We start from the raw sequence: 71,213 nt of genomic DNA, 5'->3' as shown, positions 1-71,213 counted from the left end.
TCGTCTGAGCTCACAACAATGTTGTTGTATGCTTGCTGTGCTTTGCTTTACTTTCCCCCTTTCTTTTCCAAATTGTTTGTACCTGGAAACTGAAATGCTGTACCAAGCAACTTTTAGCAAGTCCTGTAAAGGCAAAGAGCTTTACAGGAAAGAAGATAATTCCTAAGTCGTGATGTGGTGCCCTCAACTTATAGCGTTAATCATCAATTATTAGATGGTAATGTGGTTATTGGCAGCATTTAATGCAACTTTAGTGAGCAATGACTGCTCCTAAAAACCTGGACCTGGATCCCAGTGGGCACCAGGGCAGAGTGTGTTGCCTGCCCAGGCCAAGGGTCTGTGCCTGGATCAGGACATTGCCTGTCCCCTTGGCGATGGCTGCTACACATCCCGGGGCTGGAAGATGAGGTGGGCCTGCATCAGAGATGGAGGGAGCGGATAGACCCTCCTGCTTTCCATGAGACCCTGCCTGGCACAGTGCTCCTGGGTCATAAATAGGTGATAGCACTGCTCAGATGGCAGAGGAGCACAGGGAAGTGAGGTAGAGCAGATGAGATGAGAGGGGATTACACCAAGAGTCCTATTACCATCAACTCAAGCTTCTTTTTTGTTGTTTCCTTGCAAGAAAGAAAACGGTTCTTGTGTGCTGATGGTGGCTCTTCATGGCTGTCACCACATAACCACAAGCACGAGGGGTGGCGTGAGCCCTCACAGGTGCTCCTGTGCTGGCAGGCATTGGCAGGAGGTTGTCACAGAGGCCTGGGGAGGGATTCGTGGGTGTTTTCTCAAAACACTGTCACTTACAGGAAGAAAATGTTTCCTTTGGGTGTTTATCACACGGCAACAAACAGAGGAAGTGAGTTTTCCTCTGCCATGACCAAAAGAGCTGGTGGATGGGTGGTGTTGGTATGGTCCTGCTTAGTCATGTGGGGAGGAGACTGCATTGTTAAAGCTCCACGTGTGGTTGCTCTGTCCTTTCCAAGCCCAAAGTGGGATGGGAGTGGCAGCTAATTAGGAGTTAATAATTTACTCTTTTGTGAGTGATGGATGTGCAGTATTTGCGCTGCAGGCTCTCTGCCCTTTCAGTGTAACTACTTTAACTTTTTGCATGCTGGTTACTTTGAGAGTGATCAGCATCTGTGGCCTCACAGAAGCAGCATCTTCTGACTGTGAAGGGATTGCTGTGTGTTTTTTGGCTCTGTGGCTGACAACCTTTTCTCCCCAGCCAGCAATAGCCTCTATGCACATGTGCATCCCTTGGCTATTTCAATCAGTCTCCAACAGCTTCTGTAGCACAAAGCCCCTCACATATTCCTGGTTTTTGCTCAGCAGCTATTTTTTTCTGTAAATTGCTCAGTTTTCTTCCCAGATCTGTTTAAGTTGCTTTATTTGGAAAACAGCAATGAAAAGATGCAAGAAAAAGTCTACTTTACCTTACAATGGCTACAAACTGTGTTGGCCTTGTGTTCAGGGATTCAGCTGAGGCAGGATGAATCCCTTGCTGCCACCACCCATTCTGCTCTATGTTCACTGTCGAGTCTAAAATTTGGTGTAAAATCTTGAGCATCTTCCAAGCTGAGAAGTCCACTTTGGAGATGATTTCCTTATGGTTTGGCACAAAATAATTAGCTGAAAACTACTTATCATAGCCTGCTGGAAAAATAGATCGTATTCCAAAACACCTGCTTCCTTCTTAAAAATCACAGCTTCTGATCTGTGTAACGCAACACTGACAAATCCAGGTCACCACTTTTATTGTGATTAGGGCTGTATGTGCTGTGCTTCAGCCTCTGCTCAAGGCCTGCTGCCTGTGTGTGAGCAGGCAGCATGGAAACAGGCAGTGGAGAGGGTTGGATTTGGTGCTGGACACCATGTGGCAGGGTCTTGTGGAGGTAGGACACTGCTGTCATAGACTCCGGTGGCTTCCTTGCCTCAGCACGGTACAGCAGAATTGTGCAGATTGGCCTGTACCAGTGCCTGATCCCTGGACAGGCTGTCTCACCTCAGCAGAAATGTGCCTGCAGCTGTGTGAGCCCTCTTGCCTCCATGTGAACTGAGCCACAGTTACTGCAAGAGCTCAGTCCTGCAGGCCCCGGATTATCTATTGGGCATGGCTGATCCATCCAGGTTTATTTTGAGTTGCAGTTCACACGGAAGAGCTCCCCTGGGGGTTGGAGGAAGCAAGGGGACGTGTGTACATGGGGCCAAACTTCCCCACGTCCCTTCCCACCCCTCATCCCCAGTGCCCGTCCACGGGAGGTGGCAGTCCTTTGGTGCCAACTTCCCAGTGTGACTCTGGCAGAGGAGCTCTCAGGGGGCATCAACAGCTCTGGCAGAGACAGCGGCGTCTCGCTGGGCATCCACTGGATCTTAATACACACAGCCCACTGGCCATCCATAAACCAAACCAAACAGAGCACAATTCCCTCTCCTCCAGCCATCCAGTTGAAAGGGCACTTGTGTGCCTGTATGGGAAATTCTGGGGGAAGTGCACTTCATGTGGGTTATCTGAGGGCATGGGTTCTGTGTAGTCTTATTTTCTGGTACTTTTTTTAAGGGTGAGTGGTATGTGAGGTTATTGTTATTTTTAAAAAAAGGAAATTTCTACTGGAGAACTCATTTTCATTTTTGTAATCTACCTTTCTGACCCTTTTAACTTGAAATCGCTCTGGTGTCCCTCCAAAAATCATGCTGGTAGAGAGAATAGACCCTGCCCTCTCTGGTGGCAGGCTCTGCTTTAGCCTCCAGGAGAAAGATTGCTGAAGAAGGCATGAGAAGAGACAGTGAAAAAACATTAAAGCTAGACAAATTCGGGCTCAATAAAGGTGTATATTTTTCACATTGGGCTTAGTTAACCATTGGAGCAACTTATGTAGGGATTCAGTGGATTTTCCTTCACTCGAAGGCTTTAAATCAAGCCTGCATGTACTATGATATGCTTTAAGAAGAGCTTGCAGACCTGATTCATAGTTGCCTGAGTGAGGGTTTTTGGTCTGTTTTGTGCAGCTGGACAGAGCAGATGGTCAGAAAAAGATCTCCCTAAGCGATCTGTGTTTAAATAAGCAAACAAATGACCCCCTTGAAAGTGATATCCACACATACAGATGGATGAAAATCGCAAGTCCTTAGCAGTGCTAGAAAAGGAAATGTTTGTGTCTGCTGTAACAGACCGGTTTTGGTATTCCAGATGCTAATTTGCAGGGGAAAGTGGTAAACGGTTGGTGCTGAGAAGGACAGTGTTAAGATGTAGCACTTGTTAGGGGAATGACCCTCACACCCTACAACCCAGTGGTGTTGACAGAAAGAGCTCACAGTGGTGTATCCCAGCTCCCTGACTTTTGGATTCCCACCAAGCCTGAATGAGGTGCTTCAGGTCTCTGAGCACCTGGAGGGGGTTCAAGGCAAGGCTGTCCCAACTAGGCAGCACAGGGGGAGGCTGAGCTCCTCTTTAAACCCTGCTGCCCAACCTGGATCAGTGTGTACAGCTCTCTGAGCACTTGGATCAGGCCCCTCTCCCCTAACAGCCAACTGAGAAGGCAGCAGCCCTCCCAGAGAATGTCAGGGAACAGTTGGAGTTCTTCATTAGAGAGAACCTAATTATTTATGTGATTTTACATTAATGACCTGGCAACAAGATTTATTTCTCAACTTATTTGTTTCACAATGTGGTTTCTTCAGCAATCAATTGATATTTGGTTAGCTTAATAACTATCTTGTTAAAATTAAATTAAATGCTACTCTGATTTAACTGTATTAAAATAAATGTTGTCATTGTTAATGAAATGCAAATAACTATTTAAATTGTAGCAGTGCTTCATTGAGTTGCCACTGTTGAGTGGAAGGATGTTGAAGAACACACCAGTGAGGCGGGAGATGACAGGAGGTGCTGAGAGCAGGACCCCAACCAGCACCAGCATGGCAAATGGGAGCTTCCCCTGGCTCCACCAGGTCCTGGATGACAACTGCAATGGGGCATGAAAGCAAAGTTTCTCTGTTTAGATAGGCAATCTGATCCTTAATTTTCATTATTTGATATGCCTACTAGTCTACAAGCATCTAAATCCAGATGCAGGTTCCTGGTATCTGAATAAATGTTTAACAGACAATGAGTTAAAATGAGGGATCCGCAAGCTTTCCCTGTAGTGTGGGTCAAAACCTGACAGAACATTGGTCCCCATGCTTATTTACTTCCTGTCACCTTGGATTCCCACGGACAGAGGCTTGTGCCCCCTGCTTTGGCAGACATGGATGGAGGCAGGGATAGAAGGAGGACTCCTCTGCAAGTTCCTGCTGTAAAACGCCTGTCCATCCCACCTCCCCATCACACCCCATTCCTCTGGCAGGTAGCAAGAACAGACAGGGAAAAAGTCATCAGTGAGTTTGGTCTGGAAATAAGGATTTACAAGCAGACAAGCAGCTCACTTGTCTCTGCCGCTCCTTAGGTCTGAGGAGAAATCCCTGGATGCAGGCAGTGGGTTCTGAAACACCAGCAAGCTGTGTATCTCTGCAGATCTTTCCATCTCTGTAGATGGAGAGAGCGACCTCCATACAAAAGTTACAAAATGAGAGCTTTCCACTGATATGGATGCCTAAGTGAAATAGTAGAAACGGCAGCTGGAGTCATCAGGAAACATGTCCCGATGTGTTGCTAAAGCTAAACGCTGAAACTACGCAGCCTGAGCTGTGTGGTGGGCAGGGCTGATCCAGCTGCCTTTGTAGTGGGCACTGATACCACTTGTGATGCAGCAGGAGCCAGGGTAGGGCTACCCGGGGAGGGAGAGAAGGTGAGTGCAAAGACCAACCTCCAGAAGTAGGGCCAGGTGGACATCCCTGCATTTGAAGGGGTCTGCACATTTCCCGGTACAACAGAGAAAATTAAGGTAATAGTGCTGCAGAAGCAAATGGTTTCATCTTTTGTTTACACGTGCAGATAAACGATCCTTTGTATCCCTATTGGCCGAATTTGTATGCACAAGTCTTTGTTACTGAGTTACAAGTACTGCAAGAACAGCACAAAGTTTACAAAGTTTGAGCAATGCCCACAGAAAAATCCTTGAAATAAACTAACTACAAAAAAGGATCAACCACAGGGTGAGTTCCCAGTCCTTCTCTCTGAAAGCATGACCCCATCCAGGCATTAAATATTTACACAAACTGTGTAACCAGTTAACTGGGCAGCAAAGAGTAGACTCCTAACACAAAGCATGCTGCAGTTTGTAACACTTGTACTTTCGCCTATGTGCATTACCAGTTATTGACAAAAGTGCAAGGTGCACACGTGCATGCTATAGGTTATTCAAGATGAAATGCAGTGCTGGATCTGCATTCCCTCCACAGTCCAGACACGGGCATTTCATCATAGACATGATTTCCCCCCCCACCCTGGATATAATGATGCAACAGATCTAAGCCTGGGGGATATAATAGATAGAAGGAAAAATCGGAGGGAAAAAGGAGTTAAGTTTAACTCAGTATGAAATGTGCAAAGATTTATACTTGGTGTTGTTTTTAATAAACTTAGATGAACAACATATGATGCCTTGTATTATATTAATCTTCCAGTGCTTGATGCTGCACGTGATTTTCCAGCAGCTTTCATTTATTGAATTCCCTGCTTAGATTTTTAGTGAAAAGCAAAGAAGATTATGAAACATCCTGTTTTTAATTCTCATTTAATTACATACAATTAGCTAAATGCATCATTTGCTACAACTCCAGTTAATACATAGTTAAATGTAATTTTTACAATAGTATGCCAAATGACATATTAATAATATTTGGTATCATTAGCACTAGATTACAAAAATATTTGCATAGTGCTTATTAGGATGTGATATGATGTGTTTCCACATTGGTTGACTATGTAGGTGACTAAGGATTATGACATAATTCTCAACCCCTAGCCTGGATTTTAAAGCTTCCAGATTTGTTTATTTATTTTAGAAAAGAATAGTCAAGTTCCTGACACTGTTTTTGTGGCACAGTTTTCTAGAATAAGTGCATTCAGCCTTATTCCTGTTCAGACTACACTTTTGTAGTTATACTTAGTTTACTTCAGTTCCCTGAAGTTTGATTTCTTTCTTCTTCTCTACTATTCATTCTGCCAAGAATGAGGGGGGGAAAATTGATCCTGCCTTGGGGATGAGGGACTAGAGTAAATGACCTCCGTGGGGCCTTTCCAGCCCTGTTTTTCTTTGATCCTGCATAGTCTGGAGCTATCATGCATCCAACCGGCTCACGGTGGAGTCAAAACAAACTGGTGTCCACACTGGTCTGCCACGTCTGTGCTGAGAAAAAGAGAGCAGTGCAGCTCCAGCCATCCCTCGGTGCTTTTGTAACAACTGTGCTGGTGAGACAGGGAGATGCAGGGCTCTCTCCTGGGTTCGATGTTACTGCTACTGCCCTGAGGGTACTGGGTTGAGCCCCTTGCCTTCAGGCTTCTCATTGAGCCCTGGGATTCTGGCTGTCTCCCAGCTGGAGGGGGTTGCTGTGCTTGCTGACTGTGCTGAACGCCCTTCGCTGCAGGGCCTGGGACATATGGCATGTGACAGTAATGCACTGTGCTGCACTTGCAGACAAATTGAAAGTGTTTCCTGATGTTGTGCAGCACAGAAAAACAGTGGTAGCTTGTGCCGAGGTGTGCCAACCAGCGGTGTGCCAGAAACATCAGAATGTTGCAAGAGGGACTTGAGGTTCCAGGTTTCATCCTGGGTTTGAATTTTGTCTTTCCTAACCCTAGGGATGGCTCACTCCAGGGCTTTGGCCTGGTCCAAGAGCCATGACAGGAAGCATTTGCAAAACTTGAAATGACATTTGGCTTTCCCAGGCCACCCAGTGTCTGGGCTTTCTTTCCAGGGCTGCAAGTACTTCCAGGTGTTTGGGGCAGAGCCATATGTAAAAACATCCTTTTCAAGAGCAATAGCACTCTGCCACTTGTGCTGTCTGCAAAATGGAAGCAACAACAAACAGGAAACCTTAGGGATGAGGGTCAGGCAGAAATACAGTCCTGGCAATTGGTTGGAAATATCTAAAAAAATGATTAATTTAGAAAAATCAAAATGAGGTGTTACTTTAATTGTGGTGCCAAGTTGCGGTCTGAGTGGCCAGGAGGTTGGAGCAGAAGCTGCAGCGAAGCAGGGGGACTCAGTATTTATGCAATATCTGACATTTGTGATTTTCTTTGAAATAAATTTTCTTTGAAAAAAATTTTCTTTGAAAATAAATACAAGTAGCTGCAACTCAAGAAAAGCACAAGCTCTGCCCCAGAGCTGCCTTTACTCTTCACAGGGATCACCTCTGGCAAGAGGGGAGTTTAGTCTATGCTTTTCCTGCAGTCTCTGGGCTGGATACCTGTGTCTGTACAGGTGGTAACCCCAGGCAGGCAGCAGGCTGTGAGGGCTGTTTGACAGCTGTGGGGTGTAATGATGAGCTCATGGAGGAAGAACAATTGCTTTGGCTTTTACTGTGTCCTTCTGGATTTTTTCAGAAGTAAAATTGCTCGTGGAGGGTTTCTTTATTTCTTTCCTTCTTTCTTTGTCTCTTAGCGTCTCGAGACAGAGGTATTTAACAACAGAGCTTAATAGAGTGTAAAGTTACAGCAGAGAGAAAATGAAGAGAAGCGAAGTGAACATGAACTGGCTTCCGCAACCTTTGACAGCTCATCTGGTGGGAATAATGAGTAATTTATGTAGCATTCCCCACTTCAGATTATCGAGTGGCTAGACTGAAGCTGGGAAACTCTCCAGGTCCAAATCAGATACAACAAAGGGGATATTTGTAGTCCTTTGTGTATTCCTTTATTGTACTCATTTTTATTAATTTCCTGATACTGAAAATATTTGGGGTGGGGAAGACAAAGTTTCACATCCCACACACTGTCCTCGTGGTAGCTGCTCAGGGTGCTGGGATCAGCACGTTCGTGGCAGGTCTGTGAGGCTGTGCTGCCAGGTTCAGATGAAATTCAGTGTCAGGGAACCTGCCCTGTCCTTGAGCCCACCACTGACCAGTGAGAAGAGACTGAAAAAATAAAGTGTTCAGGTTTAGTTTACCAGTATGGAAGGGTCCCAGAGAAGTACAACCAAACCATTTGCTTGTCTACAAGCAAGTCAGTCTGCCTCTCCAGGTCCAGACTGACACTCAGTTGGTTCTGCTTTGTCCCAAAAACTGGCTTACCAAAGGATGGCCGTCTCCTCAGCAGAGAGCACAGACCGGATGAAACTGCAGTCCCTGTCTGCAATCTCAGCCCATAGGCAGTTTCTCCCCTGCTGTGTGTCTGACAAACAGCCTGAATTCCTAACCTGGTGGCCATACAAGCAGTCCCAGTCTCACCCACAGAGTCAGCATTGCTATGGGTACCTCGTCCTGCCCTAGGGAAGGATGAAGGTCAGAGAAACACTTGGCCAGGTGTACAACTTCTCCCAACTGTCCAGGGTATGCTGAAGACAAATTCTCAATTTGGAGCAATTCAGGGAAAGACAATTAAATCTCAGTAAGTTCAGAAAGCAGTGTTTTCCTTAGAATTCTCCAGAAAGGTGCTGTGGGATAGTGTGGTCCAGATGATTGTAAATGCTGACTTCATCAGCTGCTGCCTCCAAACTGGTCGTCCCAGCCCCATGCCTGCTCCTGGCGCAGCTCCTCTGTGTAACAGAGACACTTATATGGGGCAGGACAATGCTCTGTGGTCTGAACATGCCAGGGGAGCTGGGGTGACCCACTCAGACCCCTGGGAGTGCTGTGCCTGCCTGTGTCCTGCTGTCCTCCTCACCCTTTGGAAGGGTTTGTGCGGCTAGGTTTCGGTTGCCTAAAGGCAAATGATACACAGTAGACTGGGAAACATCTTCTGTAAAAACAAACAAAAAGAACCCACAAAATCAAAAAAACCCCTTAGAGACTCTTTCCTACTGCAACTACTCCAGTATAAGGGGCTAGAGTAGCTTTTGTTAGAGGGCGGAAAAAAGGGATTTTGGATGGCAATATATTTTGGCTGTTTTGCAGCTAACAAAATCACATGCTACCCATAACACTTAAGGGCATTTTACCTTACAGATTGCAAATAACTTTTTTGGGTAACTTTAAACAAATCCAAATGTGTCCTATTTACACTTATTCGTGCCTGTTAAGATTACTGGAAATCTTTATATAAAATTTAACATTTCCTTTAATTTCTGAACACGTATGTCCTTGAAAAAAATACACCAGAAATTCCTCTGAGCCTCTCCAGCTGCAATCCTTTTACACCATTGCACCCATCTTTTGTAGGCAACATTACTTGCTCTGGCTTTGTACTAGTGCAGCTAGAAATAGAATTAGGACTTCTACCTCCAGTCAGCATTATTCGGCATTAATCCTCTTTGGCAGAGGTAGCAGCCAGCTCACTGCCAGCTGTTGGCAGGCCTCTGTGAAGCACTGGAGCAGATGTCAGTTTTAGAAGTTGAAAATGCACACAGTGTTTAGTGAAGAGGTATTGTAATTTTCTTCAAAATGAGTGACTACACTTAAAAAATTTAAGGCAGCTCTTAGGATGGGCCCTCTGCACTCCCATGAGCATTTGGTAGCTGCTAAGGGAGGAAACTGAAAATTAATCATCCATTTTTTTCCATTCTCATGCCAATTCACTGTATTAGCATCTTGATATCTTAGTTTGTCTATAAAATGGACAAATTACTCACCTGCACACTCTACCACAGAGCAGTAAGGCTTATCCAATATCCTGAAATAATAATGTAATTGTAGCAACCACCATCAAAGGGGCTGAAAGTGTTCAAAGGAGAAATCATAATTCTAATTTTGTAAGTGGGGAAAGTGAACAGAGAATGGTGGCGACATGTCAGAGGGGGTGAGTGGCAGCAGCCAGGCTTCCCAATGTTCCCTGCTTCTCCTTCTACTGCTTGTCCTGGCATCACACCTAGGTGTGATGCCAGGACAAGCAGTAAGGACACTGCCATAATACAGGAGTCTCCAGGTACACCTTGGAATACTCTGGCTCTGTACACAGCATACAGCTGTAGGATATTGGCCTGTGTGCGGGGGTAGCTCCTGCAGAGCCTTCTCAACCTTCTCCTGCAGGTGAGATCAACCATATTTTCCTTGCAGGATCAGGGCTGGGTCTGTCTGTTGTAAGAATCCATAGTTCTCCTCTCTAGAATTTGATATTAAGAATTTCATAATGCTATTGCTTATGAATGCTTCCTCACCTTGTTCTCCTGGTATCAATATAAATCTACTTTTTCTCTCTCCTTTTAAGTACAAAGCTAGTATTTCTTTCCATCCCACACAATCTAAACCTAGCATACCTGCAGTTAGTTTAAACACTACTAACAAAACCTGTGTTTGCAAAGAGTTGGAGGCAAGATGATGTAAAGTTCATATATGAGTATATGAAAGCCAAACTAGCCTTTGGATAGCTATGGATAATTCTTTCTGTCCCATAAAAGACTGGTAGTTCATATTGTTTTCCATATTTTATTTGCTGGGATTTCATACCGATTATGGTATTTATTTAAAATAACAAGCTATGTGAGTCCGTCCAATTTCCAAGAACCCCATTGCCACTGTTCATTACAAACTATGATTAGTGACAGGCTTACATTGTTAATGTCTGCAGGTATTCTGAATATTAGACCTGTCTTTTGTGGGTAGTTCTCCCTTCTGGTTACCTGGGACTTGTCTGCTTGTATTCCCTCACCTCAAATTTTTACCAAGCAGAAATTATACACTTGTAAAACAGGCATACTGTTCTGTTGCAGGGAATCAATGGCTTTGCTCTCAGTCCTCTCTTTATGTGTTATTAAAAATAAAAGTTTTTCTACATGCAACATCAGTGCTGTTGCTGATTAAAAGCTTCCACTGGCATTTGAATTAAATGCTCGGCACAAGGTAGAAGTGAAGGTAAAAGTTTGCTGACAGCTTGCAACTTCATGGCATGTTTCTCTGAAGCTGGAGATGAGAGAGGAAGATACAGTGATAGGTCTTAGGATTGGGTAATGAACTAGAGCTTTGTCTCCAGAAGATTGAGTTTTATTTTCTAGTGCAAGCTGGTGTTGGCTTAGACCATGTTCAGGTGCTCAACTGGATTTTTGGCCAACTTGTGGTGTAGATCTACTCTTCTGATTAATTTGTAACATCCCTAGAATATAACTTAACTTTCTCATTAGCCTGTACTTTCATTAAGAAATGATATATTTAAACAGGGGTTACAGCTAAAACATATAAGTCCAGTTTCAGACTCTACAAGGAGAAGTCGGCAATGGTCAAGTTTGCTGTGGCTCCTTGGAAGTGCAGGACAGCCCATACAGCCCAGCAGCAACCCCAAAGGCTTGTTGAATGTCAAGGACTCATGGTCCTAGAGATTTGGTAGAGACCCTAAAGATCATCTAGTTCCAAGCCTCCTGCTGTGGGCAGGGGTGCCACCCACTCCATCAGGAATATATATGTAGGTATATCCAGGCATGGAGATATATGTATACATATATTTCTTCATGCAGTCTTCAGAAATGTGTGCCCTGCCCCATATGATGGGTAGAATGGTCTCTTTGTGGAGCCCTGAAATAATGGGTTTAGAGTATGGCAACAAGGAGAGCAGCATTGCCACAGTTGTAGGACAGCACTCAAAGGACAGGTTCGAGCTGTGTCTCACCAGAATTTACTTCCATTGGAAAGTGAACCGCAGATAATCTAAACAGAACATGTGCAGAAGATTCTAGTCTCTATATTACTGCAAGAAGAACAAGACAGTCTCAGTTAAAGTGGAAAGAAGCCCTCATTCTCAGTCCTGTATTAACATGTTTTTCGTTTCTTTCTTTCCAAGTTGACCAAAGTGAAAGCAATCTGCCTCAAATTTCATAGTCAAGATTTTGTGCCAAGATTAGATGTAAAGTGGGTCAACTATTCAAAGCTGGTAATTTATGGGAATACAGGATTTGTACCAATTTGTTGTTATCTAAAATGACTAATGTTTCATGAAAACAAATTTCTGCTTGTGGATTTCTCTGAGAATGGCAAATACTGCTTTTGTACCAGCATGCCCCTCTCTAGCACTGTTTGTGGGTGACTGGTGACTTCAGACAGGCAGGCTTCTCTCCCTCCTTGGACACTGGTGTTTGAGGTGCAGAAAGGCAGGGTTGCCCTTGAAACAATCCAGGAAAGAGTGGGAGTCATTTCTGGAGTGAAGGAGGAGTTATGCCAGATGGATTAAAATATTTTTAGGTCATCTAATGTTGTTGGGGGGAAAAAAAGATACCTTTGTAATATATATTTGCAACCATAAAGCCTCCTGAGACTTGCTCAGAGCAGGAAACAGCTGATTGTCAGGCTTTTATGTGTATTGAATTGATCTGTGTAATAATGAGAGGTGTAATGGGTACATTGAATTCATTGTTAATACCTGTCCTAGGTGATAATTGCTATAGATTTGATCATTTTATGTGCCCCCAGCATTGCCTGGGACCTGAGCAGGAGCCTGCCAGGCACAGGACTGCAGGGAACATCCCCTGCTATGATTCTTACACAAGTGTGGTGTGTGCTCTTGCCCTGTCCCTTCCTTTTCCCATGCCTTCCTGCCCTGGCAGCAAAGCCCTTTGCCCCGGGGCAGGCTGTGGGGTGAAAACATCTCCCTGTGGAGGGGATGAGTCTCCATGACACCCTGTTTTTGAGGTACCCTGACTGGCTAGGGTGGTCTTCAGCAGACTGATACAGGGCCATGGCAGAGCATCAAGAAGCAGATGGGTGCTCACTAAAAGCAAAGGGCCATTTGGCATGTAGTCATTAGCCATTGCTGAGTGCATTAGTCCTCTTATGTCTTTCAGAAAGTCATCCTTTTATAACAGAAAATTGCTATTTTGTTCCACGTAGACTTAATTTCTATAATAAGAATAAAACCCCTTAATTAGGGCTATGAAGAGGCAAAATATCATGTGCTTCATAGGAAGGGCAGTAGCTGCTAAGGGAAGGGGTCATGGAAGGGACGCTGGGGCTGCTGTGGTGTGGTGCAGGGTAGGGCTCTGCACCAGGGCGGCTGCCACGAGTGTCCTGCAGCCCAAAGGGATGCCCTGTGCCACTGAGACAGCACTGGCGAGGTGTACTTGGCCTTTTCTGGCAGCAAGGCTTTCATCTTCACGTGCTGTGATCCCTGCGCCTTTCCAGCCTGCCCGGCATCCCTGCCTTCGGCGACCTTCCTGGAAAACCACTGCTTTTTGTCAGACATTAGGATGGATATTGTGCAGATTTAGCTCTGCCAGAATAACAAATTTTCATCATTTATGTCCAGTTTTTGTGGTTTTGGGATCGGCTCAGCTACTGATAGTGAGGGGCTGTGAGCTGCTCCGGTGCGGCGGGAGAGGGGGATGAGAGCATCCTGCACCATTCATTGTCAGCCATCACCACCTAGTGGCAAAAAGGCTCTGTCTGGATTCAACTGCCAGCTTACGGGTCTCTTTCGAGGCTGTTTCCTCTCCCCTCCTCCAAAAAAACTCAAACCAAAAAAAAAAAAACCACCAAAACCGAATGTTCAAATAGAGTACACATTTACTGGGCTGATCACAGACTCACATCAGCTTTTTTAACAACGTAAAATTTCGTTTCCTGCAAGGAAACACTTCTGCCTCATGCAAACTGACATCCAGACTGACTCATGTTGTCTCCTAGACACCTCGACTGTGTACACAGATAAAATGGAAGTGGTTTAGCTTTTACCCAGAAGTGAACAGACGTTTTACACCACCCAGACTCATGTAGTAGGGCACTAATCCTCAAATCCAAGGAGATAGGCATCTGTGATGTATGTTTTCATCTACTTATATCAAAAGGAATAGAAGCCCCTGTCCCTAAAATGAAAGATAATCTGGTTCTTCTAAGTCCTTTAGTGGTGTACCCCAGAGAACAAGGGTGGCAATACTAAATGGTGTTGATGTAGGAAGGGCACCTTCATTTCCTTGTTAACAAATGGTTAGCAAAACTAAGAAACTACTGAAGTCCACTAAAAGAACAGTTGAGAATAGAAACTATATTGCTGTCCTGGTCCCTTCTTTAGCATAGGCCGTGTCAACCAGTTTCAATTGCCTCTATTGCGTTTTCCTTCTCATTCTTCCCACCCACATTTCTGGAATCTTAAACTAATGCCTGTGCCCCTGGCAAATGTTCCTCCTGGTTCACTTGGACCCAGGCTTTTGTCTTCTGCTTGTTGCCCTCAGCTGCTCCCTCAGAGGGGAGTCTATGGGTGAAATCCAGGTAGTGCCTGGTAACACCACTTTCTTTAGATGGAGACTACAATAAAACTTGTCACCAATAGTTCAATGTACTCACTGTGGCACTTAAATTAACTGACAATGGAGTTATGGTTCCTTCATTTAGCTGTGATTATCATTTTAATTTCATGATTTCCGAAGAGATAAAATGCTTGCTGCCCTCAAGAAGTGTGTTGACAAGGTGTTTGCTGACAGAGCAGGCTCCCTCTGCCCCATCCCTGAACTAGTGGCTGAAATACTCCTCTGCCTCTGGGGGACCAGACAAGGGCAGGATGAGCTTGTGTGTGCATGCAAACTGCCCTTTGAGATGGTCCCTCTGTGCCTTTAAAGCCTGTTTTCAAAGCTGCTGTGTGCAATAGAGTTTTTCAACCTTCGTCCCTGCCTCCCATTACCCCAAATCTTTGTAGGGTGCGTGGGGGAGCCCAGGCAGGCATGAGAAGTGCACAGCCATGCTGGCAGCCACAGGCACACGAGGAGAAGGAGAGCCATGGCTCTTGTCACAAAAATGGGTTTGGCTCCTATAAATCCAACTTGCTCCAGCTGCCATTGCCAGGCTTTGGGTGATGCCTGATCAATCCCTTGGTTCCTTCTGCCTGGGGGTGGCCCAAACTTGGAATGACATACCCTGGCAACCTGCAAAACCAGTGACTTTCATGTGCTCCTCTTAAGCAGGTGCCTGCACAAAGCCTTAGAGGGTGGGATAATTAAACCACATCATATTTAGGAGGTCACCTCTATACCCTGGACCTCAGAAGGATTGGTAGGCCAAGTAGGCTAACATAGAAACAATTACAGTCTCACTGGTGGCTGAGTTTCTTAGCATAAACCTTGTGGATTTGGGGTGATACTGGTTCATGATAAAACATTCCAGGTTTTCTGCCTACTTTTTCTAATTTTTCCCCCATGAGAAAAAAAAAATTAAAAGTATCTTCTGAGCCTACTAATTTCTGCAAGGGGGAAAATTTCCCAGAAATTTACTACAGATGAATCTGTCCTGTGATGCCAAAAGTGATTTTCAGTGAAAGGTGTATATACAATTCCTGGTCTACCTTGTTGGTAGTTTTATTTTGAAAAGTTTCTTTTGGGGTTTCTATCTAATAGTGATACGATCTTAAATGAAGAGTAAAATCAGAACAAAACAAACCTTGTTTCAACTGTTTTCTTGACCCTCCCCTCATGTGTACACCTGGGCTGTAGTTTGTGTAGCATGTACGTGTGTTGTTTTTTGGCCAATATTCAGCCTCCCCTCTCTTACCACCAACAGTGCTGGCTGGTGGGAGATCAGAAAACCCTTTAGGAGCAGAGGTCTGTGACACCTGCCGGAGCTGTATTTCAATGAAGGGCAAGTACCATATGTGTAACATTTTTGGGAAAATACTTCTGGAAGTGCAGGGCACTCGGCCAAGGTTACGGTCTTTCTGTGGCTGAGAGGTGATGGGCTGCAATGTCCTCTCCGAAACACACACCTCTGACCTTTGGTTGGCCCACTGTGTATTTGCAAACAGGCACGAGCAGCATGAATGGCAGCAGGCAGGACTGTCACCCAGGCAGTGTAAAGCCAGCAGAACAAGTGGGAATCTGCCACCTCAGTGCAGCAGTTGTCTCCAGCCTGCCAAAGAAAGCATTTTGCATGTGCCTCTGGTGTGATGCAGGGACTTACTAGCAGGCTGAGGTCCAGGAAAGGCACTTGCTGCATGAGACTTCTCTCATGTTGAAGGCACTGAGTTGGCAGAAGGCAGGAGGGAGCTTGGGAAGCAGACAAAAAAATCAGCAAAATAATGTGAAGGAAAGTGTTGCTGTGGGAACCAGCTGATGGTCAGCAAGGCAGAGTCCAGGCAGAACTGCCTGACCTGGCCTGCTGCTGCTGGACATTGGGCAGAGAGCGGAGAGAGCAAGTGCTCCACCCCTCTTCTGAGAGGCCCCTGAGCACAGGCTCCCACTGTAACCACTCTGTGGTTTGAACAAATACTGTGGACAGAGTTCAGGGAATTTCTTAGAAACCCTCACGCTAAAGTCTATTACTCTGAAATTAGTGATTAGGCTGCAAAGGATTTGTCTAAAGTGTGATTTAAGGTTTGAACATGTCAAGCCATCTGTGCTGATGTTTTTTAGGTCAAAGCCCCAAAGGAACAGTGTAGGGGGCGTGTCCTGGGGCAGAGAAATCAAGGGACATGCGCAGGGACAGACAACCCCATTGGTTACAAGGTCATATGGTTTTGGGGGATAAAAGGGGGCGCGAATTCAAATAAATTCTCTTTGATTTCTACCTCAGAAGAGCGTGCATCATTCTTTATCACATAAAGACAGCGCTGCCACATGTGGCACCCGAACTTGGGGCTTGAAACCTACATTAGGCGAGCTAGCATATCCTGAATCAGGCAGAAAACTAGGAAATTCCGTTTATCGTCTCGATTGTTTGGAGATGGGAATTTTCACTGAAAAAAACCCAGACGTCTGTAAATCCGTTGTCTCAGTAGCATATGAGAAATGGGAGTTAAAATAGTGAGCTCAGAAATATTAGGGAAAAGTGCACAGGAACAAAGAAGAAAGAAGAAAAGAAGAATGAGAAACGGAACGGTGGGCAGAGAAGAGCGGGACGGGGGCCAACATTTTATGGAGCGGTGAGTGAGCTGAGAGCGACGCTAGCACCTAACACCACGACTAGGACCGCTCCCTGAGTGGCTGTGTGTCAACTGCTCGGAAAACCCGGGAGGTGAGACACGCTAAAACTGCCGGGAAACCCCTGCCATGGCTGCCACCACCGCGGTTGAGCCGGGCATGCGAAATCACTGCTGCCGCTCTAACACCCCCAGCCCCGCCACCCAACCCCGTAAACTCTGTGCCAGCACACCACTCTGCACAGCGGGAAGTGCCGCAGCTCCAAGCAGCCTGCCAAGCCACGCATGTGCCGCCGGCCGCCCTCCCTTCCCTTCCCGCCGCTGTGGGAGCTGCTGCAGGGACCCCGCACCATGACTGCCGCCTTCACTGGCCCCGCGCCATGCTTATAAGCCATGCGGGACCTGCTGAAGCCACACCGCGACCCCGCCGGCACCCGGAGCCCCTGCGCCATCCAGCAGACCGATGGACCCCCAGAGCTGCCTCCTGCCAGTCCGTGCCTGCCTGTGGAGACAGTGCGGAGCCTCCATGCTGAGGAAAAACCACCCAGAAGCTGTGCAGACCCTGAAGGAACCTTTTGCCACTTCGCCGGTGCTTCACCTGCCGGAGTGGCGCTAGGACCGCACACTGTGCTGATCGCTGCTGATCACCACTACTTTTCATTGCTCCCAAGCCGCCGGAGAGCCCTCGGACACCGACAGAAACGCCGAGAAGAAAAAAAGCTGCGGAAAAGTAGCCGATAAACTGAAACTCAGCAGCCAGACAAAAGACTCCCTCCACGTGTGCCTGCCGCCCCAGGATTAAGGTAAACATGGGGAGCTTTGTTTCCACGGAAACCTCACAAGACACAGAGGCACTAGCAATTTTGCTAAAACCATACCACATACAAGCCACAAGGGCTGAACTAACAGAGCTTGTACATTTCATTAAAGCAGCAGTACCAGAGTTGCCCCTAGTGGAAGCTCTTCACATAAAAATTTGGGATAAAATAGGAAACCTCATAAAACTGAAAGCCCAGGGGGAGGACCCCCAGGCTAACAACGCCTGGCAAATCATAATGTCTGCACTACATAGAGCCCATGAATGGACAATACAAGCATCCAACACCAACACGCACCCCCCTGCCCACACTGCTAGCAGCAGCCCGACCCCTAGGCGTAGGACAAACGCATGAGATCCACCGGGGGGAGGGCGAGGGGGAGGAACTGTTCATGAGTTAAGTTACGGGTCACAAGCCGGGGGCCACAGGAACATAGGTTACTGGGAGAGAACAGAGCCTGAAATGTGGGATCCCAAACCATGGGATCAGCGCACAGGGCTCTGTTACAGTGATGAGGGGAGTAACTCAGCCCCTTTGCCCCCCATGCTGCGAATGACTGCCGACCACGTGTCTTGGACTGGGCGCAGCCATCTTGCCTGCCAAATGGACTGGAAGCCGATCCATCTCTTCCGGCCCCAATGCTGCCCTGCCCCAGATGCCGGTACGAGGGGGGGTTGGCCCCTCGCTCTCGCCACCTCCACCACCCAGCACCACCCCCACACAGGGAACTGAGTTCACTGGAACCACAGGGGGGGAGTCATGGGGGGATGGGGAGGAGGGACCAGGGATGGTTCCGTCTGGAGGGAGTGAGGAGGCAAATGGGGAAGGATCGGTTGATAGGTGGGGACTGTGTTGGAAGGAAGCATTACGGGTGAGAGATTTGCAAGTAATTAACGCATGCCCAGTCGTTATTTGCCCACATCAGAACCCTCAGTTGCAACCTCTGCTACGTGAGCTGACAAAGGAACTGAGGCAACTGGTAAGAGAAACTGGCATGTCCTCCGCTAACACCATTGCGTTTTTAGAGACACTAAGTTCCACCTACGTTTTTATGCCACTCAGTTGGAAGACCCTACTAAAAATAAGTCTTACTAACACTCAGTACAATGTGTGGCTAAATGATTTTAGGGAGAGTTGCTCTGAGTATGCTAATGACCCACGAGCAGGCGTCACAGCACATCAGCTAACTGGGAATGGAAATTATAGTTCAATAGATGAACAAGTTAAGTACAATAGAGAAATATATGAAGTAATAGCTAAGCATGCCCTAAGAGCTATGAGAAAATTACCCACGTCAGATCGAGACAACATTTTATCATTCACAAAAATAATACAATGCCTGACAGAACCATACTCCCAATTTTTGGATCGGCTGCAGTTTGCCTTAAACAGGAAGAATGAAAATGATGAAGCCAGAGAAATAATTAACAGGCTTTTGAAAATGCGAACCCAGACTATAAAAGAGCTTTGCAAGCCCTTCCTAAGAGGAAGAGCTGCAGCACTGCCGAACTGGTTCGTGCCTGTCAAGGGGTTGGCTCAGTGGGACATCAAACTGACTCGTTAGCAACAGCACTAAGTGCCCGGCTAAGAGTGCAAGAAGGAGCCAGACGCAAAAGTGGTTGTTACATCTGTGGTGCCCCCGACCACTTTCAAAGAGATTGTCCCAGGAGACCCTTAGCAATAGCACCTCTCAAGCCCCCAAAAGGGAGAAGGGGGCCAAAAAACTGGAAGCGAGGAGCATTGTCACATGCCCCAGTACAACAAATAAATGCGACACAAGGGACCAGGCTGGCAATTTGTGCCCCCCCACATCAGCCAGCACTTTGTGCCCCTCCACCTCAACCAGCACTGGGCTGGACTTATCCAACCGGGACTCAGTCTTCATAACTTCCGCAGAGGTAGTACTAATCCCAACTGGGTGTTGGGGTCCCCTTAGCCCAGGGGTACACGCACTACTGATTGGAAGGTCCTCCACTACCAGAATGGGTTTATTTGTGCTGCCTGGAGTGATAGATTCTCATAGTGAGATTCTAATAATGGCCTGGACCCGTTCACCCCCCTGTTTCATTCCAAAGGGACAGAAAATAGCTCAACTAATCCCCTTCTACAGCGTGTTGCCTGCGGGGGAGGGGGAGAAGGAGTGGGGTTCAGGGGCCTTTGGTAGCACAGGACAGCCACAAGTTTGCTGGGCAGCAGCCATCACAGCCACACAGCCGCTCATGACGTGCCAGGTTAATGGGCACAGATTTACAGGCCTTGTGGACTCGGGAGCCAATGTTTCCATCATAAAGGACTCCAAATGGCCACTTGACTGGCCTACTGTTTGCCCAGCTGCAATCATTCAGGGGGTGGGAGGCACACAAAGGCCCCGATAGAGTGCCCAAGTACTCACTGTCTTGCGGCCAGAGGGACAAATAACCAAGGTAGCTCCTTTTGTTGTTCCCATTCCGTGTACACTGTGGGGGAGGGACATTCTCGGGTAGTTTGGCACAGTCATGCAAATTCCTCCTCCAAGCAACCAGGTTTTTCAATAAGGGCCATTGGTCAGCCGTCCCAAGCACCGATTAAGCTGGTTTGGAAAAGTGACCAGCCAGTCTGGGTGGACCAATGGCCTATGAAAAAGGAACGGTTTGAACATTTAAGAGAACTTGCAAGGGAACAGTTAGAAGCAGGATATATTGTGCCAACAAACAGTCCCTGGACGACTCCCGTGTTTTGCATTCCCAAGAAAAGTGGAAAATGGAGGATGCTGCAGGACTTAAGGGCAGTAAACGCAGTCATAGAACCAATAGGAGCGTTGCATCCAGGACTGCCTTCACCCGCTATGCTCCCAGCAAATTGGCCAGTAGTGGTAATTGATTTAAAGGACTGTTTCTTTACCATCTTCCTACACCCTGAGGATGCGCCAAGGTTTGCTTTTTCCATCCCAGCCTTGAACAATGCACAGCCCATGCAAAGGTATCACTGGGTTGTCCTTCCTCAGGGGATGAAAAATAGTCCTACAATATGTCAAACAGTAGTGGCAAACGCTATTCATCCCATCATAAGGCATTTTCCCTCTGCTATCATCTATCATTATATAGATGATATTTTAATTACCATGGCCACAGAACATGAACTGCAAATTGTTGTTGCTGCTCTAACTGATGCTGTACAGGTTGCAGGGTTACAGGTTGCTCCAGAGAAAATCCAGTGATCACAGCCCTGGACTTACCTTGGATGGAAGATCACGCAGCAGGAAATTTCCCCACAGCAACTACAGCTCGAGGTAAAAACCACTTTAACTTTACATGAGTTGCAAAAACTTCTGGGAGCCATCAACTGGTTAAGGCCTATTTTAGGCATAACCACAGAGGAGCTACATCCTCTATTTGAGTTGCTAAAGGGGGGACTCTGACCTAACGTCTAACAGGTCTCTGACAGCAGAGGCAAAGCAGGCATTAGAGATTTGTGCCAGGGCAATAGAGGGCAGATAAGGCAGAAGGAGAAATCCTGAACTGCAAATCTGCCTGGCCCTTGTTCCCACCAGGTACCAGCCATTTGCAGTCTTGTTTCAGTGGGATCAAACTGAGAAAGACCCGTTGCTGGTTCTGAACTGGTTGTTTCTGCCCCACACACCACCCAAAACTGTATGGACCGTTAATGAAATTTTTGCTAAGCTTGTCATTAAAGGCAGAGGACGACTACAGGAACTGGACGGAAGAGATCCGGCTATCATCTACGTTCCAGCTATGAAGGACAATTTAGATTGGATGCTGGCTGAGGACACAGGATTCCAATCTGCCTTGGTAAGTTTTGATGGTGACACTTTGGTCAATCTCCCTAAACACAGATTGTGGGCAGAAATCGGTAATTTACCTTTAAAAGCTATGACCAGATGCAAAAATGAACCAGTGAAAGGCCTCATGGTTTTCACCGATGCATCTGGAAGAACACAAAAGGCTGCAGTGACGTGGGTAAACCCTGATACAGGACAATGGGAATGAGAGGTACAGACCATGAACCAAGGTTCTGTGCAGGTTCTGGAAGTGGCTGCCATTCGTATTGCCTTGGGGAAATTTTCTGATCAACCTATTAATATTGTAACTGACTCTTGTTATGCTGCAGGGCTGGTGTCTCGTCTCGAGAATTTGTTTCTTCAAGATGTCTCCAACCCCCACCTGTTGTTTGAAATGCATTCTGTTTGGTTTCTTGTGAATCATAGAAAGTTTGATTTCTATATAATGCACACTGACATGCCAGGGCCAATAGCTGACGGAAAGTGAGAGGCTGACAAAGCAGCTATGTTTAACACCATACCCAGAGTCTTAGAGCAAGTAAAATTTTCTCACTCATTTTTCCATCAGAACGCACGTTCTCTGAAGAGACAATTTCAGATAACACTCAATCAGGCTTGAGATATCATCATGTCATGCCCAGACTGTCAGAAAATCACACCCATGCCATCTCAGGAAGGCGTTAACCCCAGAGGGTTAATGGCAAATGAGATATGGCAAACAGATATCACACACATCTCTGAATTTGGCACGTTAAAATATGTACATGTATCCATAGATGCACGCTCCCAATACATAACCGCCACAGCACACACAGGGGAAAAGGTCAAGGATGTAATAAGACACTGGTTCAGTTGTTTTGCTACCCTTGGTACCCCAAAACAGATCAAGACTGATAATGGACCAGCTTTCATCTCAGAAAAGATAAGAAATTTCCTGTCAGAATGGGGAATTTCACATGTCACAGGTATCCCACACTCACCAACTGGACAGGCAATCGTGGAAAGGGCACATCGCACACTGAAAGACATGTTGGCTAAACAAAGAAAGGGGGAATCTGTCTGTAGCCTGCAAGAACGTCTGTGGAAAGCCACGTATGTTATCAATTTTTTAAATTGTGACCTGCTGAAAGAAGCAGGTACGAAAAGCAGCACAAGCTGCTCTCGCCTCTCCCAAACCACCAGTCATGGTAAGAGATTTAATTTCAGGGCAATGGACGGGACCGTTAGATCTCGTCACTTGGGGACGAGGTTACGCCTGTGTGGCTACAGGAAAAGAGCTTAAATGGATTCCTTCCAGGTGTGTTAGATCCTACCTAGGTACACAACCACAGCAGCAAGAACCAGAGTAAGGCAGAAGTTATAAAAGAGTTATGTTTATGTTTCAGGTTTACATTTAGGGATGACCAGTGTGGCAAAAAGCAGTCTGTAAAAAATCTATGAATGTGTGTGTGATGAATGGAATGATGGCCATCAATGAATGAGAACGTGAATGAATAAGAGAGTTGTTTGACTGAGGTGTATTGAAAACAAAACACCTCACAAGATAACGCTACCTCCGCCACACAGTCACACAGTCACCTTAAGAGAATTTAGTTTTGCTAAGCTTAGCCTGTTTCTTAAATAAAGTTGAACTCCCCAGTTATTTAAAACCCTCAGATTAATAAAGATTATAAGTTTGCACAGTTGAGCTAAGAGCCTTAAGTTAATAAAGTTATTTCTCCAAGTTGCACTACCCTTTAGGAATATAAGGAAGTTTTATAAAGTTTACCATAGATGTATAAGAGGTCAAAGCAAGTTATGTGCTGGGTCATTGCAAGCTTTGGTAGTTTACAATGTACTGTTCTGATTGTTTGCACTGTTGTTGTTGCACTGTTTTTGTGACCTTCTTAAATAGTAAAGAAGGAGGTAATGTAGGGGGTGTGTCCTGGGGCAGAGAAATCAAGGGACACTCGCAGGGACAGACAACCCCATTGGTTAGAAGGTCACATGGTTTGGGGGGATAAAAGGGGGAGCAAATTCAAATAAATTCTCTTTGATTTCTACCTCAGAAGAGCTTGCATCATTCTTTATCATATAAAGACAGCACCGCCACAGAACAGTTGGCAGTAATGAGTCCCCCGACCTTTCATTGCTGACTTGTGACTGACTTTCCCTCATCTCACACCAGCATACAGTAAATTCTTCCAACCTGTCACATTTATCTTGGAAAATGACTTCTCAAGGAAGGGGAGTATCTCTCCTCCTATTTCCCTTCCCCTCTCAGAGAAGAGCCCCTTCCTCTTCCATAACATAATGAACTCAAAATCTGTTATATGTATTTTTTCCATGATTTTATGAAAAATTCAAGCCAACTTCTACCTGCCTGCAGTGTGAGATGCTAGGACTGAGACAGTGAGAGGGGAAAGGCTTGTCAAACCAACAGCTGCATTTAACTTACGTTGCTTGTTTCTCCCTCTCCCTGGAGAGACGTACAAATGAAAATTCAAGAGACCAGAATAAAAAAAGTGTGGCTAGGTAGAGGGTGGCATTAACAACAAAATGGGAAAGGACATTTTGTTTGCGTTGCAACAGGATCTGTTTTTAAGAGCTTGATGTATGTTTCATGTAATAAAATCACTTCCAGGATTATTTTTTCCAAAAAAAACCAATAAAAAATAATGCCCATGCCCACTGCAGAGAGCACTAAAATAGTCCACTCCAGCCACTTCAGACAGGATGTATGGAAACAATCAGCATTAGTCTGAGGTAAGAACAAATAGAGGCAACTATCTGATGACGCAGAATAGAGAGAAGAGCTGGATTTTGCTCAAGTAGATTGAATGAGCCAGTGGCATTGGAAGGATTATTAGGGATGATGGAACTGATAATTTGTTTGACCTAGGAACTGCTCTAATTGGTGACCATCCCTTTGAATATGAATATCCCGTTGAATATTTGCAGTAACTCTCCTTGAAACAAAACAAATGTGTTCAGATCTCCTCTGGGTAGGGGGGAGGCTGTTTTTACTTCTGAGATGGGGGAAGGCAATCAGATGTCATTCAGTGTTTTAAAAACATGCTCTTTCTTGAATTGGCAAGAGCATCTCAAAGTGATTGTTTTTTCTATGTATATCTCTAATTAAAGGTCTGGGTTTCAATTAGTCTCTTGTTTTCCTGGTCTATAATATCACATGTCGGTCAGAACATTTTGTTTTAAGCAGAAAGTTCACCTGTAAGGGCCCAGCCAGTACATATACAGCTCTGAGATATTTTTAGCTATAGATGAGGTGGGATTTTAAAAATGAATATGGGAATGAGGTATCCGAGTCCTAGTGAAATTCACTTCGATGCAAGCATAACTTTAAAAATGAGCTAGTAAGTTATGTAAACATGAGCGGGAAGGAGTCTTTTTCTTGATAAACACTATTCAAGCTCTCAGGTGTCAGAGGCACCTTGTCTCCTCATGAAGTCTTCTACAGCATCTATCCCAAGGGTTACCATCTTGACAGGAGCCTGGTTCTCCCACGGGAAAACCTCTCTTTCCAAGTCTAACCAGGGAGATACTTGATGAAATGATGACTCAGCAACTGGCAGTGTGTGAGGGAGCCACTATCCCCGATATTCCCTGGGATCCCCTCTGCTCCTAATTTCCCTTACCTGACCCTTTCCTCCACTCCCCCCGCCTCTGCTTCGGGTAGGTTGTCTGACCCTGTGTGTCATCTCAGGTATGACTTTCAAGCATCATGACAGTAGGAGAGCAGCAGGTGACACGTGTGAGCCACGTGGGCAAGATGCAGTAGCTCTTTCAGGTTGATTTGTAAGCTTTTATAAGAAACACTGTATTTTACAGAGTTAAATGACACAATAACTGAGAAATATATCTTTATTATTAGAACATTTATATTCTAGAAATTTTTATCTGGGGTTACAGTACAATCCAATTTCTTCCTAATTAACTAACCTAGCATATTTCAGCAAGTAACTGTAAATTAGGTTTTGAGAAGTTTAAGAACATGCACCTTCTTTTACTCTTTTCCTCCCCCAAAAGGACAACTTACAGTCAAGATTTTGGTGTAATAAATAATAAAATAAACATCTCATTTGTGAACTAGTAGTTGCACTTAACTTTGGTGACTAACAGAGTAGATAGGCATTTAAAAATAAAAATATTCTTTCAGTGTCAAGTGGATAAAGAAACAGATGAATATATTTTAATTTATTATCCTTCTAAAGTTTATCTTTATTACCTTCAATAAAGGTAATATTTTCAGGTTTCTAAAAGGATGTGGGAAGCAATAGAAAAAAACTCAAGGATGCTCCTATTTTGTAGTTTGCCTATAAAAGTTGTCGTGACACACAATCTGACCCAAGCCCATGCAACACAACGAACAACTCCTTTTCACCACACACAGTGCAGAGCATAAGGCCAAGTGTGGCCTTGTGATGTAGTTAAATAAATATTAAAATATCATTACAACCTAAATACCTGAATCGGTTTTACACTGTGACTTTCTACTGAAACAGTGTTGAGAAACTTCAAACATATATCTGATTGTTCTCTATATACTATTTAAAATAAAAGTGAGGAATAAAACTCTCTTTCTTCACTCTGCTACTTTCTGGGAGGTCTGTACACTGGCAAATGTATGACATCTGTAGTTACCTGATCATAGCTGACTGATCAGTCATCTTCTGCTTTAAAAATATTGCAACTCACGTGCTTATTGCAGCAGTAATCATAGTGATACACTGTCTTTTAATACTCAGTTCTGCTTACAGACATAGTTATAAAAAATGAAAAACATTTTTCACAAATCTTTGTACACATACTGTAAAAATCACCTTCCACATAAACAATTTACATCTGTTATGAGCATTTAAAAAATAAATCACACAGACTTATCTCGCCTATCCTTTCTTTTTCTTGAGAAAACAAATCTCATCAGTAACATCATCAGGATGTTCATATCTGTAAACATGGCATAAGGATTCATGTTATCAAAAACTGTACACGCAAAAAATCATCTTGATAAATAAATACTCTGATAAATAAGGATCCTTTTAATTGGCACAAACCAATGTAAACGTGCATTTCTGCTCTGCTATCACCTCTAACTTCCTTGCACTTGGGCATTTAGTTGAAATTCAGGGATCTCTCAGTCCTGTAAAGATTCTTCAGGGATAAAAACATGAAGGATCTGGGTTATGATGGTGGCTGTTTATGCCTCTCATGCCTAAAAACAAGCACAGGCACTGAGCACGATGCCATGCTTTAACCCCTCACTTGCTGCACCACAGCTGAAAACCTGCCACTGGCACTTGGCACTGAAATTCCTCCTCTGGCTCAATTCAGTCTGTGCTTGTCAGAGCTGCAGTACCAGCTTCTGGTTTCCTTGTTAAGTGACACCAGAGGAGCCCAAACTTGTACCAACAGGACAATGTGGCTGCTGGTTGCTGGTTTAAGGTACCCAATAAAACATGGAAATGTGTTTGACACATTCCTGCCTCTAGCAGGAAATCCAGGGTAGCAATCTACTGCTGTAAACAGCCTTCAGGCAACTCCATTAGACTTTTTGGATCTAAGTATGTCTGTGCAAGTAACAGTTAGTCATTGATCTTACACCTACCTTAGCTGAAAGATTGGATATTTAGGTGCCGATTAAATGGATTCTTCTGAACTTCGGCAACAACACAGATGGAAAATAAATTACCAGGCCACATGCTGCCAGTAAAATAATTAAACGTACAGCCACAGTACTGCCCAGCAAGATAACTGCAGTCATTTCAAATAAGGTCTATAAATGACTAAATAAATAAATAAATATGTGAATAAATAGAAAAACCTCCAAGTAAACTGAATAAAATGTCACTTCTCTTATGGTGCCCAAAGAGGGAATGGCGTTACTAAATAATATAAATCTTCCATATGTATATATTTCTATATATTATATCTGATATGTTTTGGCATGGCCAGATGGATAGGAAAAAGTGCGATGACTACCTTCGTTCAATATTTGTTGTGTCGAAGCCAAGTTCCCGCATCACTGTGTATTGCTCACCGCTCCTGTAGCGGCTTGGCCTTTTTACCCATCTTTGATTTTGAGCTCACTTTCCTGGCAGAGCAGACTGGGTCACCCTTCTTTTGTGCTCTCCATATCTCTCTTGGGCAATCGACAGGTTCATAGAAACATTTTACTGGCTGCAAGCTGGTTTTTTCATCCTTTGCTTTTTTCAACAAGATTCTTCCTTTTTGAAAGGAATGAGGCTTTGCATCAGGGATGTTATATGAAGCGTGCTGACTTCCTCGGCTCCTGAAATTAATAACAGTGACCATTAATAACTATTATTCAATCTTGCAAAGTGATAGGTCCCTGAAATACCCCAAAGTCAAACAGTTTTGAAGACAGAAATAGCCTTGTTTTACAGAATCAGGATGCATGTTAAAAACAGAGTTGCAAGATGAATCACATTTCTCAGTGCTCAAAAGCCTTCCTCACTAAAATAATCCCCACATGTGTAACTCTTGGACTCCTTATGCGTGTTCATCTAACTTTTACCCCAATCAGCATTCTGCTGATTTTGGAGTGCTGAGACCTTACTGAGGTCTGTACTTTGTGATCTGCGGGGATTTTAAAGATGCACATGTTCGCAGCAACCTTCTGCAAAGAATGAACATCCCATGGTCTCTGGAAGACCACACAGCACCTGTTACAGTAGAAGGCAGGTGAAGGAACTGTAGGAATTTCTTGGTGGGATCTTGGTGCTGCCTTGGAGCTCTCCCAGGGAGCTGCTGCTGCTACTAATGGTCAATGCCACAGGAAACTCCACACTCTGCTTTTGTGCTGACCACACATCTAAAGGGAAACTTCAGCTTTGCTTTTAGGCTTTGATTTGCAATGGGAGAAGAGGAAAGGGGAATAAAGCAAATTGGTGGGAAGAAGGGTGTGAAAGCTTAAAGGCCAAAGTAAGATGAATTCTTTGTACTCTCTGTGATGGGTCATGCCTGGCAGGATTTGCAGAAATTGGTGAGCTCAGGTGGAATGACAGCACAGTGCCTGGTGCTGCAAAGGCTGAACCACGCACTCTGCTCTAAAATTTTACATTGAAACTGCAGTTCCACAGTTTAGCTAAGTAAGATCATTTCAGTCCCTTTTAACATAATTTTGAAATGTTTTACAGCAGATATATGTAGTGTAAGAGCAGAACTATGAACATAAGGCACCAGCTCATGTCTGCCCAGCTCCTGTGACTGAAGTGAAGAACAGATGTGCTCATGTACAAGTCGATCTCTTAAGGGATCCCACGGGGCTATTTTCCATAGCTCGTTATTTCTCAAACCCATGTATCTGTAGTATTACTTCTTCTGGGAGTTAAATGATATTGCAGCACAGTTGATAAAGCCAGTTTTGGAAAAAGCTATGGTTATTCAAGTGTGTACAGAACAAACCCTCTCCTGTTCTTTAAAAAATCCAGAAGGGTGCCACAAGAGCCTCTGTGTTTGTTGATGGGAGGCAGTGAGGACCAGTTGTATTACCTGGTTGGCAGCTTTGCCAACTATAATTCACTAGGGGAAGTTTTGGGGGGTGAAATGCTGTGCAGGTCCAAGCTGGAGCTTGCAGGCACTGTGCCATGCTGGCCTGGTGCAGGCCTGGGCTCTGACCACTTGTTGGGACTTAGGAATGACTTGTGTGTCAACACAGGTGGTGGCCACTCCAGTTTACAGATGGTTCTTGGGCACTGTTTGTTACAGTCCCACTGTTTGTTACAGTTACAGTTTTGTAAAAAGATGCAGCACTCTGTTTTTCTTAGATGTTTTTGTAGTGAAAAAGTTTTATCATTTATTCCCAGAACACGTGCAGGCATTATTGCAGGTGATTGCAGGTGCTGTTAGGCACTCCTCTGCTGCACTGAGTGATGCCATTAAAACCAGAAGGTCAAGGTTAATATGGTCAGAGGGGACTGCCTAAAGGGGCCAAACTGTATTTAAATTGAACAAGTTTATGGTAGAGAAGATGGATGTCTGTCCCTAATTCACAGTCAGGCTAAGAAGGTATTGATGGATGGATGAAGATGCAGGTCATTGCACATGAAATGCAACACTGCCATCTCCAGATGTGGGAAATACGTTTTCATTGAAAGCAGTAGCTCCTCGATACAAGTGACTGCAAGTCTGAACTTCTACTCAAACATATTCCTAACCTGTTGTGTTAAGGAGAATGAAGTCCCAGACCTGCTGTGGTGCAATGGGAAAAAGAGCCAACCTCGTGTCCCCTCTAGGAAAGGCTGCCCCGAAGAAGGACGCAGTGCCTGACCGCCACTTGGCCAAGTAGCACGTGTGATGCTCCAAACCACCTGCTGGGACTCATGACCAAGTCCCAAAGACAGGGAGACCAGCCCCAGTTGGTTCTGCTGTTCCCAGGACAGCTGCTGGAGTAACCTGAGATGATGTCAGTGCCCATGCTTTGTCAGGACACTTGTCTGCTTACACGTGATTTTTAAGTCTACAGTGTTACTGTCAGTTAGCAAATGACAACTGTCTTTCTCCTACCTACAGAATGTTAAAGATATTTTCAACTGAAACTGGGTCTGTGTTTGCCAAAGAGATTCAAATCCTGTAGCTCTGCAGTAGGTTGTTACAGTCAGCAGGAAGGAGTAATTTGTTTAACAGAAAATTAGTCTTCTTTATTTTCTGTAGAGAGTATCTGATTTTAGCTTTAATTTAGCAGAAATCTGTTTTTCCTCTATTATACAGATCATAAATATAGATCATAGGCAGGTAAAGAACCTGATCCAAACTCAACCTGAATCAGGCTTTTGGATAAGGTGAAATGCAAAAGCAGAAATGTAAGCATGTCAACTTAGTGTATTTAAGTAAGAGAAAAAAAAAGAGATATACATACAGGCATCTGGGTTTCTTATTTAATGAAATGTCTGTAAACTGCAATGAAAATAAAACCAAGTTATTAATATTACATTATCAAGTAACTAAAGTACAAGGATAAAATATACACAGTCTTTAAAATTGTATTTCCATTCTCACCTGCTGTTAAAACTAGAAGAACATCCACGGAAGAAACTAAAAAAAAATCCTCTTTTACAGAATATTACTCTTCCGGCTTATGAATATGTTTTTAAAATTCATAATATGTGAGTTGTTAGTGGTTGGATTTTTCCCATTATTTTTATTCTACCTATAATCAAAGTAAATTGCCAAAGTAGGGTGGGCTGAACAGGGATCTTTCACATTAGATTAAACAGCCTGGGTACAGGGAGAAGTAATTATTGTGTTTGAGATAATTAATAAGGGACAGTGCCTGAATAAGTTGTATTAAATTAACTTTCTCTCAGAGCCTTTAATTTTGCAGTGATACATTTCCTTTACACAAGTGCCTAGGAAACTCCAGCTACAAGCCCTTGGCTCTGGGCTGGAGGGAGAAGACGCAACATTTCTCTTCCTTCCCACTCCAAATCCTGAGACCAGCTAGGGACAGCACAGCCTCAGTGCCACTACGAATTTGCATGACTTCATTTTTTACAATAGTTTGGTTCACAGCGTGAAAACACTTTGTCTGGTCCCTCTTTTGGTGGGGGTCCAGAAAGGAGGTGCTGCCAGTTCAGCTTAAATTGATATGAGTTACTAAATCGGTTCTTTGTACTGAGCTCCCATCAGAGCTACTAAACTGAGTCTTTGAATATTATTTAATGAAGTCACTGAGCCAAGCAAGTCAGATCTGGCATCTGAAAATGATTATGTTCTTATAAATGCTCCCTGTGTCCCTGGTATTGTCCACACTTTACAGATGGATTTTTGCCCAGTCTGACTTTGCTTGTCATCTGTCTTGGATGGAGTCTGAAGCCATCTCATAGTGTGCTTTTCTGTAATTACCTCCTGAAGGTCAGGATGGCCAATATTTGGATGGATGACCTTAGAGGAATGCTGAAGTCACTCAAAAAGCAGGACAGCTGCCTTGAAAATTAGAGCCTTCCCCAAGCAATGCTTCTGAGCCAGGAATGCCAGTAAACACATCAAGAGCAAGGGAGATGATTTAATATTGAGGATCATCTTTATGGTCCCACTCAATCTTCTCACGGACACTGTTTGAGATGTCCTGCACTGGACTTCAGCACATCTATATTTATTCAGGTCTTACCTAAAGCTCTTTGTCTTCCAAGTGGCTACAGGAACCTTTCCTTTCCACCACTGCTTACCTGTTCATTTCTGTGCATGATCAAATGCCTTCCTCTCGCACCCCAGGGTGAGCAATTACTCAGCACAGGTAGCATGGGGTATTCATTTAAATGAAATGTTCTTTGGAAATCCTGTGCCTAAAACTTGCCATATAAATGTAATGCATTGTAGGAAAAATACTGAGTGTAAGTATTAAAAATGAGGGCTTTTAGAGAAATGATGCATTTTTAAAAGCAATGTTCAGACAGCTTTAGCTTCTAATCCATGGGGGCAGGCCTGTGGGAATCCATTCACCATTACTATGTCTCCCATGATAGGTAACTAAAGCCAATTTGCCAGCAGGCTGATATGTCACCTATAGGGATCCGTGTTTTTCCTGAAAGTCTTTAGACATCCCAAAATATCTGCCAAGTCACTAAGTGACATAAAGAAAAGTGTTCGTGGCAAAAGGAACAGCCGCAGTAGCCAAAACTGGAAAGAAATTTAAATATCTGTCAAATATTTCATTTTTCTCTGCTCTCCCTTTGCCATCTTTGGCTATTGCTGCACTTACGTTCTCTGTTCCTTTCACTCATGGGAAGTGTCGGTTTAAAACCTAAATAAAACACACCTAAAGAAACACTATACATATGCACATCTGCCTGGAGTAGCAATCAGCCCGACCCAGGGAGCCTACCCATATTCAAACTGCAGTACTTTCCCTCTGGGGAAGGGTTTCAGGGCAGGGAAGGACTTTGGTGGCTTACCACGTGCTCACTGCCGTCAGTGTGGTGGCACACCATCTGCTGATTTTGGTAATACTCCAGCTGCCTCTCCGCCAGATCCACGCGCTGCAACAGGTTCTCGATGAAGTGCTGCAGCCTGGCTTTCCCCCGCACTTCTTTTTCTGCTGCTTCTTCCAGGAAGTGGTTGAAAGTAACAACTTCTCTGCAAGATGGAAACATTGCAAAGAGGCCACATTTAAATAACAGAAGGGCCCTGGTCTCACCGCTGTCAAAAATTACTGATGCTTCTCCTGTTTTTCATGGTGACAGCCTGTGGTGGCTCATTACTGTCCTTAAACTCTATCAAAATATTATAACTTTTTTGTGGACAAGGCAAAGATCTGGAAACCCAAAAGCTGAATTTAAGTTTATAGGCAGTGGGTTTGGGGTGGGTTTTTTTCCCGTTATTAGGTCTCTTGGAAATAGTCTTTAGGGGTCCACAGGATAGAAATGTCATTAAGTATCACCTCTCGAGGTGATGGAGACAGCTATATCTGCTTTCTTTTTTTTTTTTACTTAACCACGAGAAACAGATTAACCCCCAAATTCATCTTCCCATTTCATCATAATCTTACAGTAGTAGTTTAATGTTGCTACTGGGGTGGTTCCTAACTTAAAAGGGCTACTGTGGCCACTGAGCTTCATTTTGGTTGCCATCCTGCAAGTACATCAAAGTGCAGTGTTATGATCTGGAGTTGGTGGGAGCACAGGAGATTGATAATCTACAGATTACAGACCAAGGAGTGCATGCATGGGAAGTTTTAGGTCAGGAGTTTAGAAATGTGTCTTATCTGGTAACACAACTGAAAGGAACAGACAGAACCAGTGACTGTGAAAGCTCCCAGCTCTGTACTGAGACACTGCTCATTTCGAACCCCTCTGCATACTATCAGTTTACTGTCAGTAATCAGACCACCCTTTGGACCTCTGATATCAGAGGAGTACCTGGGTGGGAGAAGTCTGGTTACAGATTGAAGCATGTATTACAAAAAATGGCAAATCTGAACATGCAGGACTTCCCTGGTTAATAAATGCCAGGATAAATATTTCTTACTCTGGCAGTGAAACAATGTTAATTTTTGCTTTGTACAGAGCAGAGCGGGTGGGAGTTGAGGGAACCGGTTCTTGCCAAATGAGAAAGGGCAGGATTGTTTGGTAGAATTACATCGCCTGAGGAAAAAGCCATTTTAAGTAGAAACCAGGAAACAGTTTGTAGCAGAAATAACCTTTCAAAGCTTAGCTTGTTTGTGACAAATCCCAAGTTTCTCTGTGTTTCATTGTTTTAACTCGGTATAAGTGGAGGTAATCGGTTTAACACAGTACAGTTGTTTTAACAGTGTGCGGTTTCGTACTAAGAAGAGTCAGGCACAAGTGGTCAGCCACGGAAATTCACTGTCTAGGATTCAGGCTGTGCCTGCCTGCTCTATACCATAGCAGAGTGCTGCTTGTCTGGCTGATCTAATGGCAGGAATGAGGTAAAAACAAGGATGTGTTGTTTGGATGAAGAATATTGATGAATGTTCGTTTATATTAACTCACCCACAAAACCTGGCTTAAGAAACAGAGAGGTACCTTGTTTGTTAAACTCAGCTATTCTATTCCATTTCAAGGCTCTGTGCAATTTCTGTGACTATTAGCTTGCCCAGAGCAACCTTATCCTAAAGAGCCACTGAGGAATGCTTAGGAACAAGCCAATCTAAACTCATTAAGGTCAGTTTTAGGGCTTTATTCTCACCGCACTTACAGCACTGTAACTTCTTTAATTTCATGATGCCACTCTGGTTTTGGGTTAGCATAGGAGCAACCTGAAGCCCTTGGTGCTCCATCAGGTTCCTCTTTCACAGGGGACAGGAAGCACAAAAGGACAGAAACTCAGCAGGCTGGCTCCAAATCCCTTTCCCTTTGGGTAAGGAAGAGCTGTGCATAGCCTGGTAGGATTCTGGCCCTCCAGGAGGGAAGGGTGGGCAGTGCAGGGAGCCACCAGCCTGGGACACCCTTAGGATGTCCCTCCCAGGGACACAGCCAGCTTGTGTGTCTCACTGCCATGGGAAACCACAAACATTGAATACCTGGCATTTATTTTTGGAAGGGTGACAGTTTCAAGAATGCTAACATTTGTAATTGTCTCAGCAAAGGTAATTATAAAGCATTCATTAATTGCCTGCTCTATGGCACAAATAATCACCAACAGATTTTCCTTTCCTACAAATATCTCATTAGATATGCCATAAGGAGGCCAGGGGGGAAGCAGTGTTTTTTTTCAGGCAGATTTAGATGACTATCAGGAGGAGAACAGACTCATAATGGCAACAAATTCCTTAGTATTTTCCTTGCTTTCTAGATTACTAAAGATAACTTGGTATCCTACATCCCATTATTTGTTAGGAACTGTTATTAGCAGCCGTAACAGCATATCCGTAACTTCTCTGTGTTTGTTTAGCTGCCTCAGTACAGCCTATGAACCTGCCTTTAATAACTTTAATCTAAAGATTTTCCTTTGGGCTGAAATGCACTCTGTAAATTCCCCTTAGAAAGACAGGAGCCAGAACATACCCACACACTGGTCACACACCTTGTCCTGATAAGCAGCACTTCTGTCAGTTCAGCTACTTTCTTTGTTTCATCTCTCAGAAGAACAAGATCAAGCTCTGAGGAATGACTGCTAATAAACTCTCCCTACTTGCTCCAACGCCTCTTCATCACAGAGCTTGCTCCATGCCACTCCTGTGCCTTGGTTACCTCAAGGGAGTTCCCAGAAGAATTTTTACCCTCCTCTCACTGTGAACAACAGGGAAATGGTTCAAAGAATTCATAGCTTCCTGCAGCTGCTGTTTATCTGTCTAATTGCCTTCCTTGTCTCTTGTAGTTTGACCAACTTTTTCTTAGCCATACTGATGATCCTCTCCCTTCAGTTCTATTTCTGGATACCTATGATGAGTTTTTGCTTATGTTCTTTATTTTACTTTCAATTTTTCTCCAGGCCTCTGCCAAGTTTTTGAGGATTATGTGAGACGATATCTTTTACTCTCAGGTCCTATGCTTGTGGAAAGATGGATATTCTGAGAGGCCAGACATGCTCCTCATGAAGTCTGGGGGAAGCTGAGGCTGTGAATATTGTGGGGCCCTCTTGGCACAGGCATAAACCAGAGCACAGCAGCACCAGCCCACTGGGCTCTGTGTCTTGACAGAACAGCCTTGTCCTGCCTTCACCTGCAACAAAGAGTCATTTTGTTAAAGCCTGGCTCAGACCTGAAGCATTGCCCTTTCTAATAAGAGGCCTCTGCTACCCTGTGCTGACTATTCTACATCAGGAGCACTGCTGCTATACTGAGAAAAGGTTAGGTGGAGTTATTAACTCCCCTCGTGAACTCCTCTGCTCGCAGCACCATCTCTTTCCTGCTCTGCTCCTCTGCCCAGCAGCCTCCTGCCCCCTTTCACCCAGCTGCACCCTGGCACTTGCTGTAGCTCTGTAAGCAATAGAGCCTGCCACTGAATTTTCTGAGTGGAGTAGATGATGCTCAGTGCAGCTTACATCTCTTAAATTTCTGTAATGGATGTCAGAGTGATCTCATCTCTTTGCTTATAGTTTGCTACACCAACACTAAGGTATGTTGTATGGAAAATGTTTTGTTAGAGGGCTGTGACTGAGCAGCAGGGAGAAAGGTGGGTTTCTTACTTTGTCTTGGGTGCTCCTGTCAGACAAAACCTTTCAGGAAGAGGGAATTGCTGCTGCTACCCAGAGAGCAGAGGGCGCATTGAACTGCCAGCAGCAGGATGAGGCAGGTGAGAGGGAAAGACAAGGGGCATGCAACCTGGGAGGTATCCAAGAGGAGCAGGAGGTGCCTGTACTGCCAGAGCGTCAGAGAAGAGCTGTTCCCAGAGCCAGAGGAGCCCAAGGGAAATTTATAGCAGTGCAGCAGACAACTCAGAGGTGTTCAGCTGCAAAAACAAGTGCAGGGGGAAGGACGCACTATGGGCAAGAAAGACTTGCTGCCCAAGCTTTTATTTTAATCTGATTCTGCCAGGGAGTTAATCTGTTATAGTTAACCAAACTTAAGTAGTTTGGTGTTTTGCATTCCAACTGCAGCCTAGCTGCAGACAACCTGCACTGAAACCTATCCTCAAATCTTCTCTATGGGGGCTGTTACCATGAAACAGCATGAGATATGGTCAATAAAGTTACAAGTAACAGGCTGACTAGGTGACATTTATTCTTCTGGCTTTACCACTAGACTATACAGTGCTTCTTGCAGGATGAGTGAGCTGCAGTTCTTGTTTACTGGAGCAGTTGCTGGCATATGGACCCTGGGATACACTTGTATGGCTTTCAGCAGCTAAGCATGTGATACACTGAGTAGATGCAGAGGGTGGGACAGCTCCAGCTCCTTAACACCTGACAAGAAGGGCTAATGATTTCTCACATTGCAACCAAGCCCTCCTACTGACGCATAGTACTGATCCCAGGACTAATTACAGCAACTCTGACACCTGCAACTGCTCTGTAGGTGGAGACAAGTATGAGGCTCTATGCAGATTCTGCACCCATGTATCAAATCCCTTTAGGGAATTACATTTATAATAACTCTGCCTAAAAATCAACAGAAAACTAAACACATTATTTTACCTGAAGATGGGAAAATTCCTACTACAGTAAGCAGTAAAGTTATTTACTTGTAAAATATTTAATATGTACATTCATTAAGTACTAATGCCACTGACCTTATCCACCACCCAATTGGTGTTACTGCCTGAAGGCTGCTCTCTGCTATTCATTAGGCTGTGGTTTCACATTCCCACACCACTATCAGCACATTTGATTTAAGAGGTTCACACCTCCGCCTCAGAAAGTTATTGCACCCATTCAGTGGGCTGTGCTCTAGATCTGAGCCCTGAACTTACTGGGGTGACAATGAAGATTAAAATACTTTATTTCGCAGAACCATTCTGTGGGACAGTCACGCCACGCTTGAAGCTGTGCAGCTGCCACGGGGGAGTAATCTCTCCAGTGGGAAGATGAAAGAAAAGGAAAGAGGGAGCAGGACTACCTAAAACTGAAAGTGGAAGAACAATGTGTAATCGCAGTTGTATTCTACTTGAAGCAAATCAAAACTGTTTTGCTGTACAACTGTAATTCACATTTTAAGGAAAGCTGTTTTAAAGCATAAATTGCAATGACCTCTAAAAGCCAGCTCTTAATGCCATTGTCAAGATGTTATTTGCACAGATAATTTCATTAATTGCAAATTTAGAATGAAGCCACTGGCAAGAATAACTACTGCCCACCACAGCTATTCTGAAACGACCCTCGCATTCCAGGCTATGTCAGAGCAGAGGCGTGACCAACCTCAAAACAAATGCATTAGACTGGTTAAAGAAATTACTGTCAGAGACAGGCCAGCATACTACATTAATGCTCTTATTCTATAATTAGGAGACAAAGTGAAAGTGTTTAAGTCACCATCAAAGGCAGCTTCCAGCTGAAGACCATAACTTCAAATGTTTACCCTGTTCAGACTTACTGAAAAGCAAACTCTACCAGTCTCCATTTTCTTACATAAATTCCAGAAACAAGCCTCTCAGTGTCCTCTAGAAGTTAAGTTCATAGCTGGTTTTAGTTTCAATGCTTTTCTTGATATCTTATTCAACAAAGTCTTACTCCCTTTGGGCATGCTTCTGTGTTATCTTGAAGATCACAGTACTCACTCTGAGTTGCACTCTCCTTTATCAAACATTGAATAATCCCTTTCAGGGCACATTTTCTAATTAAATCATTCCTTTGCTCAGCAGCTCTGTGCTTAGACTAATACTACTTCGACTATGTATAAGTATAGTCAGTGTTGCACCTCCACCTGTCCTGCCCAACACAGTTCATCTCCCCAGAGGCATAACACAAGTATCACAGCACGTACCCACGTGCATATTAGCATTGCCATTTTTGTAAGGAAACAAAAAGAAAATTCAACTACAAACATACCTTCACTTTATCACTGCCTCTATTGGACTAGTAAAAGCCTTATTTAAAACAAACAAAAAATAATCAACTGACACATCTAAAGAAATAACCCTACTGACCCTACAAGCTCTTCAAATGGCAGCCCTGTTCCTGCTGGTGGCCTAAAACAACACTCCTCCTCTCATCGGAATGAGAGGTCAACCTTAAAACCTGGGAGTGCTGTCATTTGAAATTAGTGCTTGGATTTGCAACAGCGGTGTAACTCTTAAGAATTTACTCCCTGCAGAGTTAAGAAGTCTGCAGAGATGCTGCTTGCTTGGAGAACAGATCAGAGAAACCAGCCTCTGACAACAAGGCCACATGGTAAGTCTCAGTTTTTATGTCTCTGTCCCACGTGCTTGGTCCCAGCAAAGGCTCAGGACATGTGGGCTTTTACTGGTAGAACAGAGAACTAGAAATGAAATTCCACCAAGTGAAAGTGCCCTCAGGTGCAAAGATCCTGCCGAGGAGGGCCAGAGTCACAGCAGTGCAAGGTCTGCCTTCACAGGGCTGGGCCCAAAGGAACTGAGGTGTAGAACAGCTCCACCCCCTTATTCTGGCAAACCAGACATTTAAACCAAGAATTTAAACTTTTTCTGCCTAGGCCTTCTTGGGGCTTCCTAACCAAATTATTCTTGCTAACTCACTTTTTTCTTTCCCTCAGCTTTCCTATTCAACTTTACAATCAGATCCAAAATCAGAGCCGTTACCTACTGCAATTGTACTGTCATTTTCTGTCATTTTCCTGTATACCCTTCTAAAGAGGAAATTTTTTAAATACCAACTTTTTTTCCCATAGCCAATTTAGAGGGCACAACATAAACATCTGAAACTTCTTTATCAGGATATTGTTACTTTTCAAGAGTTACTTGAAAAGGTCCCCATAAAAGTTTTCAGCTTCTTCTCTAGAAGAGCTTCCAAAGAAGAGGTTTTTTGACCTTATGTTTGTGGGGGGTTTTTGGATTGGTTTTTTTTTTTACTCTCACTCAGATTGATCTAGACTAGCTCTACCTCAGTCTCTGTGACATCTAGAAATGCATATTAATTATAAACCCTGTCTTGCCTTCACATGCACCATATTCCATGATGTGGCAGTAGGGACAACCATTCAGAGACCAAGGGAAGACTAGTTGCTTTTACTTTCTTAGAAATAGGATAAGGAGGTGTTTCAGGGAAGAAGGTGTTTTCTTTTTTCTCCTGGAAAGAGGTACAAATTTTCAGCAACAGTAAATCAGTGCTAATTTTAGGAAAAGTTATCCATATTCACAAGATTACTTATGGAAAAAAAATATCCAAAGAAACTGACGAAAGCATTTCTTTCTGAAGGTCAGCAAGTATCAAAGCAGTCCCTAAGGGATGCCTTTGACTTTCCACAATCTGCAGTGAGAACTCCGGCTTCTGCAATTTCCATTAAGCAGCCTTGTTTGGCTTTCTAATCATCTGGACTTCTTCCAGAAATCAAAGCCAAAGTTGAAATCTTCCTTTTTTGAAGGAGAAAGTCTTTTTAGCACACCGAGTAAGTTTTGAATACACACTGGATATGTAAACAGGTCTCAGAATTTACCAACAGTGCATAAGAAAGCCAGACAAGTGTCACTGATGCTACCAAAGTCATGAACATCCTTTCTTCTCTCCTCTACCACAGCATTCCATCTAGTGCCTCCCTGCTGCCAGAGCAAAGCTAAGCGTCCCAGGACTTTTTAGAGGTTCAGATTTGAAAGGCTGCTCTAGAAGTACTGGTCCTGCTCTTACAAAGCATTGTTTATATCTACCTTCCTTCTCAATTTGCTAATTATACAATGACCTTTCAACTGGAAAGCCAGAGCGCATTTTTCTATGTTATCCCTCATGATGGGAAATGCAGGAACCATCTGAACAAGAAAAGAACCCAACACATTTCCAGCTTTTCCTAGGTGAACTCTACCTATTCTTACACCCTTTGCCTATCCTCTCAGTGTCCTCAGAGAACCTTCAGAGGCAATGCTACAGGGCCAATCACAGCCACAGGCAGTAACCTACTCGGACTCCTCTCTTACCTCTTGGTACTCTGGGCTGATATTCTTCTATCCTGTCCTCTAACATGCATTAGGCACATTGACCTCTAGGAATTAACAGGCTGCTGTGTAAGAGCTCATTCCTATTGTTGCTTTTGATTCCAAGTCTTTTTATCTTTGTTGAAAGTGGAAGTGTAATCCTAAAAGAGTAATATGCTGGGTACTCTGGTGAAGCCTATTGTGCAGCTGCCTCTTTTGGTTAGTGTTTTTTACTAGCCAAGTGACCTTCAGTCTTCCCTGTAACACCAACTTAGGAGCTACCTCACTGGTTATGCATTCACTCTCCTCCTTACAAGATGACAAGAACTCTATAAGCGACCATCTGCACTCCTGCCCCTTTCCTGAGCCTGGCAATGTCCTAGTGTGAGGGACAGTGTTTGCCCATTTCTCTTCATTCTGTGTTCAGGCTTTTCTGGCCTCAGAACCACAGCCTGACAGTACTGCTGGTAAAGCAGTCTGCCAAAGGGGCAAGTGGCCTCCTCCTTGTTCCTTTTCCTCATATAGTTAAAAATCACAGCTTTTGCTGTCTTATTCTTTTTACAGATCAGTGTCCTTTGCCATCCTCCCCATATTATACCCATTCTTTCTACCCAAATAACTCCATTCCCTCTTTCTCTTTTCCCACGTCTGTTCTTCTGCAGCATTGCAGAACTTTAGTTTTGCTCCACTGAATGGTTCCAGCTTTCTCCTGACATTCCTGTTTTTCCTTTCTGGACCCTAACCTCAAATTTCAAAAACACATTCTGCATTTAGTTTGGGCTAAGATTCATACCACTGAACTTTAGATATCTGAAATTTTGCATCTAGCCCAGACAGTTGCTTATCGGAGAGCCCCTGTAGTCTGAAGAGAGGAGAAGGACCTTCACAGAACAATCCCTCCTCCTCTAAAATACTTTTCTAGAACAAACAGGATGAATCACACTGTGAAAGAGCCCATTAGGGCAGTCTGGCTAGATGGGAATACTGCTTCAAGCTGTAAGTTATCTTCATGGCTTCTTTCCAGCATACTTTTAAATCTGCCTAAGTTATACTATTACCTTTAGTTTCACCTTAAATCCTTTAATATTCCACAAGGATCACTTGATATTTCAAGAATCAGAGGTTCTGTTGAATATCCCCTCAAGGAAGATGCACACCCCAGGGGCTCAAAATCCCACCCCCTTTATGTGTCCTCTCTTCTGGAAAATCAATAGCACTGCTTCAAGATAGATGCTCCTACTGATGTGGGAGCCATCATCGTCTTTTCTTTTAGTCGTTAGACTACAGAAAGGAATGATGAAAGCTCTCCAAACTTCCTACACTGCACTCCTACACCACCTTCCTTATTTCTTCTAAGATCAGTGTCATGGCAACTAGCACTTCTCATCTTCCCTTTGTAAGCCGATGAATTGGTTTAGAGGCACTCCATTACCAATGCTCTTTATTTGCATTTCTCTAAAATAAGTTGTGTTGCTCTGAAAAGCCTGAAAGGTTTTAGCAAGTGCTGAATAAACTAAGTAGTTCATGTATAAATAATATATCAGCTATCACTACATTTTTAATGGATGCATCATGAACATATTTTTAGATAGCTTATGTTATTCAGAACGGCTCCGGCATCTGCTTCTCAATCCCAATTCCAGTTTCACAGTTCTGCGTCCATCTAAAACATTAGACATGAACTGCTTGGACATGGCCTTTTCAGTACTGTCTCCAGTACAGCTTCACTGTTGCACAGGAGACCATCCCACTCCACAGGCAGCCTGCTGACCATGGTGGGATGGCTTCAGGAAAAAGGTGCTATTGGATATTCTCCCATACTTCCTCCAGATTTATCCACCTATATCTTCTTAAAAAGATGATGCATTAGAGATGTCACTGTAAATCAGATGACATGCTGATGAGAGCTTCTACTTCTCCCTACCCTCATGAAACCAGGGGCACAAGAGGCATTGGGAAGTGTAAAAGTCAGTCATGGGGTAGTCAAGTACCAAAGCCACCTGCACAGGGAGCTGTCCCCTCCCCTGTTAGTCACCGGAGAGTCAACCATGAAAACCACCTGCTCGGGGAGCTGTCCACTGCCTTGCAGGGACACAGTCACACGGGCTACAGCTCTAGAAACGCAGAGCTCTGAGCTGGTGAGCTCCAGGCCCTGTCAAACTCAGCAGGCAGCTGAGCCATCCCCTCTCTTGTCCTCCAAAGGCTGTGACTCACACAGGGCCAGGCCAGCCTGCGCCAAGCCACTGGCTCTCGCCTCCCCACTTACTCCTCTTTGCGGTGAAGCTCCTCCTCGGACTCGCTAAGCCGCTGCTTCAGGGCTGCGATCATCTCCACCGCCACGTCCACCTGCCTGCTCAGGGCTCGCTCCCGCCGCTGCACCTCCTGCTTCTTCTGGGACAGTTGCACGAACGCCGCCCGCACCTCCAGCAGCTCCGCCGTCTTCTGGGACAGCTCTTTCGTAAGCTTGTCGATCCGCTTCTCGATCGTTTTGTCCACGGCCTCCACCATCCTGTTAAACTTTTCCCGGACATGTGCCTCGAAGGCGGCTTTGGAGTCAGTGGCTGGGAGCCCGGGTTTGGATACCTGCTCGCTGGGAGACTCAGCTGACACATAGTTGGCCAGATAGGAGCCGGGGCGCTCCGCGGGCAGCTCCCGCGGCTGCCCGCCCTTCCCGCTCCCGCAGGACGCGCCGCCCAAGTTCAGGAAGGGCCCCGCGGAGCCGCCGGGGCTCCCCGGGCTGCCATGGGGCGCGGGCTCCGGCGGGGACACCAGCTCCGCATCCTTCAGCGGCGAGAACAGGCTGCTCCTGGCCAGCAGGCTGCTCTCCTGGAAGCTGTGGCTGTACTCCAGGTGCACCCGCAGGGAGGAGAGGCTCCGGAACCTGGTGTGGTCACCGCATCGCGGGCAGCGGAAGGGGAGGCTGACGCTGCCGAGCGGCTCCGGCCAGGGGTGCCCGCCTTCATCCCGGGCCGTCTGTTGCATTCCTCGCCAGGAGGGAACAGCCCGGGTCCGCGCCCGACGGGGAAACTTGGGAAACTTTCCCGGCGATTCCTCAGGGGTGCCGCGCCATCTCCGCCCGGGGACGCGCCAGCGCGGTGCGGCGCTCCAGCCGCCTGGCCCCGGCCGCTCCGCCCGGCTCTGCTCGGAGCGGCTCCGCTCGCCTCTGCCGCCGCCGCACGGGCCTCGCCGGAGCTCGGCGCGGCGCGGGCCTCGGCTCCCGCAAGGTCGCCGCACTCACCCGACTTGTTGCTGGCGGCGGCGGCGTTTTCAGCAGAGCCGTAAATCAGCCCGGGCGCGGCGCCGCCACCGCGGGGCGGGGCGGGCGGGGCGGGGATGGGCAGAGGGGACCGGCAGAGGGGACCGGCGGGGATGGGGATGCGGAGCGGGGATGCCCGGCGGCGGATGCTGCGGGTGGCAGCACCCGGCCGAGGCCTCGGGGCCGGGGTCGCTCCCCTCCTCCTGCCCCCGCCTGCCGTGGGCGCCGGGCCGGGGGGTCCGCGGGGTGGGTGTTTGCAGGGCGCTTGTAGCGGTCACAGCAAAGCAATGAGTGAGCTGCGCGGGGTGTGTCGGGGAGATGCTAAAGGATAACGCAGTTAAAAGCACTTAAGCGGCAAGATACGACTGGCACGTGCAAATAGGTATAACCTGGCCTTGGCTTTGGGGGAGTATAATTGTTTGTGTGACTTTAAATCATAGAATCATAGAATCAGCTGGGTTGGAAAGGACCTCTGAGATCAAGTCCAACCCTTCTTTTTTTTTTTTTTTTTTTTTTTAAATCCAGTCCGGGTTTCCCCCCATTCCGTAGTCCGGAAAAATTCAGTCTGGGTTTTTCCTCTTTCCGTGCTCCAGACAAATTCCAGTCCGGGTTTTCCCCCACCGCCGAGAAATTATTCAAACCGTCTTAAATGGAGTCTTAAACGGGAATAGAGGCAAGGATGGAAGGGAGGTCCTGCTCCAGGACTGTTCACAACCGAACGGAAAGAAAAGCGCTACAGGTCCTCTCTGCTGGACAGGAGGTACGCGGTTGCAGGAACAGGGCTAGGTAAGTGCCCGGAGGTAAGAGAGCCTTCCAGATCGAAACAAGGCTGCTTTAAGCAACCAGGGGAAGCAAATAGCGCCGAAACAAAAAAGACGGGAGGAATACCTGCCCGGAACAAAAACTGCTCAGGGAATGGGGTCTAAATATGTCCTCACAGCAAAAGAGAGTTAACGAAGCGATAAAACGCCTCTTTAAACAACATGAGGCCGTCTCCGACACGCCGCCCAGCCCGCGAACTCGTTTGCAGACCAGGAGAACTACGAGACCGGCTCCCTCAGCAACTCCGAGCCACCCAGCACGGCCCCGGACCTGCCTTTCCATCTCCGAGGGTGAGGGCGGCAAGGAGGACCAGCTCGGGGGGGGGGGGCCCGTACGTAAGTGATCAGGAAAGAAAAGCAAAATCTCTCACTCTTCAGTCCTTTTAATCACTTGTGGGTAACTTAAAACCAAAGAATTGCATTTTACTAAAAAACGGGTATGCAAAAAGCTTTAGGGGGTTCTCCTGGGGAATGGGTCTTTGTGCTAAAAGTTGTAATGAAATGCATCGGTCTTGGTTGTAATTTGCCCCTGTGAAAACCTTCTGCCAAAATATCGTATTAAACAAAAAAACCCAGAGTTTTGGGAAAAGGAAAACAAGCCCCTAGAGAAACAGTTTCTGTTAGGAGAAAAAAGAAAAAAAAAAAAAAAAAGTAACCCTTCTGCTACAGACAGCCTTAGCAGAGTAAGAGATACGCAGTTAGTAGTCACACAATAAGACTAACTTGTTGCCTAGTAACCAGGTGAGAGATTTGGATCTCTCTGGCCAGAGAAAACTACATACCCAGTAAAATTTGAACTGCCAATTTCTCTGGAGAAGTAGATTCTCTCGTTTTCTGCCCCTGTTCTGGGGAAAGGAAAAGGTAAAACCCTCCTGCTTCACACAAAAACTGCAACCTTCTGCTTCACACAAAACTTTGCAACCTTCTGGTTGGGGAAAGAAATTATCTCGCCTTGCAACCCGGGGGGGGGGGGGAGGGGGAAAGAGGACAAGAATCCTAAAACCTCTCCTCTCTGGCTTTCAGTTTCCCTGCCGTGTAGGATGGGGGAAGAAAGGCACTGCAACCGGAAAGCCCTTATATCACTCAGTTTCCTTATCGGTAGCTAGCTTCTAACAAGCCCTTGGGGGGGGGGAGGGGCAAACCCAAAACCTCTGGGGAAAGAGAAAAAAAGGCTACCTTCTTCAAAGAAAGTTTAGAAATCAAGTAAAGCTCCTACAAGCTGCCTTTATACTGTCACCCTCTAAGATACTCCTATGAACAAAAGTCAAAGATGAAATTGTAAATTTATAAAGTTATTAACCGTAAAAGTCTAAGTTTGTCTCACAAACCAGAACCCTGAATGTGTGCTTGAACAGGCAAGCTGCTTTCAGCAAAAAGGAAAAGAACTGTTACCAGATTCCTGCGATATCTGCAAATGAGAAATGAAATCGACTTCAAAAACCACACGGAACGTGAACTCGGACAAGCAGCAACAGACTAGAAACTGTGAAGTAAAAATCACCAAATACCTTGCCTTTTGTGTTTGCAGCAGAACCTCTTAGTGTAACACATAATATTAAGTTTTGTTTTGTTGTTAAGATAATGTTTGCCTGTGTTTCCTAATTGTTTCCGCAAAAGAAAAGATTCCCTAATAATTCATATTAAGGTTCATGCAGGATTTCATGCGAATAATCGAATCAGGTTATACCAAAAAAGCTCACAGCATCTGCTTTTAATAAGTTGCCACTTTAAACACATATTTGCCTCATTGCTTTTACCTTAACACACACCATACATCACTGACAAACTGCAGAGATACAAAAGGACTAGAAAGTTGCAAACAAGACCACATCACTGTGACAGCTATAAAAAGCACTGTGTTTACATACAGATTGGATTTAAAGAGTTTTCTAGGTTTATGCAATAAAAACAGGTCCAACAAAGCAAAGATTTTACAGGTTGAAGTGAATAGCAAGACTTTCATATGATTCTTAAAACTGACTATAAAGATATGCAGGCACCTTTAAACAGGTATGACTCCGTCATATGCCTTTATAATGCCAAGCTTTGTGGCTCAAATTATTCTGACATGTATAATCATACTTTCCATTTCAGGTATAGAAAAAGCTACACATTGCCTTGAAAAAAGAGTCTTCTTGCTAAAATGAATTTGCACTTGTGGTGTTAAAAGTAAGGCTGTAGAATTTTGTTCTTAGCTCATTCTAAGGCAATACATCAAAGCATAGATAAGCATGTTTAGTTACCTTGATAAGCTTGTCAAATAAAGCATTTAGTTTTGGACCCTCACACTGGATCATGCAATTATTCAAACCGTCTTAATAACCCTTGTAACTATCCAAACATACAAGGAGTAAATGCAGTATAGTAGTGTGCATCGGACACTGGTGTCCACCTCAGATTGGTGTGAAGCAGCCACGTTACTGTATCAGTTTCATGCATTTAGCTGTGCTGGGTTTATATAAATATATATTTAGAAGCCAGAAAGCTTTGTGGATTTTTTGTTTGTCTGTTTCTTTGCTTGGTTTGGTTTTTTATTATTATTTCTTTTAAATATGACCCTAATTTAGTCTCAGTATTAGGGAGGGGAGCAGTAATAATGGGATTTCCATTTGGAGTATGAGGAATGGATGTCATAGACTTACAGAATAGTTTGGTTTGACCCTTAAATGCCATCTAGTCCAGCTTCCCTGCAGTGAGCAGGGACATCTTCAACTAGATCAGGTTGCTCAGAGTCCTGTCCAACCTGACCTTGAATGTTTCCAGGGATGGGGCATCCTGCACCTCTCTGGGAACCTGGGCCAGTGTCTCACCACCCTCACTGTACAAAATTTCTTCATTATCTACTAAATCTAAAGTCTAAGTCTTCTCTAGGTCTAAATCCACGTGATTGATGTTAGAGTACACAGCCAATATGTTCTCTCAATAGGGAAATATGCTTCTAAACTTTTTTTATGCCACAGATGTGTTTCTATTTTTATAAATTTTTGGAAACATGGGCAAGGCTGGTTGTAGAGTAGCAGCCTTTTTGAGGTAATAGTGAAATATTGCACTTCCAAAATCTAGTGCTTGAGGCCATAGTGGTAATATGCTGCAGATTCTTTTTATTACTGTGGGAGAAAGCACTGCAGTAAAGTTTAATTCTGTACTAATATGTCTGTTCCTTGAGTGCAATATACAGGCAGAGTCCTAAACACTGAGAAAATCTGAGCAAATTGATAGATGCCTTTGATGTAATTAAGACATTCACAGTAAATTATTCACCAGATGGTACATCAAAGGAAGTTACTCAAATTGCATTTCAGAGCTTCAGCTAATCTCTAAAGTGTGTGGGCTACCATCCAGGCTGCAACATTTTGCATGAGTTAGTTGTCCTGTATCACCTTGTCTAAATGTGGTGATTTTCCCTTCTTTTGTCCTCAAGCAGTACCAGAAACCAGAAGGGAGGTCATGAGGGAATACTTTTAAATTGTTTGTTTCCAGATTCAGGGCTTCTGACTATTTCTTTGTAGGAGGCCAACGCTGGCAGGATGTGACCCTGCTCTGATTCCCGTTTTCTTGGTTGTTGTCCTCTATTGTCCATTATCTTTCTCTGTTGTGCCCATAGCCTTCCTACCTTCTCCCCACATCAGGGGAAGGTGTTTGGGGCTGAGGCTCCAAGGTGCAGATGGATGCTGTACAAGTGAGGTGAACTTAGTATGATGGGATTTGCCTGAGGCTCCATCCACATTTAGAAGAGCTGACACCCTCCTACCCTCTCCAGCCAATGGTAACAAGAGACATCATGGTCTTAGGAACAGAAAATGTTGATGACTTTGAAGGAGCCCATTGATCTGCAGCCTCAGCTACATGGGTTTGGATGGTTAGGTCTGAAATCCATCAACCATTTAGTCACAGCAATTCTTCTTTCAAGGTTTCTCAGGGTTTACTGCACTCTAAATATTTGTTTTACTGGATTGGGATCCAGCTCCTCATCTCTTCAGTTACCTACTCCTGATGCTCCCATTTGGATGCCCAGTTCAGCTCTTCTCTCAGCATTTGGATAGGAACAGCCCTCCTTTTATATACCAGTAAGTGTGCATTGTACAGTGGAGGACGTACATCAACCATTATATGTCTGACCTTCATCCCCTGTGATTGGAATCTGGAGTGGGTAGAATCTAACACCATCACTAACACAAAGCCTGGATTGACACAGCCATAATGCATGACTCATTCGTGAAAGTTTGCCAAGTGCTGGGGAGGCATTATCCAGCTTATTTGTATGCATCTCATCTCTTTAAACACTTTGCAGTATGATTTCCAGAAAGATAAAAGTTACTTAAATAAAACCAGCATGTACCAACCTGCTGGTGCTGTAAGGAAGGTGGAATATTCATAATATTCAGCCTTTATTCAGGTAGTGATCTGTATCTGTTGTACAGGTCCCATCTGACCTCTTCCTATTTTGAGGGTTCCTACAAGCTTAAAAATCCCACTTCAAAAGTGAAGTAAATTTTGTTTGGCTGATAATTCCACTTTACTGAAGGTGGATAGAAAAGGGACTGTTTTAAAACCAGTTTGCATTTCAAGAGTTACTGTAGTTGTTTATCTTCTGATTTTTTTTTCTCATGCTAAACAAGGAAGATAGGTGAGTCAGTTTTGTTTTCACTTGCAGCCACTTTCCCCTTCAGGCTTGCAATGCTGACGTGTTCAAGGGGGCCATTTTTATGTGGTGTAGAACTGGATTTACTATGATCAGTTTGGCTGCATCCGGCAGCCTCTGACTTCCTTGTTTGTGTAGTGGTTTGCTTTTGAAAAAGGGGTGTCAGAAATTTTTGTCTCTCCCCTTCATGCCCACGCTCCCCACCCAGGGAGCTGGTTTTTAGGAGATGTAGGGAGTTACTGTTGGGGAAGTTTTACTAAACTATATATGGGCATATAAAGACACACAGCTGCACATCCCTTATCAGTGCATGCAGAGGGGGTTGGGAGTTTGGCTCTGGCAAGTAGCACAGTCTCCCCATTCTGTAAAAGCTGGGCCTGAAATAGGTGTGTCTGTTCAGCTCAGCTTATTTGTATGCTGGGAAGTGCCGTGTTTTTCCTGGTGTTTGAGCATGAACCACAAATGCACATGACGACTTCAACAGCTGAAACCTACCTGCATTTAATATTTACCATCTCTCGATTTACTGGGAGGAAGTAACAAGTGAGTAGGGAAATCTAAGGAATGACCTTAGAAACTTGTAAAAAGTGTTTTAGTGACTTTTATGGTAGTTGTGCCTTAGACTGGGACTCATGTTAACTTTGCATGCAGATATATTCAGGAATTATCAAACATACAACAATGTTTATTTTGCTGCCACAGGCACTCATACCCACCAAGCAGGAAGGAGACTTTTGGTGGTGCATTTTAGCACACTGATTGAGCAGCACTCTGCTGGCAGAGAGAGTGAAGGGGAAGGAGGAGAACATGAATGTATGTATTGAGTTTATGTGACCGTTGGGTGCTGCTTAGTTGATTTCTAGTTAATTAATCTCTTCTGCTTTAATTTGCACCGTTTAGGCTATACCTGGTGAGAGTTGTTGGATGTGAGATAGCTGTGGACATATATTTTCCAAAAGACAGGAGGAGGTGGAAAGGAGTGTCAGCAATAGATACGGCCTAAATTTCAGCCATTTTGATTTTTCTTCAAAAAAAGTTACTCCACTTAGTTAGAAGAATAAACAAAATAAAACTAATGCCTCTTGAGAGGAAAAGTTGGGGGAAACTTGTCTTCCACCGAGTTACTCTTTACTGGGCTTATTTTGTAAGGGAAGAAGAACATATCAGGTTTCCAGTGCCTCTACTTCTGAGAATGAAAGTCTAGGCTCTAAGTTGTAATATGCACAAGAATAAACTGGAGCCTTTTAACGAAGCTGTCTTGCTGCTGCTCCCCACACTATTGGCCACAGTGTAGCAGCAGCTCTGGCAACAGCAATGGGACCTTGAGTTCTGGTACTCTGGGACAAGGGGCAGCAGCTGAGGAAGGTCAGGACATCCCTGGTGGCAGCAAGGGACAAACCTAGCATGGCTCTCCAAAAAGAATGCCATATGTTGTTGGAACAAACTGGCCTGGTGTAAGGCAGCTCTGTGCAGCTGATGAGTTCCTGCCCAGGTACTCCTTGTGGGATTAGCTACCAGGTTGCTGTTCCCAGAGCTCTTCTGAAACAAGACAGAATCTGCAGCAAAAAGGGGGAAATTTGTTTTTGAAAGAAGCTGCCCCACTCCAAAAAAGATACTGAAAGATGGAAAAAAAAAAAAGTCAAGATGTCTTTAAAGAAAGATTCCTCCATTTGGATCTCTCCAAAAGCAAAGCCTTTCCCTCACTGGGACTTGTTAAAATACAGACATTTTCTCCACAGAAAAGAAAAGCACAAAGCCTCCCATCAAAACAGAATTTCAAGCAATTTAATTTGGAGAGCATTCTTTCTGCAATGGGCACTGGATGGTAAGGAACACCACGTTTAAAAGTTCATACCACATGCCTTCCATGTTTGAGGAGCTGTGTGTGAAATAAATCATGCAGATTTCCCAACTGAAAAAAGTGCCCACAAGACCATAAAAAGCCTGACAATTGCCATCTGTATCTAATTAGCTTATTTGGTGCCTAATCCTATGCACTGGGGTTTGAAAAGTTTTTAATTTACATAAGCAGAGACATAAAAAGAACAGTGTTAAGTTGTGGTGGCAAATTCAGTCCTCTGCCATATTCCAGCCTGTGGGAGGGTAGTTCCAGCCTTGTGGGAAGCAGTGGGGCTGGGCTTCCCCTGCCCCTGTTCTGCCACATCCTTGACATCTGTGCCAGGACTCCAAGAGTTCAAAGGTCACTGAGAGGCCAAAAGGTCACAGAGGTCAAATGACACAAAAAAATCAAAGGTCATCTAAAGGTCAAAGGTCACAAAAGGTAAATGTGGTCCAGAGGTCACAGGTCAAAGACTTTTGGGGGGGATGCACTTTCTGATATGGCTGATATTAAAGCCTCAGTAACAGAGAGAAGAATCCACAGCTCATCCCACTTCAGTTTTAGTTTCTTTGAAAATGCTGCTTGTTCCTATACCCAGGCCAACTAGTGCTGTCACATAGTCTGAAATGGGTATAGGATTAACAGGAAATGACAGCATGAGCAAGTAAGTTTCCACATAACATCTGGCCATACAAACCTATCAATTCAAATGTACAAAGCTCACAGTTCTTCTGTCTTTGCTCTTTCTAGAAATTAAAATATCAATATGAATGATGATAGAGTTTTGCACAATCATGTGTCCTCTGGAGTTTCAATTAGCAGAACAATTGACAGGTACTGGCTGGAATGAAGCACTGGAAAGACAGAGCCTCGGAAGTATTTATGGTCCTTTCAATTCAAATTCAATTTTGATTCAGATTTCAATTCTATTTCAAATGTCCTTTAGGCATTTTCTGCATTCAGATAAGAATTTTTAAGTCATGAAGAAAATACCATTATATTTCCTGTGTGGTTATCCATACTAATATGACTTAAAATTATTTCACTTAATTTTCTTAAGTAAAATCTCAAGTTCATTTTGGTTCCTACAGCCAGGAACTTCAATGTATCTCAGAATTGGCCATGTTGCAGGAACCAGAAGCAAAGTGCCCAACCCTGGGCAGTGGAATCAGTAGTTCTGTGTACACCCCTGCCTGCCAACCAGCAGCTGGGATGGGTTGCTTGGTCTTCAGTCTTAACATATGATTTTTAAGGAACACTAAATTTGGGGCCCTTTTCTGCACATATGATAATGCAGTAACTCAGAAGGAACACAAACAAAGGGAAAGTATATTACCCAAATACCCAAATCGTGAAGCACCAGTACACAGCACTTCTTTCAAAAGGGGGAAAACCAAAACAAAATGAGAGGAGAGGGGAAAAAAACCTGTTTGGGCAATAAAAGGTGTTCTTTTTTATTTTCTGTTTGTATTATAGAATGGTAATAAATTCAAACCAACAGGGACACCTCAGCTTGGATTCAGAAGAATACTGACAAAACTTAGTAGAATGCTACAAACATTTCTGTAGCCTGAATGCAGTTTTTTCTAGTCCCTTAGAAAACTTGGCTCTGCAGCTTCTCACATTGATGTCACATATTCCATATATTAAATTCTTTCTCTGCTCAGGGTACCTGTACCCCAAATATCACAGAGGAACACAGAGGACAGTTCAGACTTGCGTCTTTAATGCCATCTGAAAGTATATTGATTTTACTGGATGTTTAGGGTCAACTTGCTTCTATTCCTTCAAGTTCTTTCCTCTTTTCTGATACTCACATGAGCAGTTAATTTTTTATGTTTGCATTACATGTAAAGGTCTGGAGGATCAGCTATTGCTGCCCTGGGAGAATGACTGGCTGGAGGCTCCTGCAACTGGGCAGGACACTGAATGGAGGAATTAATGGGGTTTTCACAGCTTGCTGCAGAAATAGGCCTTTATTTACATCTAGTATTTTCTGCCAAATGGCCTATGTTAAATCAATGTCTTGAGTAGTGCAAAGTGGGGCATGAGTTTGTTGTCCTTCAAGGGACAACTTTATTTTTGTTGTTATAATAAATGCTACCTTTTGGAATTGCCATATCTACAGTGTCGAGAGCAAGATGATGGATCATCTTTAATACTCACCACTTTGAAGGCACTGCCTGTTGAGCATGTGAGAAGGTTCTGTCAATGGTTTTATGCACAAAGCAGATTCTTTTCAAAAGAAGGCTCTGAAGTCAATGACATCACAGGGGCTAAAAAGTGCAGTGAACTGAAGATGTGTATGCAGATAGCAAAAAAACAGACAACATCACGCTCTGGGTAATTTAAAATTTAACAGATATGTATCCTTGAAAAAATTAAGTAAGTAAAAGGCACAGTCCTTTGGAAATCTTATGCTCCTGCCACTGTCACATCTGCAATGAAAACATACACCCACTTACGATTTGAAAGATAAGTAACAGTTGATATGTAAAAAGATTCCTGAACACAGATGTTTTCACATGTTCATCTCTCTTTCAGGCAGCAGGTCTTGAAGGCTGTGTGAGTAGACACTTCTAGCTCCATCTGAGACTAGGAACTGAAGGAACGTGTCTCTACCAAAGGAAAAAAAATGTATTGTGGCATGTTGCTTTCTCTCTTTTTCTCAAATTTCTTGCCCCCAGATGACTGCTAACTTGAATATAATTTTCATCCAGGGATGCTCCCACACAGAGCAGGAACTGAGCCCAAATTTATCTCATCCAAATGGGGCTTGGACCCATCTCCAGATTAACGAATGCCTCTGTTAAACTCAGGTGAGCCTTCCCAGCATGCAAAATTCCCCCTGCAGTTTCTCTCCAAGGCTTACATGAAAGCTGCCATGCTACCCAGGATTAGACTCAGCTGCTCCTCCTCTCTTGAAACATTTTATCTTGAACTCAGGCTGTTTGGTTAGATCAGTAGATTTAGTTTAGACGTGCCCAGAGGTGAAACCACTGGCAACAGAGGAATGATTCATCCCTTACAGAAATCTGATCCCTCAGAGCCGTAGCCTAGAGAAGCCTGTTTGCCATGGATGACTTTCTAGCCAGCTATTGGGATGACTGACAGGAAAATGCAGTTGGTGACATGTAAACCAGCATGGTGCCAAGTATGTATGAAACTTATTACCCCTAAAATGGTCAAAGATGTAGTTGTTCTCCACCAACCTGATGATGCCATGTAGTAAGATAATTTGGAAGGAATGCCTAAAAATCTGTGCGACTGGGGTGGTGATGAGAAAAACCCATTTCGATTAGTAACGAGTGTACTGCCTGCATGAAAGCTGCCAACGATGTTCTGGGTGCTTCAGTGCCTGCTGGTGCCAGTCAGCTGTTTAAATCCATCCAGCAAGAGCAGGTACTTGTTTGTGTAGCAGGCAGAGGCAACAACACACATATGACAGCAAAAGAACACATCCCTAACTCAAAAGTGTGAGAGATGTACATTTGGGGAGAGACATGGAACAACACAAAGGGCAGTTGAGGAGCAACAGCCCACTCATACCTTTCAAAGCTCACTCCTGGACTGGTGTTTTAAAGGTGGAAGTTAATACATGTCAGGAGGGGACTATATGACAGAGCAGGGGTGTTTTTAAAAAATTAAGACTGTAGTCCCACTGCCAAAATGGCATCTGGACAAAGATTCCTCCCAGACCAAAGGTGCCACCACAGAAAGCTCTTGCTGCCCATGGAGTACCAAGGCTGGCCCACCAAGTGCACCAGAGAGCCAAAGGTTGCAGGCTTTCTTTCCTGGGGATAAGGGCTCATTTGCTTATTTCAGCTCAAGCTGCCGCTCCCACAGCCAAAAGTGCATACGGACGAAAATTCGTCCCAGACAAAAGGTGCCAACACAGAAAACTCTTGCCGCCCACCGAGTGCCCAGGCTGCCCCACCAACTGCACCTGAAAGCCAAAGCTTACAGGCTTTCTGTCCTGGGGCACAGGGCTGCTGCTCCGCATTTTCAGTCCTGCACTGCAAGAGCCGGTCCCACCCCACCAAAACCAATACAAATGAAGGTTGCTCCCAGGGAGAAAGGTGACACCACAGAAAGCTCTTGCTGCCCATGGAGTGCCCAGGTTGCACCACCAACTGCACCTGAAAGCCAAAGCTCACAGGCTTTTTTTTTTTAGGGGTAGAGGGCTGCTGTTCCCCTTTTTCAGCCCTGCGCTGCAAGAGCCGGTCATACCTCCCCAAAATTGATACAAATGAAGACTCCTCCCAGGGAAAAGGTGCCACCACAGAAAGCTCTTGCTGCCCACGGAATACCTGTCATGGTTTGAGATAGCCCCAAAATCCAATTCCCTAGCTCCATTCCCCTCCCACATCTCAACCTAATGTGAGATGGGTTTTTCCAGACAAAACACACCAGACTCAAAGTGGGGGAAAGGGAATATATTACAATGACTGTACAAATAAATACTATATCACCTTATACACACGATCACAAACTATCTCTACCATGACATATGTATTTACAATGATCAGATCTCTTCTCCCCTCCAAATAAAAGTCCAGGAGGGAAAGAAGGACAGATCCCTTCCAGTCCTTAAGCAGCAGCATCTTCTGAGGCAGCAGTCTGTCTTCTTCACATGCAGCAGCTGATAGCTGGCTTTCTGCCAGCACTCACGAGGGAGGTATCCAAGCCTCTCTCTCGGCCCCATCGCCTCACAACCGAGGGGTCTTCCGTGGGCTTCGTTTCACCACGTCATATCACGAAGACACAGGAGGGTCTTCGTGACAGTCTGGTATCTCCAGGAGACTCAGCTCCTTGCAGGGCCTCTGTGCCCTGCCTTCAGGCTGCCACCGTGGCAGCAGTGTGAGGGGGGAGTCAAGGTCAACTCCCCCCGCATTCCTCTGGTCGTCCCGGTCCAGCTCCGGGACGTCTTTTGAGCTTCTTAGCTCCTCTCTCTCCGGTGCTGCATGTCTAAAACTCTTCTCCTTAATAGGAGTCCATCTCCCTCTTTTCTCAGAGGGATCTCAAAGGAGTTTTGGGGGGCTGGTACAGTCTTACCCCCAGAACTCTGTCTCTCAGCTGCTGGCTCTCTTTCTCCTCGGCTCTCTTTCCAGGAGTCTTCTCTGTGGTGCTGCATGTTGCTTCTGCTGCTCCTTCAGTTCAGGTTCTTATCTCTGGCTCTCTGCCACCGTTTCTCTGGTCAGTGTCGGCTGCTGCTCTGCGCCCATGGAGGAAAACATCTCCTGGCATAACTACAGGCACCTAGCCCAGCTTTATGCTGTTCCAGGTCCCCGCAGCCCCCCAGCCAGGGGCTGGGAGGGCCCAGAGGGCCAAAGGGGCTCAGAGCCCCTTCCTCGTGGCTCTACAACATGGCCACCTCTCCTCAACAACCAAACTACAACTCATCTCTTCCGGTGAGCTTGTGGAATGTTGACATTTTTGCAGGAGCGCCCATTGGGCAGAACTTCAAAACTTCCAGGGGTTTCCACCCCTTGGGATCTACCACTTTTCTTAGCCTCTGGGGGAAAACAAAGTCCAAACCACTACAATACCAAAAGTGGCCCACCAGCTGAACATGAGAGACACATGGTAAAGGTTTTCTTTCCAGTATTGAACTGCCTTCATTCTGGTTTTGAAGTACTCCACTTAAAATGCCAGTCCTACTCCAGAAAAACACCGTTAGCCGCAGACCTACCTCATAGGCCACCAAAGAGAGTTCGGAGGAAGGGTGGTTGTCCTCTTTCTGCTCTCTCTGCCTGGGTGACCTGATGCTCGAAGTGCCCTGCCTTACTAACATGCCACACCCCTCTTTGCCTGCTCCAATTTATATCACCCAGAAACCACCTGGACTCCATCCCCTGGTGAGCTGATTAGGCCTGGCGAGGCAGCTGGGCTGAGCCGGGCTGAGCTGGGAGCAGTTTCTCCCTGCAGTTTAAATCTCCCACAAACGCCCCCAGCTCCATTCAATGATCAGATGATTAGAGTTTGCAGTGCAGCTGCGTTGAGCTGGGCTGGGCTAGGAGGAGCTTCTCCATGGAGTAAAAATCTCCGAGGAAGAACCTCAACTCCTACCCTGGTTACCTCAGAAGGTCTTTAACAGCAAGTGAGCTGATGTGGTTTGCTCAAACACCAGGACACAGACCACTTGCTGCCCACGGAGTGCCCAGGCTGCACCACCAACTGCACCTGAAAGCCAAAGCTCACAGGCTTTCTGTCCTGGGGCACAGGGCTGCTGTCCCCTTTGGTCAGCCCCACGCTGCCATTGCCGGCCCCCCTGCCCCAAAACTGATACAAATGAGGATTCCTCCCAGGGAAAAGGTGCCAGCACTGAAAGCCCTGGCTGCCCATGGAGTGTGCAGGCTGGCCCACCAACTGCCCTAGAAAGCCAAAGCTCACAGGCTTTCTGTCCTGGGGCACAGGGCTGCTGTCCCCTTTGGTCAGCCCTGTGCTGCCAATGCCGCTCCCCTGCCCCAAAACTGATACAAATGAGGATTCCTCCCAGGCTAAAGATGCCACCACAGAAAGCTCTTGCTGCCCACGGAGTGCCCAGGCTGCGCCTCCAACTGCCCTAGAAAGCCAAAACTCACAGGCTTTCTGTCCTGGGTCAAAGGGCTGCTGTCCCCTTTGGTCAGCCCTGCGCTGTCATTGCCTCCCTGTCCCAAAACTGATACAAATGAGGATTCCTCCCAGGGAAAAGGTGTCAGCACAGAAAACTCTGGCTGCCCATGGAGTGCGCAGGCTGGCCCACCAACTGCCCTAAAAAGCCAAAGCTTCCAGGCTTTCTTTCCCGGGGATAAGGGCTCTGGCTTCCTGTTTTCATCCCTGCCCTGAAACTGCCAGCCCGACAGTGTTTTGATTTTGTCCAGTCCAACTCTCTTATTCATTCACTCTTCTCATTCACTGATGGCCATCATTCACTCACACACACACACGCACAGATACTTTACAGACTGCTTTTTACCACGTTGGTCGTTCCTTAATGTAAACCTGAAACATAAACATAACTCTTTTTAAAACTTCTGCGTTACTCTGGTTCCTGCTGCTCTGACTGTGTACCTAAATAGGGTTTTACACACCTGGAAGGAATCCACTTTAGTTCTTTTCCTGTAGCCACGCAGGCATAACCTCTCCCCCAAGTCATAAGATCTAGGGGTCCTGTCCACTGTCCCAAAATCAAATCCTTTACCATGACTAGTGGCTTGGGAGAGGCAAACGCCTGAGATTTGTGCTGCTTTTCATACCTGCTTCTTTCAGTACTGTCACAATTTAAAAAATTGATAACATACATGGCTTTCCACAAACGTTATTGCGGACTATACAGATTCTCCCCCTTTTTTTGTTTAGCTAACATTTCCTTCAGTATGCAGTGTGCCCTTTCTACAATTGCTTGTCCAGTTGGTGAGTGTGGGATACTTGTGACATGAGAAATTCCCCACTCTGACAGGAAATTTCTTACCTTTTCTGAGACGTACGCTGGTCCGTTATCGGGTTTTTTTGGGGGTAACAAGGATAGCAAAACAACTGAGCCAGTGTCTCATTACATCCTTGGCTTTCTCACCTGTGTGTGCTGTAGCTGTTATGTATTGTGAATGTGTGTCTACAGTTACATGTACATATTTTAATGTGCCGAATTCGGAAATGTGTGTGACATCTGTTTGCCAGATCTCATTTGCCACTAACCCTCTGGGGTTAACGCCTTCCTGAAATGGCATGGGTGTGATTTTCTGACAGTCTGGATATGTCATAATAATGTTTCGAGCCTGATTGATTGTTATTTTGAATTGTCTCTTTAGAGAGTGTGCATTCTGATGAAACATGAATGGGACAATTTTGCTTGTTCTAGGACCCTGGTATTGTGTTAAACATTGCTGCCTTGTCAGCCTCCCAGTTCCCTTCAGCTATTGGCCCTGGCATGTCAGTGTGAGATCTGGTGTGCATTATGTAGAAATCAAACTTTCTGTGATTGACCAGAACCCAAATAGAATGCATTTCAAATAACAGATGAGGATTAGAAACATCTCGGAGAAACGAACATTCCAGACGTGAGACTAACCCCACAGCATAACAAGAATCAGTAACAATATTAACAGGTTGTTCAGAAAATTTCCCCAAGGCAATACAAATGGCAGCCACTTCCAGAACCTGCACAGAACCTTGGTTCATGGTCTGTACCTCTCGTTCCCATTGTCCTGTATCAGGGTTTACCCACGTCACTGCAGCCTTTTGTGTTCTTCCAGATGCATCGGTGAAAACCATGAGGCCTTTCACTGGTTCATTTTTGCATCTGGTCATAGCTTTTAAAGGTAAATTACCAATTTCTGCCCACAATCTGTGTTTAGGGAGATTGACCAAAGTGTCACCATCAAAACTTGCCAAGGCAGCTTGGAATCCTGTGTCCTCAGCCAGCATCCAATCTAAATTGTCCTTCATAGCTGGAACGTAGATGATAGCCGGATCTCTTCCGTCCAGTTCCTGTAGTCGTCCTCTGCCTTTAATGACAAGCTTAGCAAACATTTCATTAACGGTCCATACAGTTTTGGGTGGTGTGTGGGGCAGAAACAACCAGTTCAGAACCAGCAACGGGTCTTTCTCAGTTTGATCCCACTGAAACAAGACTGCAAATGGCTGGTACCTGGTGGGAACAAGGGCCAGGCAGATTTGCAGTTCAGGATTTCTCCTCCTGCCCTGCCTATTCTCTATCGCCTTGGCACAAATGTCTAACACCTGTTTTGCCTCTGCTGTCAGACACCTGTTAGACGTTAGGTCAGAGTCCCCCCTTTAGCAACTCAAATAGAGGGTGTAGCTCCTCTGTGGTTGAGCCTAGGATAGGCCTTAACCAATTAATGGCTCCCAGGAGTTTCTGCAAGTGATGTAAAGTTAAAGTGTCTTTTACCTCGAGTTGCAGTGGCTGTGGGGAAATTTCTTGCTGTGTTACCCTCCATCCAAGATAGGTCCAGGGCTGCGATCACTGGATTTTCTCTGGAGCAACCTGCAACCCTGCTTCTTGGACAGCATCAGTTAGAGCAGCAACAACAATTTGCAGTTCATGTTCTGTGGCCATGGTAATTAAAATATCATCTATGTAGTGATAGATGATGGCAGAGGGAAAATGCTTTCTGATGGGGTGAATAGCATTTGCCACTACTGTTTGACATATTGTAGGACTATTTTTCATCCCCTGAGGAAGGACAACCCAGTGATACCTTTGCATGGGCTGTGCATTGTTCAAGGCTGGGATGGAAAAAGCAAACCTTGGCGCATCCTCGGAGTGCAGAAAGATGGTAAAAAAGCAGTCCTTTAAATCAATTATTATTTGCGGCCAATTTGCTGGGAGCATAGCGGGTGAGGGCAACCCTGGTTGCAGTGCTCCCATGGGCTCTATGACTGCATTTACTGCCCTGAGGTCCTGTAGCATCCTCCACTTGCCACTCTTTTTGGGGATGCAAAACATAGGAGTATTCTAGGGACTGTTTGTTGGCATGATATGTCCTGCTTCTAATTGCTCTTTTACAAGCTTTTTTAAATGTTCAAGCCGTTCCCTTTTCATGGGCCATTGGTCCACCCAGACCGGCTGGTCACTTTTCCAGACTAGCTTAATTGATGCTTGGGATGGCTGACCAATGGCCCCTATTGGAAAATCTGGCTGCTCGCAGGAGGAATTTGCATGACTGTGCCAAACTGCCCGAGAACATCTCTCCCCCACAGTGAACAAGGAATTGGAGCAACAAAAAGGAGCTACTTTGGCTAATTGTCCCTCTGGTCCCAAGACAGTGAGTACTTGGGCACTCTGTCTGGGTCTTTGTGTGCCTCCCACCCCCTGAATGATTGCAGCTGGGCAAACAGTGGGCCAGTCAAGTGGCCATTCGGAGTCCTTTATGATGGAAAATCGGCTCCCGAGTCCACAAGGCCTGTAAATCTGTGCCCATTAACCTGGCACGTCATGAGCGGCTGTGTGGCTGTGATGGCTGCTGCCCAGCAAACTTGTGGCTGTCCTGTGCTACCAAAGGCCCCTGAACCCCACTCCTTCTCCCCCTCCCCCGCAAGTGACGCGTTGTAGAAGGGGATTAGTTGAGCTATTTTCTGTCCCTTTGGAATGAAACAGGGGGGTGAACGGGTCCAGGCCATTATTAGAATCTCACTATGAGAATCTGAGTCTATTACTCCAGGCAGCACAAATAAACCCATTCTGGTAGTGGAGGACCTTCCAATCAGTAGTGCGTGTACCCCTGGGCTAAGGGGACCCCAACGCCCAGTCGGGATTAGCACTCCCTCTGTGGAAGTTATGAAGACTGTGTCTCGGTTGGATAAGTCCAGCCCAGCACTGGCTGGGGTGGAGGGGCACAAAGCGCTGGCTGATGCGGGGGGGCACAAATTGCCAGCCTGTTCCCTTGTGTCGCATTTATTTGTTGTACTGGGGCGTGCGACAGTGCCCCTCACCTCCAGTTTTTTGGCACCTTCCTTGCTTTTGGGTGCCTGCGGGGTGCCACTGCTAGGGGTTTCCTAGGGCAATCCCTTTGAAAGTGGTCAGGGGCACCACAAATGTAACAACCATTTCTGGGTCTGGCTCCCTCCTGTGCTCTTAATTGGGCACTCAGTGCTACTGCCAATAAATCAGTCTGATGTGCCATAGAGCCAACCCCTTGACAGGCACGAACCAGTTCTGCAATGGTCTCCCTTTTGGGAAGGGTCTGTAGAACTCTTTTACAGTCAGGGTTCGTGTTCTCCAAAGCCAATTGCCTGCTAAGTATTTCTCTGGCTTCCTCGCTTTCAATCCGCCTATCTAGGGCAGATTGCAGCCGATCTAAGAATTGGGTGTATGGTTCTGTTGGGCCCTGCATTATTTTTGTAAATGATAAATTGGTATCTTTATCTGATGTGGGTAGTTTCCTCATAGCCCACATTGCATGTTTGGCTATTACTTCATATACTTCCCTATTGTACCCCATTTGAGAATCTATTGAACGGTAGTTACCTTCCCCGGTGAGTTGATGTGCTGTTACACCTGCTTGTGGGTCATTAGCATGAGCGGAGCAATTTTCTCTAAAATCGTTCAGTCACACATTGTACTGGGTGTAAGTAAGGCTTATTTTTAGTAGGGTTCTCCAATCGTGTAGCATGAAAATGTAGGTGGAGTTCAGTGTTTCTAAAAACGCAAGGGTGTTAGAGGAGGACACACCAGTTTCCCTTATTAGTTGTCTCAGTTCTTTTGTTAGTTCGTGTGGTAAGGGTTGGAATCGGCGATTCTGGCGTGGGCCAATAACGACAGGACATGCATTTATTACTTGCAAGTCCCCTGTTCATAATGCCTCCTCTCTACACAAACCCCACCTATCAATCGATCCTTCCCCGTTTGCTGCATCATTCTCCCCCGGCAGAACCGTCCCGAATTCCTCCTCCTCATCCCCCCATTCCTCCCCCCCTGTAGCCCCAGTGAACCTGGTTCCCTGTGGGGGGGTGGTGGTGGGTGGTGGAGGCGGCGCGGGGGGGGTTACATCCCCCATTGTGCCTGTGGGTGGGACGGGGTAGTGCTGGAGTGGGAAGGGACGGGTCAGTTTCTGGTCCATGTGGCGGGCAAGATGGTGACACCCACCCCTGGGCACGTGGTCGGCGGTCATCCGCGGTATGAAGTGGCAAATGTGCTGGGCTACCCCCCCCAACGCCATTACGGGGCCCCCTGCGGTGGTCCCATGGACTGGGATCTCGCATCGCAGGCCCCGTCCCTTCCCGACGACCCGCGTCCCTTGGGCTCCCATGCCTAAAAGCTGGGCTGTTGGCAGCAGCTTGAGCGGGGGTGTGTGTGTTGGTGTTGGATGCGTGTGTTGTCCATTCGTGTGCTCTGCTTAATGCAGACATTATGGCTTGCCAGGCTGGGAAAGCATTGTTCACTTGGGGGTCTCCCCCTTGAGCTTTGAGTTTTATAAGGTTTCATAATTTGTCCCATATTTCTATGTGGAGGGCTTCAACCAATGGCAGTTCGGGTACAGCTGCCTTAATAAAGCGTACCAACTCTGTCAATTCAGCCCTTGTAACCTGTATGTGATATGGTTTTAGCAGGGTAGCCAGTGTATCTGTGTCTTGTGATACCTCAGTGGAAAGAAAACTTCCCATTTTACCTTTCAGTCTCAGCGCTGTACACGTGCGTTGCTGGAAGGTGTTTGTCTATTAGCTGGTTTCTCCCGGTTCTCTGTCGACTGGGTCTGCGAGGCTAGGCTGTGGCATCCCGGTGTCGGTGGCTGGGGTCCTCGGCGCAAGCTGAGAGCGGCGGGCGCGGGGCAGCGGCGGGCGCAGTCAGGCTCGGCGTCGCTCGGGCAGCGGCAGGCGCTGGCTCGGCGGCAGCGGTGCTACGGGCAAGCAACAGCAGGTGATCGGTGTGGGCGTGGGCTTCTGCAACAAGAGGCGTCGGCGTCTGCAGGCACGTGGCGGTGGCGGCGTGTGGCGGCCTGCGCTGGCGGTGTCTTCAAGCGGCGTCTGCCGGTGCTGCGGAGACTGCGGGCTACGGTGTCGGCAGCGTGGCAGCTGCTGGCGAGAGCGAGCGCGGGCTCCGTCTGTGACGTCCGGCGGTGGCAGCGGCATCCGGCGGCGGCAGCAGCTCCAGGGTTCCCGCGGATTGCTGGGCGGTGCGGGGGTTTGGGCGCTGCAGCGGAAAGTCACGGCGCGGCACGACACGGTTCAGTAGGTCCTGCGCAGTTTAAATGTGGTGCGGGGGGGTCGCGGCGAGGTCGTGGCATGGCTTTTAAGCATGGCGCAGAGCCGGTAGGGGCGGCGGGCGGGCGGGGAGCTTGTAGCAGTTCCTGCTAGGCAGAAACCAATGCGGGCTGCGTGGGGTCCAGCGGTAGCTGAGGATGTTGGAATGCAGCAGCGGCGGAGCCGCTTTTTACGCACACGGCCAAGCCGTGGCAAGCGGTAGGTAGTGGGGCTTCCCCTGGCGGTTTTAAGGTGCTCCGCCACCCGTGTTTCCGAGTTGCGTGGCACTGCACCGGTTAGGGAAAAGTCCTTGCCAAATGTTAGATGTTAAAGCTGCCTCTCAGTCTAACTCACCGCTCAGCGTATGTAGGAGCCCGTTCCGCCTCTCCAACTGCCCCGATCTGTCGGCTTCTTCTTTTCTTCATTCTTCTTCTCGTATTATGCACTTTTTCTAATATTTTGGAACTCCTAAACTAACTTTCCGTTTCTCAGATGCCACTGAGACAACGATTACAGACGTCTACATTTTTTGCGGTAAAAGATTCCCGCGTCGGAACAATTGACTCGATAAATGGAATCTACCAGCAAATTTCCTGATTCAGGATAATCTAATCTGACTTAATATAAGTTAAAAAAGTCCCAAATTTGGGTGCACCATATGTAGGTTTGGCGTATGCCATATATAATAAGGAAAAACACCTCCTCGTGTGATGGTGAACAAAGAGAACTTATTTTAAAATTGGCACTGTTTTATCCTTTAACACCATGTGACTTATTTGACCAATTAGGTTACCGATGTCGGCGCATGCTCCCCTGGGCTCCTCTGCTCCTCCTCCTGTTCTCAGCCCTGCACTCAAACTGCCATTCCTCCCTGACAAAATTCCACACGAACCAAGATTCCTCCCAGACAGAGTAGACCAGTCTACAAAGCTCTTCCTTCCCATGGAGTGCCCAGGCTGGCCCACCAACTGTATCAGAAAGCCAGAGCTTGCAGGCTTCCTTTCCTGGGGATAACTGCTGTTTCCTTTTTTCAATTCTGCTCTCAAACTTCTATCCCGTCTCCCAAAATTGTGTACTGTCGAAAATTCCTCCCAGACCAAAGGTGCCATGACAGAAAGCTTTTGCTGTCCATGGAGTGCCCAGGCTGGCCCACCAACTGCAACAGAAACTCTCATCAGAAGGAAAAGAGAAAAAGCATGCTGAAGATATCTTTAAAGTCTATTTAAATACCAAAAAGCTTGCCATTATGCCTTGCAAAGGACATCAAGAAGGTAATACGGACCAGGAAAAAAGCATTCGGTTAGTAGATCGAGTGGGAAAAAGGCAGCAGATACGGCCAGGTAGGATTTGCATCCATAATCCCAGATGGCAAAATCATAGAGGTAAACTCTAATGTATCGTATTCGAAAGAAAATTTAAAATTAAAAAATCAACAAAGTCAACTCAAAGGTAATATATACCTCTTAAAAACAGCGTAAGTAGTAATACCTGAAAAGGTACTATAGAAAGTTGTACAAAGAGAAAAAAGAAACTCATTTGGGACAACGCACTGCGTAAACACCTAGAGAATACACTACACAATAATCCTCACACAACCAATAAAATAGAAATAGGGACAGTTGTCAAGGGTAACCTCCCAAAGCAACACTGACAAATAGATTTTTCAGAATTACCTAAGAAAAAGAAGTACCGATAACTCTTGATTCTAAGATACCTTCTCAGGTTGGCTAAAAGCTTTCCTGACCCGAAGCAATAAGGCTTGACAAGTTCTCAAAGTACTACTTAATGAAATTATCCCCAAGTTCAAAGTACCCAACATCATCTCCTCAGATCGAGGACCACATTTTATAATTAAAAAATAAGCAACATTCTGCAAATTGATTGGCAATTACATCCTCCATATCGACCACAGGCAAGAGGTCAAGTGGAGAAAACGAATAAAAAATATGTCAAGAAGTAAACCTGCATGGGTACCAAGCCTTACCTCTAGCCTTATTGTGAATAAGGGTCAAACTTAAGACTAAAGAAGGACTAAGCCCTTTTGAAATGTTCCCAAATACACAGGCACAGCCTCAAGTATACTATGTAGGCAAAAGATGTGCATGCATCAGGACACCTTGCACAAATATAACTATTGATGATTGTAAAGAATTAACTAATGGTACTGACTTCTGTGTTTGCAATTTTACTAAAATAATAGGATGTGACTTTAGTTACACTAGTCCTGTGACCACCATGCAATTGATCTCAAAAAAATATATGTTATATCATGGAGTGCCTAAACTACAAATAGGTGTGGACATTAATATCCTCCAGAAAATGCTCTAGCATCCTGATGTGGACCGAATGATGGAAAAGGTAAAGGCTACTTCACGTCACATGCTGTAGCAAGTGAAACATGACACAGCAGAGACTAAAAACATCATTACCAAAGTGGCAAAGACTAGAGAATATCATTGGTATATATACAATATACAACCAGCCCAGTTGTTTAACTTCCTGATTCACCTGGTCTTGGTTTTGATGCTGACAGCTTTCCTCCTTACAGTCATCAATCCATGGATGTGGTGGGAAATTAAGACTATAGCACAACACGTACATGTGCTCTGGACTGTACAAAGGGCGATGATGCAAAAGCATTTGCATTAGTTAAAAGAAAAGGGGGGAGTTGAAATAAAGACAAGAAAAATAAAATAAAAATTTAACTATGTTAGTAAATGTAGCTATGTTAGTGTGACTCCGCAAATTGTAGCTGCTTGAAAGAAGATTGCTGCCTGAACTGTGGACAATTAAGATAAAGCTAGCTTACGTAAACAAAAGGACTGTCAGGAAACAGAGAAAGACTTCTAGCACATAACTGTGCAAAGGAGACAGAAGGAGGGGTGGGGGGAACCTAAGCTCTTTGAAATGATAAAACTTTGTGTAACTACTCTATAATAGTAAGAATAGGAGTTAGGCAACCAAAAGTCTAGATAAGAGAGACTTCATAAAGAGTGTATATGATAGGTAATTTCTGAAACCCACTGTATAAAAAGCTGTGTGTTTCTTTTCTCAGCGGACATGCACAGGGGGACGAAACCTCCGGCATTTCCCCAGCCGTAATAAAAGTGTGCTTTATATATATTGTTTAAGGATTTCTTTAAGTCGAAACTACATCTAGACAAAACAAAAGTGTTACCTGAAGAGAATAAAAGAAAGCCTTGTACCAACTCCCAAGTAATTTAATGTATTTGCATAAAAACCGATGTGTAATTTTAAGTCCAATTTCAAGACACATCGGCCCCTCTAACAGACACATTATTACGGAATCCCTCACACCTACTACTCGCGGGGTAGAAGCAGTAGCTAAGGAAAATTAGATTTGTGTCGGGATTAAATCCCAATGTCTGTAACTTTGTTAATGTTAGGAAATTTGATTGTAGCTATTAAGATCCTGTTATATCCCATATGCTTACTATTTTACTGTAAGGTGTTTTCTTTTGAGGGGGGAATTGCATTGCCTTGGGAAAAGGTTTGTGCTATGTCTTCCTTTTCTTTACTCTTCTCTCTTTCTGTCCACTGTACGAAAGGCACCTCCCACAAAGAAGATTCAGAGTGAATGACAAAAGAAATTATTGAATGCATAAATCACGGGGTGGTGTCAGGTTGACGATTTATGCATTCTAGGGTTGCCAGGAGATTTTGCAGGCTTTTGCAAGACTTTTGCACTATACCTCTGATGGGCAGCCGGGCCAATCGCTCCCTCCAGTGCTGCTGAAGATGTCAAGCCCTGAAAAGGCGAGAAGAGCTGAGTTTACCATGCCCTCCACATGAACTCTGCCCTGGGCTGTCCGAGACGTTGGGGGTTTGTGGTATGCCCATCCCCCACTCCGCCAATCTTGAAAGGCTGAAAAACCCCTTTTACCATGCCCCTCACAGGAACTCTTCGCAGGCCCAGGAGATGCTGGGGGTTCGTGGCATGCCCGGCTCCAGGGCTGGGGGTTCGTGTCAATGTTGAGCTCCCCGATACCAACCCGCTCCCCTGCCACCCAGCTCGGCCTTGCCGCCTCCGCGGTGCGGAGCAACTCTCACCTCCCCTTCGCATCCAGCCCGCACCCGGCGACAGCCCGAGCGGGGCCGGCTCAGGGCTCGGCCCCGGGGCGGATTTGGCGGAGGAGGGCGGGGGAGGGAGAGGAAGGTAGAGGAGGCGGAGAGGAGGCGGCCCGTCTGGAGCAGAGCCGGGACTGGTGGCGGCAGAGACACGTGGCCGTCGGAGCGCCGGGATGCGCGCTGGCGGGGGGCGGGGCTGGTGGCGCTGACGGCAGTGCAGCTCGGTGCGCGGGACCGTGGGGGCCAGGGGCTTTGTGGGACGGGGGCTGGGCACAGGACTGGCCTCTGACACTGCCGCACTTCCCCGGTTCTAATTTACCCTATGTCCCCTCCTTTGCCATCATACTTTTTTCCCTTCATGAAGCCATTCCCTCCCAGCTCTCCCATCTTTTTTACTCTATTTCTTAATCCATCTATTCATCCTTCCCTCCCTCCATTCCTACCAGCCAAGCTCTTTTCCTCCTTCCCTTCTCGTCTTATTAACTCAGACTTTCCTTCAAAGCATGCCTCATATTCTTGTCAACAACCAACCTCTCTTTGTGAGATAGTCTGGCCAAACTTTATTCTCAGCACATATCCCCATCAGCACTGTCATCCTCTGCCCCTGCACGGCACTTTCCACTGCAGAAATCTAATTCTTCTGTTCTCCCCGGCAGTGGCTGCAGGCAGAGCCCGGGTGCAGCAGGAACCGTTGGTCGAGACCACCGAGGGCACCGAAATAAACAGCAACTGCTCACACCCCGACATCCAGTCAAAAGAATTGATCTACTGGTACAGTCAGCTGCCGGGCCGAGGGCCCGAACTCCTCGTGAGCATTCACAAAGGCTCCAAAGATCCACCGGACAAGGCGGGACAGGTGTCGGTGTCGCCAGACCGTCGCCGGAACTCCCTGTGCCTCTCCCGGTCCCATGTTGGGGATGCGGTTATGTATTCCTGCGCCCTGGCAGACATGGCCAGAGGAGCCGAGGCTGCAGCCGGGCAGGAACCGCCGCAGGCGGGGCCAGGGGCACAGCGTCAGCCGGGGCCAGCAGGGGCCGCTCCTGCACCTCCAAGATTTCTTCCATACCCGTGCCCCAGTGAAGTCTTCTTCTGGTTTTGGGATGAAATATTCCAGGATTTCCAGGGCAAGGACTCAGTAATGTCAGGAGCAGACTCAGCTCCAGGGCTGGATGCATCCAGAGCAGGCAAATGATGCATCAGTCTGGATCACTCCGGTGGGCTCGTTTGAAGTGCTGTTCTCAGGAAGAAGCTGCAGCAATCACCTGTGGCTACCCAAGGACTCCTGGGCATGAGGATGGGCCATGTCATTCTCTTTCCCTCCCTCCTCAGCTCACCCCAATGGTCAGCAGTTGTTGCCTCTCTACATGTGTGCTTTGGGCAGCTGCTTTGACCCTGTCCTGCCCTCAGGAAAGTATTTGGGCCTCTTCTGACTTCTCCCACACTGGTCAGTCTCTGAGCACACAAACAGTGTCACGGGCTTGCCTAGAGCCTTGTCCTTCCCAGCCCTGCGGTCTTGTCCCCAGGTGTCCTCAGCAGAGTCCATGGTTGGTTGTTTTCCTACATGGCTTCCTGGTTTGTGTGCTCTTGTGTGCAGCTGGGTTCCACATGAAACGCTGTGGGAGCACAGATTTGTGCATGAGTCACATCAACGTGCCTGAGCCTCTCCCTGTGTGTGTCCTTGTGTGTTACTCACCAAGTGAAATGTGCTGGGGACACTCCACTGCTCTGTTTGTGAGCAACACAGAGGAGCATTTTCCCAGATTCAGGAGGAGTCTGAGTGCATGTTGCTGGTTTTGGCCTGGGTAGAGTGAACTTTCTTCACAGTGGTTGCTATTGGGGCTGGTTTTATGGATTCGTGCTGAACCCAGGGTTGATAATACAGAAGCATCTTTGATATTGCTGAGCTTACGCAGAGCAAAGGCTTTTTCTGCTTTTTCTGCTGCCACGCCGGCAAGGAAATTGGTGGTGAATTGGATGTTAGGAGGATACACAGCCAGGACAGGTGACTCACACTGAGCAAAGGGATATGCCAGACCTTATGACATCACGCTCAGTATTTAAACCTTGGGGGGAAGAAGGAGGAAGGAGGGGAGGTTTGTTGTGATGGTGTTTGTTTTCCAAAGTACCCATCATGCGTGATGGGGCCTTGCTCTGCTGAAGGCAGCTGAACACCTGCCTGCCCATGGGAAGCAGGGAATTAATTTTTTGCATTGTTTTGCTTCTGTGCATGCCTTCTATTTTCCCAATTAAGTTGTCTTTTTCTGACCCTGTGAGTTTCCTTGCTTTTACCCATCCGGTTGTCTCCTGGATGCTACTGAGGGGGGAGTGAGTGAGCAGCTGTGTGGACCTTGGTTGCTGGCCAGGGTTGAAAGCAAGACGGTGCAGTTGAACAGTTATGTACCAACCTGCAACAGACCTGCTCAAGAAAGAAGCATTGACCTGCCCCCTGTGCCGTCCTTTCCTGCTGCTCTACAGATCACACTCTCGCTCTGCTGCTGCCAATTCCAGGGCCCAACAAGGACGGAATCACCAAAATTTGCGTCTTCAGTTCAATTCTAATGCTGGCAGTGCCTCAGCATGGCTGGCAGCCCCTCCACCCTCACCACACCCACACACTGCTCCACGCCAGCACACACCTGCTCTCCCCAGTGCTGGAGACCTCAAAAGGATGACGTTGGTTTCATGGACAGGCAGAAGGACACATGAGTGGGACAGGATCCCTCAGTCTACCTGCATGGATCAGCTTCCAGTGCAGTGGTGGGGGTGCAGGTGGGACACAGCTCCCTCTCTTGTCCAAGCCCCTGCCAAATGTACCTGTGCAGCCCATTGACCAGGTGCCGATTGAGAGCCGCAGAGACGTTGTCCCAAAGGGGGACAGAAGGAAAGGGACACAGCCCTGAGGTTGATGCATTGTGAGAGGAAGAACAGCCCTTGTGGCTTGCAGAGGGAAAGCCAGAGTTCTGGCAACAGTTTTGGACTTCAGCCTACAAGGACCTTTATCCCCCACATTGGAATTGCAGTCTGAGAGCCAAGGAACTGTCACTGGGACTGAAGGGTCAAGTGCATTCCAGACCACATACTTCTCTCCCACAGGGATGAAGAAAACAAATCCTATTTCGACCAGAGACTGTGCAGAGTGGGTAAGGCTCACGAGCCCATCTCCCTGCCTGGATGCCTGACAGACTGGCCATTTCCAGCTTGGAGACAGAGAAGCTGAGGGCATCCTCTCTTCCCTCTAGTGAGCTCCATGTGATCATTTCCAGGGAGCTCTGCTGGGAGAGCTCAGCCAGGCCAAACTCCCCCTCAATAGAGATACTCTTGGGCTGAGGTACTAGTGGAAGAGAGAACAAAGCTCAATGATTTCTCCCCATGTTACACCTCTGCGGAGATGGGAGGGTAGCACAGGTGTATACCTAGAGGTTCACCAAACCCTTGACGCCCTCTACCCATACAGCCTTCGCAGGATGGGAGCCT

General features: G+C 45.8%; 2 protein-coding genes and 1 long non-coding RNA gene across 3 annotated transcripts; 1 reads left to right on the top strand and 2 right to left on the bottom strand.

The window, feature by feature from the left end:
• The first annotated feature begins 18,107 nt into the window (after positions 1-18,107).
• LOC127476997 (endogenous retrovirus group K member 5 Gag polyprotein-like) lies at positions 18,108-54,136 on the top strand. Its single transcript, XM_051800639.1, has 2 exons — positions 18,108-22,971; positions 54,125-54,136. The coding sequence occupies exon 1, from the start codon at positions 18,332-18,334 to the stop codon at positions 19,238-19,240; it is 909 nt and encodes a 302-aa protein (XP_051656599.1). The 5' UTR covers positions 18,108-18,331; the 3' UTR covers positions 19,241-22,971; positions 54,125-54,136.
• Positions 25,302-43,538, bottom strand: ZNF365 (zinc finger protein 365). Its single transcript, XM_051800622.1, has 4 exons — positions 42,677-43,538; positions 32,368-32,548; positions 30,333-30,370; positions 25,302-27,743 (listed from the first exon to the last, which is right to left on the bottom strand). Exons 1-4 carry the CDS (start codon positions 43,390-43,392, stop codon positions 27,488-27,490), a joined length of 1,191 nt encoding a protein of 396 aa, XP_051656582.1. The 5' UTR covers positions 43,393-43,538; the 3' UTR covers positions 25,302-27,487.
• A 1,170-nt stretch (positions 54,137-55,306) lies between the features above and the next one.
• Positions 55,307-68,648, bottom strand: LOC127476762 (uncharacterized). Its single transcript, XR_007906721.1, has 3 exons — positions 67,722-68,648; positions 67,364-67,419; positions 55,307-64,806 (listed from the first exon to the last, which is right to left on the bottom strand). It is a non-coding gene; the product is annotated as an uncharacterized LOC127476762 (long non-coding RNA).
• Positions 68,649-71,213: the final 2,565 nt, after the last annotated feature.

The sequence above is a fragment of the Manacus candei genome, unplaced genomic scaffold (genome assembly GCF_025592945.1).
Source record: "Manacus candei isolate 608988 ecotype Guabito, Panama unplaced genomic scaffold, ASM2559294v1 h1tg000050l, whole genome shotgun sequence".
Classification (NCBI taxonomy): domain Eukaryota; kingdom Metazoa; phylum Chordata; class Aves; order Passeriformes; family Pipridae; genus Manacus; species Manacus candei.
Note: the sequence above shows the minus strand (reverse complement) of the source record. Positions and strands in the feature narration are given on the sequence as shown.

Excerpts from the sequence above, each read along its gene's own strand:
- ZNF365 (XM_051800622.1), bottom strand. The coding sequence starts at position 43,392 with ATGCAACAGACGGCCCGGGATGAAGGCGGGCACCCCTGGCCGGAGCCG. Across the intron at positions 32,549-42,676 it reads GAGCTTCACCGCAAAGAGGA|AGAAGTTGTTACTTTCAACC; the intron begins GTAAGTGGGGAG and ends TCCATCTTGCAG. Across the intron at positions 30,371-32,367 it reads CTGACGGCAGTGAGCACGTG|TTTACAGACATTTCATTAAA; the intron begins GTAAGCCACCAA and ends TTTTCATTGCAG.
- LOC127476997 (XM_051800639.1), top strand. The coding sequence starts at position 18,332 with ATGCCGGTACGAGGGGGGGTTGGCCCCTCGCTCTCGCCACCTCCACCA.